This window comes from Phocoena sinus, chromosome 7 (genome assembly GCF_008692025.1).
Source record: "Phocoena sinus isolate mPhoSin1 chromosome 7, mPhoSin1.pri, whole genome shotgun sequence".
NCBI classification, from domain to species: Eukaryota; Metazoa; Chordata; class Mammalia; order Artiodactyla; family Phocoenidae; genus Phocoena; species Phocoena sinus.
Genome location: NC_045769.1, coordinates 14,486,223 through 14,558,311, shown reverse-complemented (window position 1 = coordinate 14,558,311; position 72,089 = coordinate 14,486,223). Strand labels below are relative to the sequence as shown.

The window sequence follows — 72,089 nt, the reverse complement described above, 5'->3', positions numbered from 1 at the left end:
ATCAGCAAAGGGAAAAGGGATGTGGGGCAAAGTCTAAGAGAAACCAGGCACAAGTTTCCATGTGTCCCCTTTTGGTGATGTTGAAACAGGAGGGAAAGGGGCAGGGCACAACTTTTAAAAGAATGACATGGCCCAAGGACACGACATAAACTGATTAGAACAAAACAGGTCCAAGATGGCAGACGAGTCGATTTCCACTAGACCTTGAACCTCAATATATGCTCACTGTAACACATCAAGAAGCTAAATGACACACCCACCCACTCCATGACAGTTCCAAGGCTGGCCATAAAGGTCAAAAAGTGGGCAGTGGGGCTTCCGGGAAGATGGCGGAAGAGTAAGATGCTGAGATCACCTTCCTCCCCACAGATACACCAGAAATACATCTACACGTGGAACAACTCCTACAGAACACCTACCGAACACTGGCAGAAGACCTCAGACCTCTCAAAAGGCAGAAACTCCACGTACCTGGGTAGGGCAAAAGAAAAAAGAATAAACAGAGACAAAAGGATAGGGACGGGACCTGCACCAGTGGGAGGGAGCCATGAAGGAGGAAAAGTGTCCACACACTAGAAGCCCCTTCGCGGGCGGAGACTGCGGGTGGCAGAGGGGGGAAGAAGCTTCGGAGCCGCGGAGGAGAGCACAGCAACAGGGGTGCGGAGGGCAAAGCGGAGAGATTCCCGCACAGAGGATGGGTGCCGACCGGCACTCACCAGGCCGAGAGGCTTGTCTGCTCACCCGCCGGGGCGGGCGGGGCTGGGAGCTGAGGCTCGGGCTTCGGTCGGAGCGCCGGGAGAGGACTGGGGTTGGCGGCGTGAACACAGCCTGCGGGGGGTTAGTGCGCCACAGCTAGCCGGGAGGGAGTCCGGGAAAAGGTCTGGACCTGCCGAAGAGGCAAGAGACTTTTTCTTCCCTCTTTGTTTCCTGGTGCGCGAGGGGAGGGGATTAAGAGCGCTGCTTAAAGGAGCTCCAGAGACGGGCGCGAGCCGCGGCTAAAAGCGCGAACCCCAGAAACGGGCATGAGACGCTAAGGCTGCTGCTGCCGCCACCAAGAAGCCTGTGTGCGAGCACAGGTCACTGTCCACGCCCCCATTCCGGGGAGCCTGTGCAGCCCACCACTGCCAGGGCCCCGGGATGCAGGAACAACTTCCCCAGAAGAACGCACGTCACGCCTCACGCTGGTGCAACGTCACGCTGGCCTCTGCCGCCGCAGGCCCGCCCCGCACTCCGTGCCCCTCCCTCCCCCCCCCCCCGCCCCGCCCCCGGCCTCAGTGAGCCAGAGCCCCCGAATCAGCGGCTCCTTTAACCCCGTCCTGTCTGAGCGAAGAACAGACGCCCTCCAGCAACCTACACGCAGAGGCGGGGCCAAATCCAAAGCTCAGCCCCTGGGAGCTGTGAGAACAAAGAAGAGAAAGGGAAATCTCCCCCAGCAGCCTCAGGAGCAGCGGATTAAAGCTCCACAATCAACTTGATGTACCTGCATCTGTGGAATACCTGAATAGACTACGATTCATCCCAAATTCAGGAGGTGGGCTTTGAGAGCAAGATTTATGATTTTTTTCCAGTTTTCCTCTTTTTGTGAGTGTGTATGTGTATGCTTCTGTGTGAGATTTAGTCTGTATAGGGTTGTTTCCACCATTTGTCCTAGGGTTCTATCCGTCCGTTTTTTTGTTTGTTTTTAATTTTTTTCTTAATAATTTTTTTTATTTTATTAACTTTATCTTATCTTACTTTAATTTATTTTACTTTTTCTTCTTTCTTTTTTTTCTTCCTTCCCTCCTTCCTTCCTTCCTCCCTCCCTCCCTCCCTCCCTCTCTCCTTTCTTTCCTTCTTTCTACTTCTACTAATTCTTTCTACTTTTTCTCCCTTTTATTCTGAGCCGTGTGGATGAAAGGCTCTTGGTGCTGCAGCCAGGAGTCAGTGCTGTGCCTCTGAGGTGGGAGAGCCAACGTCAGGACACTGGTCCACAAGAGACCTCCCAGCTCCACACAATATCAAATGGTGAAAATCTCCCAGAGATCTCCAACTCAACACCAGCACCCAGCTTCACTCAACGACTAGCAAGCTACAGTGCTGGACATCCTATGCCAAACAACTAGCAAGACAGGAACACAACCCCACCCATTAGCAGAGAGGCTGCCTAAAATCATAATAAGGCCACAGACACCCCAAAACACACCACCAGAAGTGGACCTGCCCACCAGAAAGACAAGATCCAGCCTCATCCACCAGAACACAGGCACTAGTCCCCTCCACCAGGAAGCCTACACAACCCACTGAACCAACCGTAGCCACTGGGGACAGACACCAAAAACAACGGGAAGTACGGACCTGCAGCCTGCAAAAAGGAGACCCCAAACACAGTAAGATAAGCAAAATGAGAAGACAGAAAAACACACAGGAGATGAAGGAGCAAGATAAAAATGCACCAGACCTAACAAATGAAGAGGAAATAGGCAGTCTACCTGAAAAAGAATTCAGAATAATGATAGTAAAGATGATCCAAAATCTTGGAAATAGAATAGACAAAATGCAAGAAACATTTAACAAGGACCTAGAAGAACTAAAGATGAAACAAACAACGATGAACAACACAATAAATGAAATTAAAAATACTCTAAATGGGATCAATAGCAGAATAACTGAGGCAGAAGAATGGATAAGTGACCTGGAAGATAAAATAGTGGAAATAACTACTGAAGAGCAGAATAAAGAAGAAAGAATGAAAAGAACTAGGACAGTCTCAGAGACTTCTGGGATAACATTAAATGCACCAACATTCGAATTATAGGGGTTCCAGAAGAAGAAGAGAAAAAGAAAGGGACTGAGAAAATATTTGAAGAGATTATAGTTGAAAACTTCCCTAATATGGGAAAGAAAATAGTTAATCAAGTCCAGGAAGCACAGAGTCCCATACAGGATAAATCCAAGGAGAAATATGCCGAGACACATATTAATCAAACTGCCAAAATTTAAATACAAAGAAAACATATTAAAAGCAGCAAGGGAAAAATAACACACAAGGGAATCCCCATAAGGTTAACAGCTGATCTTTCAGAAGAAACTCTGCAAGCCAGAAGGGAGTGACAGGACATATTTAAAGTGATGAAGGGGGAAAACCTGCAACCAAGATTACTCTACCCGGCAAGGATCTCATTCAGATTTGATGGAGAAATTAAAAGCCTTACAGACAAGCAAAAGCTGAGAGAATTCAGCACCACCAAACCAGCATTACAACAACTGCTAAAGGAAATTCTCTAGGCAAGAAACACCAGAGAAGGAAAAGACCTACAATAATGAACCCAAAACAATTAAGAAAATGGGAATAGGAACATACATATCGATAATTACCTGAAATGTAAATGGACTAAATGCTCCCACCAAAAGACACAGATTGGCTGAATGGATACAAAAACAAGACCCATATATTTGCTGTCTAAAAGAGACCCACTTCAGACCTAGAGACACATACAGACTGAAAGTAAGGGGATGAAAAAAGATATTTCATGCAAATGGAAACCAAAAGAAAGCTGGAGTAGCAATTCTCATATCAACAAAATAGACTTTAAAATAAAGGCTACTAGAAGAGACAAAGAAGGACACTACATAATGATCAAGAGATCAAGCCAAGAAGAAGATATAAAAATTGTAAATATTTATGCACCCAACATAGGAGCACCTCAATACATAAGGCAAATACTAACAGCCATAAAAGGGGAAATCGACAGTAACACATTCATAGTAGGGGATTTTAACACCCCACTTTCACCAATGGACAGATCATCCAAAACGAAAATAAATAAACACAAGCTTTAAATGATACATTAAACAAGATGGACTTAATTGATATTTATAGGACATTCCATCCAAAAACAACAGAATACACGTTTTTCTCAAGTGCTCATGGAACATTCTTCAGGATAGATCATATCTTGGGTCACAAATCAAGCCTTGGTAAATTTAAGAAAATTGAAATTGTATCAAGTATCTTTTCCGGCCACAACGCTATGAGACTAGATATCAATTACAGGAAAAGATCTGTAAAAAAATACAAACATATGGAGGCTAAACAATACACTACTTAATAATGAAGTGATCACTGAAGAAATCAAAGAGGAAATTAAAAAATACCTAGAAACAAATGACAATGGAGACACGACAACCCAAAACCTATGGGATGCAGCAAAAGCAGTTCTAAGAGGGAAGTTTATAGCAATACAATCCTACCTTAAGAAACAGGAAACATCTCGAATAAACAACCTAACCTTGCACCTAAAGCAATTAGAGAAAGAAGAACAAAAAACCCCCAAAGTTAGCAGAAGGAAAGAAGTCATAAAAATCAGATCAGAAATAAATGAAAAAGAAATGAAGGAAACGATAGCAAAGATCAATAAAACTAAAAGCTGGTTCTTTGAGAAGATAAACAAAATTGATAAACCATTAGCCAGACTCATCAAGAAAAAAAGGGAGAAGACTCAGATCAATAGAATTAGAAATGAAAAAAGAGAAATAACAAATGACACTGCAGAAATACAAAAGATCATGAGAGATTACTACAAGCAACTCTATGCCAGCAAAATGGACAACCTGGAAGAAATGAACAAATTCTTAGAAATGCACAAACTGCCAAGCCTGAATCAGGAAGAAATAGAAAATATGAACAGGCCAATCACAAGCACTGAAATTGAAAGTGTGATTAAAAATCTCCCAACAAAAAAAGCCCAGGACCAGATGACTTCACAGGTGAATTCTATAAAACATTTAGAGAGGAGCTAACACCTATACTTCTCAAACTCTTCCAAAATTTAGCACAGGGAGGAACATTCCCAAACTCATTCTATGAGGCCACCATCACCCTGATACCAAAACCAGACAAGGATGTCACAAAGAAAGAAAACTACAGGCCAATATCACTGATGAACATAGATGCAAAAATCCTCAACAAAATACTAGCAAACAGAATCCAACAACACATTAAACAGATCACACACCATGATCAAGTGGGGTTTATTCCAGGAATGCAAGGTTTCTTCAATATATGCAAATCAATCAATGTGATACACCATATTAACAAACTGAAGGAGAAAAACCGTATGATCATCTCAATAGATGCAGAGAAAGCTTTCGGCAAAATTCAACATCCATTTATGATAAAAACCCTGCAAAACGTAGGCATAGAGGGAACTTTCCTCAACATAATAAAGGCCATATATGACAAACCCACAGCCAACATCGTCCTCAATGGTGAAAAACTGAAAGTATTTACACTAGAATCAGGAACAAGACAAGGTTGCCCACTCTCACCACTCTTATTAACCACCACTCTATTAACATAGTTTTGGAAGTTTTAGCCACAGCAATCAGAGAAGAAAAGGAATCCAAATTGGAAAAGAAGAAGTAAAGCTGTCACTGTTTGCAGATGACATGATACTATACATAGAGAATCCTAAAGATGCTACCAGAAAACTACTAGAGCTAATCAATGAATTTGGTAAAGTAGCAGGATACAAAAATAATGCACAGAAATCTCTGGCATTCCTATACACTAATGATGAAAAATCTGAAAGTGAAATCAAGAAAACACTCCCATTTACCACTGCAACAAAAAGAATAAAATATCTAAGAATAAACCTACCTAAGGAGACAAAAGACCTGTATGCAGAAAATTATAAGACACTGATGAAAGAAATTAAAGATGATACAAATAGATGGAGAGATATACCATGTTCTTGGATTGGAAGAATCAACATTGTGAAAATGACTCTACTACCCAAAGCAATCTACAGATTCAATGCAATCGATAGCAAACTACCACTGGCATTTTTCACAGAACTAGAACAAAAATTTTCACAATTTGTATGGAAACACAAAAGACCCCGAATAGCCAAAGCAATCTTGAGAACGAAAAATGGAGCTGGAGGAATCAGTCTCCCTGACTTCAGACTATACTACAAAGCTACAGTAATCAAGACAGTATGGTACTGGCACAAAAACAGAAAGATAGATCAATGGAACAGTATAGAAAGCCCAGAGATAAACCCATGCACATATGGTCACCTTATCTTTGATAAAGGAGGCAGGAATGTACAGTGGAGAAAAGAAAGCCTCTTCAATAATTGGTGCTGGGAAAACTGGACAGGTACATGTATAAGTATGAGATCACATCACTCCCTAACACCATACACAAAAATAAGCTCAAAATGGATTAAAGACCTATATGTAAGGCCAGAAACTATCAAACTCTTAGAGGAAAACATAGGCAGAACACTCTATGACATACATCACAGCAAGATCCTTTTTCACCCACCTCCAAGGGAAATGGAAATAAAAGCCAAAATAAACAAATGGGACCTAATGAAACTTCAAAGATTTTGCACAGCAAAGGAAACCATAAACAAGACCAAAAGACAACCCTCAGAATGGGAGAAAATATTTGCAAATGAAGCAACTGACAAAGGATTAATCTCCAAAATTTATAAGCAGTTCATGCAGCTCAATAAAAAGAAAACAAACAACCCAATCCAAAAATGGGCAGAAGACCTGAATAGACATTTCTCCAAAGAAGATATACAGACTGCTAACAAACACATGCAAGAATGCTCAACATCATTAATCATTAGAGAAATGCAAATCAAAACTACAATGAGATATCATCTCACACTATTCAGAATGGCCATAATCAAAAAGTCTAGAAACAATAAATGCTGGAGAGGGTGTGGAGAAAAGGGAACCCTCTTACACTCTTGGTGGGAATGTAAATTGATACACCCACTGTGGAGAACAGTATGGAGTTTCATTTAAAAATTACAAATAGAACTACCATATGACCCCGCAATCCCATTATTGGGCATATACCGTGAGAAAACCATAATTCAAAAAGAGTCATGCACCAAAATGTTCATTGCAGCTCTATTTACAATAGCCCGGAGATGGAAACAACCTAAGTGTCCATCATCGGATGAATTGATAAAGAAGATGTGGCACATATATACAATGGAATATTACTCAGCCATAAAAAGAAACGAAATTGATCTATTTGTAATGAGGTGGATAGACCTAGAGTCTGTCATACAGAGTGAAGTAAGTCAGAAAGAGAAAGACGAATACCATATGCTAACACATAATATGGAATTTAAGAAAAAAAAATGTCATGAAGAACCTAGGGGTTAGATAGGAATAAAGACACAGACCTACTAAAGAATGGACTTGAGGATATGGGGAGGGGGAAGGGTATGCTGTGACAAAGTGAGAGAGAAGCATGGACATATATACACTACCAAACGTAAGGTAGATAGCTAGTGGGAAGCAGCCCCATAGCACAGGGGGTTCAGCTCGGTGCTTTGTGACCACCTAGAGGGGTGGGGTAGGGAGGGTGGGAGGGAGGGAGACGCAAGAGGGAAGAGACATGGGAACATATGTATATGTATAACTGATTCACTTTGTTATAAAGCAGAAACTAACACACCATTTTAAAGCAATTATACTCCAATAAAGATGTAAAAAAAAAGGGGGGGGCAGTGACCCAATTCCTGGAAATCCCCACCCCTTCCCCAAAATAGCTGGAATACTCCTCCCACTCATTAGCCTATGAAATGACCCACCCCCATACCCTGGTGCCACTCTCCTCTTCTGAGATGGCCCACACTCTGCCTGCGGAGTGTGTTTCTCTCTAAATAAATCCACTTCTTACCTATCACTTTGTCTCTCACTGAATTCTTTTTCTTCAATATATAGTGTAATATTTTATTGAGGTATAATTGATATATAACTTTATATTGGTTTTGGGTACAACATATTGATTCAATATTTGTATGTATTGCACAATGATTATCACGATAACTCTAGTTAATATCTCTCTCACTGAATTCTTCCTGTGATGAGACATCAAGAACTTGAGCTTCATTAAGTCCTGTTACCAGGTGTGTGATCTCAGTTAGAGAACCATGGGCTCAAGACCCAATCTGAGTTGCACGGTTTCAGTGGCACATGGGAATATGCTTAATTCTCCCAGCAGCCATGTGCACAAAACATGCTAAGTGCTGCCAACTGGGGATGCTCACTGGGCCTTGGTATCCAGGAGTTCTACTGCAGATCAGTCCTGAAGGTGTGTAGAGCCCATGTGACTGATCTCAGGTACTCAGACTTCAGCCCCAACCCAGAGTTAAAAAAAAAAAAATAGGTGTTTACCATCAATCACATTGTCAGGATAAACTGTCACACTGCAGTAGCATGGCCCCATCCCTCAGGCATAAAAAACACTCTCATCAGGCAGAACATTCCAAGGGCTCAGAGGTTATCTCCCTAGAGCCAGCCAGCTGGAGGCAGGTTTTTATTTAGAATGTGCCGGGTCTGAGCAACCCAGACCTGCTGAATTAACCCTTTCCTGTACTAGTTGTGATCTGAGAAAAAGATGGATCCCCTCAAATGCTTTTTTGGAATAAAAAAGGACAATGGGACCAATCCAATCCTCATGGATTCAGTGGAAACCCCATGACCAAGGTTTTAACCTTAACTTCCACCTGAAGTTCAAAAGTATTTATTTATGTAACAAACATTAAGTAGATATCTTGATAGCAATATGAAGTTCACAGCTTCTGCCCTGAAGACACTCGCAATCTTGAGGTAGAGGCACCACGTTGTCAACGTATTATCATGTATCTCTGAGCCACAATGTTCTCTGCTCCTGTAGCATCTGATGTCATCCATTAATGCTGGGGAAGAGGTAATGGGGGAAGTTTCACAGGAGCTGACACCTGAACTGAGGCCCGCCCAGGTGGTGGCAAGAATTGCCAGGTCAACAGTGAGCAGGGTACCCTCAAGGCAGGAAAGGAAAAGGTAGGATTTTCAAACCAAGGGTACAGCACCTGTATTAGAGACAGAGAGCTCAGTGTATTGGGGGTTTCTGGATTATCACATAAATAATGAGGACTTTTCTAAGTCCTCATTATTTATATGATATCATACAAAAGAGGACTTTTCTAAGTCCTCTCTCTAAGGTCAACTTTGTAAGGCTAGTTTTTACTGGGTAGTTTATGGCAGTTTCCCAACATTTTTTACATCACAGCACTCACAAAAAATAATCCAACTTGGCTCTCAGGCCTCCTTGACAATTTTTGCTCATTCTAAATTCTTATGCTACTGTTTTTCATCTATTAACAGGAGCATGAGGTGAGAGAATCAATAAATGGAGAACCTTTACATTTACCAACACAAAATAACTTATTCTCTTTTATGCTGCCTGTCCTCCCTTACCTGCTCATCTGTTCTAAATTTTTAAAAGAAACTGCCTTTCTTGTCCCTTATAAGTAATATCTTAGCTAGGTCTAGTGTGAATTGTAATTTATTGGTGGTTCCCATTCCCATGGCAAATACCACCTTCTGCTATAGTAAGCGTCTTTGAAAGGTGTTTTTCCATTTCTGTTTACCAATGTGCCTTCATACCTTTGTTTTCACATCACTTGCATTTATACAGATCTCACATGGTATCTATAAAGCAATTCAACTCATTTTTGGAGCAGAGGGCAAAGGAAGGCTGAAGAGACAGAGAGGAATTAGCACATCACTACTTTCTACTCCATGAGTTAGAAAAGAAATAATCAGAAAGGGAAGTTGCATTCTAACAAAAAGCCAACCCCTGTAATAATCACGTAGAAGAGTCATACAGTGTCCATGTGACACAGTTAAAAACACAAAAGAGTGTACACCTTTGGGTAGAAGCGAACCATATATGTATATTTCTAGGAGGCTGTTCTTCTTTGTCCAACCACATCAACAAAACCCTCGGGTTCTCTCACCTTGCTGGTAAGAGCTGGTGATGGGTTTGCCACTCAGATGAATGGCTTCAGCCTAAAAGCTCAGTGTCACTCACATAAAAGATATTGAATTAAGGCTGACCTGGAAATGTGATAGTTTAACTTCTGGTCCCAACTCACTTGTGTTCTTTTCTTGTTTCTTCTTTCTCAAGAAAATAAATATATCTTTATGGTACCACCACTAAGTGCTCAGTTTTAAACTTGGTCACTTTACTATCACAGGAACAACTGCAGCCAATTAGGTGCCATATTGAATTTAGTTTTTTGTCATCCAGTTTCATTTAGCAAACATTTATTGATATTTTACTGAGTGTCAGGCACTGATACGATTTCTGGGGACCCAGCTGCAGACAGAAGTTTTGGGAGCCTGTCGTGCTTAAGAAATACAAGATTTTTATGCTATTTATTATTTATTTAATTGTCTGTTTGTTTATTTAGGCTGCTCTGGGTCTTAGTTGAGGCATGTGGGATCTTCGTTGTGGCATGTGGGCTCTTAGTTGCAGCAAGCACATGGGATCTAGTTCCCTGTTGGACCACCAGGGAAGTCCCTAATTTCTGAACTCAAGACAATACAAGAGATAGTATATCTTGATCAAAAATAAACTATACTGGTGATCCTCTAGAAATGAGCAGACTGCTTGCTGGTCTAATGAATTTCTTATTTTTTTAATGAATTTCTTAAGGTACTTCAAAAACATTCCAATCTGGGAGTGTTAAGGAAAATATACCATTTTAATTTTTTTTTTTTTTTTTAGCCACACCATGCGGGTTGTGGGATCTTAGTTCCCCGACCAGGGTTTGAACCCAGGCCCACGGCAGTGAAAGCCCCGAGTCCTAACCACTGGACCACCAGGGAATCGCCAAAAAACATACCTTTTTGAAGGGGGGGGGGTGTTTCAGATTCTGGTTTGATATCTATAGGTTTCCTCCATTATCCGAAATCAGGGTGTCCTATGAAACATTTCGTAAGCCAAAATGGTATAAAAGCAGATAAAGTACGGAGGCTTATAGACACAGTTCAAAGCTATGGAGGCTTGAGGCTGAGATGCTGACTGTAGCTCCTGGGGAAGGAGCTTGGTAGCGCCAGTCTCCTGTTCAAGGTGCCCGCTGCCTTTTTAATGGCTCCCCGCAAAACACAAACTGAACACTATTTCATTTTCTGCTTTTTTGTAAAATCAAAAATCCTCTTCAGATTTCTTTTGGTTATAGAAAACAGGTACTAATACAGGTCTTTTGTAAAAGCCAAGGGGCGTAAAGCGAACTTCCGAAAAGTAAGGAATAACTATAAGAGAAATTGTGTCAGTGAATATAAGACTTTAACAGGCCCTTTAGGAGATTCAGAAAAGCAATCTTTCTCTGACTCTCTGTCTCTCACTCACACACATACACACATAAACACATACACACACATACACACACACACACACACACACACACACACCTGGCTCTCAAGGATTGTTCATGTCAGCAAGAGATAGGGCATGTATATAAATATTTATAATACTAAAAATAATAAGTACCCTGGGAGGTACTAATGTAAAACAAAGGGGTTTTAGAGGGGGAAGGAAGGCTGGAATAAGAGAGGAGTCATGAAAGTGACACTTGAGCTGGGTATTAAAGAATCTGGACATAGGGAGGGGGTAAATAACATTTCAGGTAAAAGGACGAAGTTAGAACAAGCAACAGCCAAGAAGAAGAGGAATACATCGACCTGTGAAAGGACGGGATATGTGACTTAGAATTCAGGTGATGGAAGGTCTCAAAAGCCAGACTGAGAAGCTGCATCAGCAACCACAGAAGCAAGGTAAAAATTTAGTACAGGGTGACAAGTGTGCAAATCTGAGAGGTGGGCAGGTATAGTGGTGGAGACTGTAGAAGTCAGCAGTGCACACCCTCCAGCTTCAGTTGATCATTCCATGCAAATGTGCAGGCCCTAAGTGGCCAGTTCTTACAATTTTTCAAGAGAAGGGGAAAAAAATCTAAGTTTTATATAAAATCACAAAATTGATTCCATTTTTCATACAGTGAGGGCCAAACAAAATTTGTATGCAGGGTCAGGGTAGCTTGTGGTACCCAATTTGTACCTCTACAAAACTGACTTCTTGTGTGGATAGTAACATTATCTTTCTACTTCTCAGCAGCCTCAATTCTTTTTTTTTTAATAAATTTATTTAGTTTTTTTTTTTAATTTTAATTTTTGGCTGTGTTGGGTCTTCGTTGCTGTGAATGGGCTTTCTCTAGTTGCAGCGAGTGGGGTCTACTCTTCATTGCAGTGCACAAGCTTCTCATTGCGGTGGCTTCTCTTGCTGTGGAGCACGAGCTTTAGGCATGCGGGCTTCAGTAGTTGTGGCATGTGGGCTCAGTAGTTGTGGCTCGTGGGCCCTAGAGCACAGGCTCATTAATTGTGGCGCACGAGCTTTGTTGCTCTGCGGCATGTGGGATCTTCCCAGACCAGGACTTGAACCCGTGTCCTCTGCATTGGCAGGTGGATTCTTAACTGCTGTGCCACCAGGGAAGTCCCTCAGCAGCCTCAATTTTCTCAATCAGATTTATTATCTGATTACCTCTTCTACATAATTAGTGTGTATTAACTCTAAAGGGTGCTATGTTTTTTCATTCTCTGAAGAAAACCTTGATTAAACATATCCTGATCCCACTGATGTTAGCCCATGATTGTTTCACGTGTCAGGGTAGGTTCACTACTGTAACCAACAAATCCAGGAGTTCAGGGACTTAACATCATAGAAGTTTACTTCTGTCACACATGTTTACTTCTGTCCAGTGTGACTATTCCTGCTTGGTTGGCTTTCCTGACAGCCGTTTTTAGGTTCCTTCCATCTCATGGCTCTCTGCCTTCTCTGGATCCTAGAGTATTTTCCTTTGGCTATAAACCGGGAAAGACAGAATGGAGGGTCACACGTGGGAGTGTTTTAAGAGTCAGACCTGCAGTTGGGCATATGTTACTTGGACCCACATGCCACTGGTTCTGATTCCATTATGGATAAACCAAACTTCAAGAAGGGTGGGAAGTTAAGTCTAGCTGTAAATCCAGGAGGAAACAGGAAATGGCCTGGTAAGCAAACATCTGGTCTCTATCATATTTTCCAAGCAGTGCTTTGGTTTCATCCAGCACTGGCTCCTTGATTCAGAACTACATGTGAAGGTCTTACTTCATAGTTAGGTATAAACAAGGTTGAAATGACAAGCTTTAGCTGAATGCAAGAAATGTCACATAATTCAATGACTTTTCTAGATCATTAGTCCCTTTTATTCACATTAGCCAAAAAACGTATTGCCCTTCTGTTCTCTCCTTTCACCTAAAACACGTAAGATATTCTACCTCCAAAAATCAACAATGCAACCTTGGTGATTCACTCTTTATCTGTATTCCAAGAGCAGCTCTTCTTTCTACTCCTATAATAGCACCCTTCATCTAAAGTGCACTCAATATACTTCACTTGTATCATTTAAAAGGGTGAAAAACATGCTTGAATGTCATTAGGCTTTTATTTCATACCAGGAAACAAGCTCATCAAATACTTTCATGAGGTAACACCTTTGATCAAGGCAAGATTTAATTAAGCAAATGATTAGCACTGGGACCTGATTAAAACATAAATGTCAATGTAATGATTATTCTTTCCTCTTCTGTATAATGAGTGGTTCAGACTAGCTCACTTCCATGATCCCATCTGATTCTGACATTCCATCCATTCCAAAGAGCAAGTTCATGAACCTTGTCAGTGGTACATTCAGGACAAGCGTGAAGGCTCCCAATCCCTAGTCCATTTTGATGCTCTAAACATCATCATGACACTTAGTCTTATGCCTCAGAACATCCCTACCAGAGAGAAAACCCACTTGCTTGCTCTGAGACTGATGGATGAAAATCATATACAGAAGTTTAAAAAATGATAAGCAATTATTTCTCATCGATTCAAAAGTTCACAAGAGTTGAACTTATATTTGAATAGCATTTGGATGGCTGCCTCAGAAAAATTCCTAAATTCAGTAATTATGCTCATACGATTCTGAATACAGAAAGCACAGAGAACTGATAGGACGCAAATAAAATATACACACATGTAACACTTCCAGATGAGTTAGTCTGATTTTTACTTTATGGTTTATCATTCTTGAGCTTCTTTGTGTGTAGGTAAAAAATTTAAATTTTCTTCCAACTTAATTTGCTCTCTGCTCTTACATTTCTAACGAAGTGTTCAACTAATAGCGGAAGTACGTACACACCATTTTCTTTACAACTATTACTATCATAAGATTAGACATTTTAAGTAGAACATAATTGATTTTGTCCATTTTTCTTATTATGTGCCTTGGTTTATTCACTCATCCATCCATCGTTTCAGTTTTAGCTTTTAATATAATTAGCCAAACTCTGACCCAATAAAAAAGCATTAAAATTTGGCTTCAAGAAATAAAAAGGCTTATTTCTAAAAACAGGAAAATATAATCAATCCTTTAAATACAGATTCTCCAAAATTATTTAATCCTACATAAATGAAAGTAATGTTTATAATTTAAGACATTTTTAGAAGTTTATTAAAGGTAAATTAATATTTCCAACACTGACTGCATTCATTTTCAAAATTATATTTTTATAATTTTAAGATTTATTTTTGTATCATTCTTAAAAACAAATTATTTTTTAAACAATTTTCGACCATAAACCCCTTACAAGTCCGTTAGTTTTTTTCCTTCACATTTATATAGTCTCAAATTTTAGATATTTTTCCACTGTAGAGGAAAAATTTTAATAAAACTGGAGCCTTCACAAATTCAATAGATTTCTCTCCCTCCAAATAACAGTATAAAAGAGAGTTTGAAACCACTATTAAAGCAGTATGAGGATTATCTCACATTTGGAACCAAGTGTTCCCATAATTTTTCCTCTTCTTCAGTCTAAATGTCTTATTCACTTCAAAATATTATCAAGTAAACTATGCTGGCGTCTTTCTACTAAACAACCACTTTACACAAGATTAACATTTTAAACATGCACAAGTGTAAAATAAGCAAAGTTCTCTTATAAATTATAGCAATATCAGGTGTAGCTCAGTTATAAGATCACGCTAACAACAGCAAAAGCCCACATTAACTCACACAATTGCATAAATGCTCTCTTTACCACCCTCCATGGAAACACTCACTATTTCCCAAAGGAATGAGTAAAAATTACCACTTTGGAATAATACTATTAGTTAAACAAAGGACATGTCAACCACATGAAAACAACTCTATCTAATCTGGAAGACGGTTAAGTCTACCCTTGTTAGGAACTATGCTGTTAAGCCCTGAAGGGAAATGCTTAGAACATTCAATAAGGATTAAAAAAAAAAAAATTTAATGACCCTCCCTTCACAAATTATTGAAAGAGTCATTGGCTTGCTTACTCACATTCCAGAGCATCTACTGAACTTAATTTAAAATTGCAGGGACCATGTGAAAAAAATATATTAACACTTACCAATAAAGTTTATTGATTAAAACTTAGAAAAAGTAAAGTTAAAGACAGTTCCGAGTGATATTTCATGGGTATTATAATACAAATCCTAAAGAAGAATTACTAGCTGTAGAAGAACAACATCTGTTGCATGTTTGATGAAAATGCTTTATACTATTTCAGAAGACTTGATATGGGAAAAAGTTTGAATTAACAATTGACTTGGGCTTCGCTGGTAGTGCAGTGGTTAAGAATCCTCCCGCCAGTGCAGGAGACACAGGTTCGAGCCCTGGTCCGGGAAGATCCCACATGCCGCGGAGCAACTAAGCCCGTGTGCCACAATTAATGAGCCTGCACTCTAGAGCCCGCAAACCACGATTACTGAGCCTGCATGCCACAGCTACTTAAGCCCACACGCCTAGAGCCTGTGCTCAGCAACAAGAGAAGCCACCGCAATGAGAAGCCCACGCACCGCAACAAAGAGTAGCCCCCACTCTCCACAACTAGAGAAAGCCTGAGCGCAGTAACGAAGATCCAATGCAGCCAAAAATAAATAAAATAAATAAAAATTTTTAAAAATTCACTTGAGTTATCATAAGAAATGTCAACTTTACACTTGTTAATGAAAGAAAAGGAGTTAGTAGATTTAAAGGGTGGTTGAGTCATTAACTACATGTAAAGAGATCAGATTATCAAAATGTGGGTGAATGGTGAGAAAAAAGCCAGTAGGAGCAAAACAATAAATTCTCTTCTCTCATTTGCTGTCAAGTTCCACCTTGATAGGTAATTGCCTAGAAAATGAACAGTTTATATTAGAAGGACTTCACCAAGAATTATGGGTAGCAATTTCAAGCATAAAATCTGATTTAAAAAAAAATTATATTCATAAAAGCATGCTCAAGTTCCTCAATAAAAAACTAAAAAAATGAAGAGGTTATATTAGAAGGACGTCAACAAGAATTATGGATAGCAATTTCAAGAATAAAATCTGATTAAAAAAATTATATTCATAAAAACACACTGAAGTTCCTCAATAAAAAACTTTAAAAAATTTTATTCGGAAGTTTTTATACAAGTTTAATATTTATTATCTTTCCTTTCCCTTGGTGGTTTTATTACAATTATATGATATAAAGAAAACATAATGACAATTATATGATATAAAGAAAACATAATGATTATTTTCACCGAAGTCCATGTAAGCTGTCCCCCAAATCCCTCAAATTTACCCCAGAGTGCCATATCATTATGTTCACACCCTATGTGTGCTGCCGACATAAAGTCTGAGGATCCCCCGCTATAACTAGACAGTGTCTAATATGGAATTCCCCAGAATATGTGGAGTACATTTGAATGAGATTCAATCAATACCTTCATCCAAAAATGGTGGAGAGCTTCAAAAGAACCAGAAAAACTTACATCAATTTACATAAAGTTTATCTTTATACAATGTTTTTTAAAATAAAGAGTTCTGCCATATTAAAAAAAAGAAAGCTAAAGCACAAAGTCAAAGATCTAAAGTAAACAAAGTGATAAAAATGACAAACTTCAATCTGATGCCCTAATTGTAAATATATGATTATTTTGAGGAAATATTAGATATTAAAAGCCCAATAATTACTTCATATACTAACCTGAAGTTTTTCCTTTTAATAATGGTTATATTTTGGAGTTGGTCAATTTTTCCTCATGTTCTTCCACTCTTATCTTGCCATCTTTCCCTAAATATGTCCGGCACGATGAATCAAAGAGGACATTTTCCCCTCATGTTGGATTCTCCAACAGCAAGCACACTCTTCTCTTAGGAAGAATACTAGAAGGTCCCTAACCACTGCAACATGATGACATTTGACCTCAAAACTAACATTGAAAATGCACAGGTAAGACATCAAAAGCAGGGCACCAGACAGAACAGTACAAGCTATTTCCCTAGAATGTCTGATCACTTCTACCACCTGGTTATATAGAACTTTCCAGGAAGCATGAATGCGACATAGTCACAATAATAAGTCAGCAGCAAATATTTTCTTTGGGAGATGAGGAAAGAAAAAGGAGGCAAGGCACCTACTATATAGGTTGCAATAATATTAAATGCTCCAAGTAAGCCTAATAGACAATGTCTTCAAATATATTAGATATACATGAAAACATACTGGAAACAAAAATCTCTCAAGCAAGTAAGGGTGCTTGTAACATAGAAGATTATTAAAATAGTAGTATTAATAAGTAGTATTGCTACTGTTATTCATCTTTATTATACTATTTTTATAGTAAGGGATGTTATAGACACTTTTTCAGATGTCTCAAAACCTTAATAAATACATAGAGTTTGTACAAAACACAACCTTATTGGAATGCCCCTTATATTCAATTAAAAGGTAAAATTAAAACCTCAGCCTAAGATAGCAGCTTCCAAGGCATCAAAACCACTTAAGGCCTATACTATCTTTGGTTGTTGTCCTTAATTCCAGCCCTGAAAAATTAATGAATTCAGGACATTAAAATCAGATACACTGTATCTGGACTGAAATTACAGTATTAAGTGTATTTAAAATGTCTAACATCATGTAAGAACTCTGAACTATTAACATAATTTTGAATCATTATACAATTAAAAAAGCTAAACATTTAGAAAAAGTATTATTGATATAAGATATACTTTACATTCAAAATCATGGATTATGATAATATAGTTTACACCCTGTCAGTAGAGGACCAAATGCAACAAAACACATTGCAATAAATTTATTTAAATTAGCTCAAAAATATGACATGGAGTTAAAACACTGCAAACAAACATTCAGCCTATTGAGCAATGAGGCAGTTGTTTTAACATCCAAGTAGTCATATACAGTATAATACAGACATGAATAATGATAAATATATTATGTTAAACAACTTTAATTTTTGCTAATTAACAGAAAAATCCCTTTTAAGTTATTTTTGGCATGGTGCCAGAGGCTCTGTCAAATAACTGGATGCAAGGCACTGTTTATTTACAGGTTCACAACATGTAGCACTTGGAGTCTTCAAGTAGATGCATGGTTAAAACGTAGGCTTGTTCATGTATTCTTCCATTGTCTGAAAGAGAACCATATATAAGAGCAATTTTCCCTTAAACCACATCCTTTAGCAGACTGTGAAAATTCTTCATTCTCTTACTCATTTATTTTGCCATTAGAAGAAAGAAGTTTTTGTTTTTGTTTTTGTTTTGGCTGCACCACACAGCTTGTGGGATCTTAGTTCTCTGACCAGGGATTGAACCCAGGCCCACAGCAGTAAAAGTCCAGAGTCCTAACCAATGGACCACCAGGGAATTCCCGAAAAGAAGTTTTTGAAGTGTACATGGTCATAAGTCTTTGCATTCTAATCAAGAAAGGTGGTTCAAAGTTTGAGTATAATTTGTATACACATCCATATGGCTGGAATTAAATAACTTTCAACAGAGAAATGGCTAAACTTGACCATAAAAGGAATGTCTGATAAGAGAAACGCTAAAGCAACAGCTGCGAAGCTATCACTGTTGACTTCAGAAAAATGTGCCTGCTAAAATAACCATGAGGACTACCTCCAGACACAGGTATTAGAGAAATTTGAATTGTATTTGTATAACGTATGTATCGTTACATACATACATAACATATGTATGTATTACAGATACAGAACATCTTATTGCCAAGACATAAGGGATAAACAGACCATAATTCTTAATAATTTCTTTCATGTAGTTTGAAAAGGCTTTCCTCCAAAGTACATAAATTATGTTTCTTCATCCTCCTCATAACTTACCAAGTTTGCTAACATGCCACAAGGCCCTAATTTTTTCCCAGTACTTTAAAAAAATGTTTAAATGGATTCACAACCACAGGCAGAGTTCAAAGTTACAGTCATGTTGCAAGCCCTTTATTATGCATGATGGATGGACTTCCTCTTCTACCCTCTCCTGCTATAAACATATGTTTGTGTAACAAGGCCCCTGGGTTGAATCCATCAGGGAGCTCAAGGGGCCAGCCTTTGGTAACACCCCTACCTCTTACATGGAAGTCGCAGCGCAACCAGCAATGCTTAACCTGTTCTTAAGCTTGAACCCCAGGAGATGTGATTCACGTGCACCTGCCAGGGAAGACATCGACCAGCGTTGCCGAAAGAGACCGAGACCATGGCTAAGCAAGGCTGCTCAGAAGATACTAGGGTTAGAAATCAGGTTTTCTGACTGTGTTCACCAGCTCTACTTAGAACTCCAGTCTTCCTCTGCTGAAAATACTTGTGGTCCATTATCCACACTTTCTTATAAAGCTCTTACACCTCCTGGATGAGCACTGGCCAAGAGAAGCCCACACCTTAAGACCTCTGCCCTGTCTCTCCTCTTACAGATACTGCCCATGTCTGTCAAATTGGCAGGGGTATCACATTGGCCAGGGGCCCATGACTATTTCTTGGTACCTAGACTTTAGCCCATTTAAAAGAGTATACAAAATTACAAATATAAAATTGAGTATAAATTTACTTAGAATGAGAAAAAAATGAGAGATTACAAATTTTTTTTTTTTAATTACAAATATCGGGGCTTCCCTGGTGGCGCAGTAGTTGAGAGTCCGCCTGCCGATGCAAGGGACACGGGTTCGTGCCCCGGTCCGGGAAGATCCCACGTGCCGCGGAGCGGCTGGGCCCGTGAGCCATGGCCGCTGAGCCTGCGCATCCGGAGCCTGTGCTCCGCAACAGGAGAGGCCACAACAGTGAGAGGCCCATGTACCACCAAAAAAAAAAAAAAAAAAAACCATAATGCAATAGCTGTTTAACATGGTTTGTGTTTTTAAGGGTGACAGTATTGGGGTGCACCTAGCTGGTTCTCAGGAATCCGCACATACACATATGAGGTGTCCCATTGCTTGATCTAATGAGGTACCATTTGACCCTCCCTTCTTAACTTGCTTTCTTATTCTGTGGTCGGAACATCTTCTGTTTTTCGCCCCCACTGGTGATCCCAAGAATTGCAACCTCTGTATTTAAGGATCACTACCTTATTTCAGAGTTTCTTTTTCCTTCTAATCATTTCTGCACCATTGTCCACAGTTACCTTCAATATAAGGTACCTCTTAAAGTCATCCCCAACCAATTAAACTGTTCCTTTCTTTCCATATTATCAACATCTAGCCCCGGTACACTCAGAATAAGCTCTGAGCATTTAGGGCTTTAAGACTACGTATCTTCTTACTAAAAATGTAGAGACAGTTTTTTTATTCTAAAAAACTTTTATTGGGTAGAGGTCAGGGAAGAGTTCAGGGCCTACTCTGAGATTTTCAGTTGTGCTAAAAGTAAAAGCAATATTACAAAGGCCTCCCTTAAACTTAAGCAACTAAGTTTGTATTCAATACAAATACGTGCTCAGGTCCAAAGGACAGGGAAAAAAGAAAGCAATAATTGTTTCTCTTTATGCAATTATATTACTTGTGCCTATTCATATGCTCAACTGTTCTGACCAGATACACAAAGCAAACCATATATACAAAGCCAATTTTTCAACCAGCTCCCCAGATGTTCATTGACTTAGCTGAAGTACCAGATCCCAAGAGAACACTGGTAACGCTGTTTCTATTTGGCAGGTGTTGTGAATTCAGTGAACGATTTAGAGGGCAGTCATGATACTGCCCGCTCACTATGGGGACACGGCAGCTAAATGGAGGGTCCCCTGAGACCCACGTATCAAGACCTTCCACTCAATCACCAGGGACACCAGGGAATGACCAATTAATGTTTAATTGTGAAAGGCCTCTCTCTTGAAATAGCAGGCAATACCTGCTTCCCAGATTTAAATGGAACTAGAAGCACCAGATAACCCGCAAGCCCTTTAAAATTCTACTTCCTACAGAGGGGAAATTCAAAATAACCCAGGTGTACCTTGGCCCTAATTCAAGGAGCTTTAATTACTGAAGTGCCCAAGACCCTGTTCTATGTCTGTTTCTCCTATAATGTGATTCCACAGTAAGGACCCTGAGGACAGAATTATAAATAACCCGCTGGCATATTTTAAGAAAGTTAATGTAGAATTTCCAAACCACTGATTTCTCAAGTACCTTGTAAAATTCCCTTCCTGTGTCATTTGGAGACAGCCAAGTGAACATCAGAAAGTTTAAATGCATTTTTTTGAGGTGATAAAGCACCTAGAAATAAATGCATCAGCTTCCTAACAGGCAAGCACAGAGGCTCAGGGGTACCCTGTATCTTTCTCGGTATCCATTCACCTGAGGACTGGTTCCCTAGATGGGCAGGAGCTAGTAATCAGCTCAAAGATGTGCCCAAACTGTTGCTTGGAAGTCATGTCTAATGTTTTAGTAACTGAAGCAGGCTCTTTTTTCCAAACAGCAGCAAGAATGGCTTTAATGCCAATTTTTAAAAGACACTTGAGAATGCTCTGGAATCTTCTGACCAGCTATCATGAAAATAGAAAGATAGATTCAATGATGCTGTGAGAAGAAGAAGCTAGAGGTGGCAGAGCTGGGGTAGAAACCAGGTCCGCAAAGGCATGCTTGAGCAGGGGCTGGTCAGATCATCTCATTTGGGAGGGCAAAGTTCAGTGGGGTGAAGCGCCCTTTCTCACAGTGCCCACGGGAGGACTGAAGGGGTTAATGTAGGTACGTTCCGATATTAGGGACAATGCAAATCTGTACTGTATCTACAAGAAAAGCCCCAGTGTATTTTATATAAGTATCACAGAGTCAGGAACATGACCAAATGGCTGCTGCAGGGCCCATTTATCCCTTGACAAGCAAACCACAGAATTCCCAATTTATTTATGCAAATAAGAGCACACATACAGCCTCCCAGGAAGGTAGGAAACTAATTAATATGATGATCGCCATCTTCAATAATAAAGCTCTAGTATCCCTGGCAAGTAAAATAATGATGTATTGCTATTCTCCTTTCCCAGGGCAGCACAGATATTTTAATGAAAGGCTTTTTATACCTCCCATAAAATTATTCTTGAAAAGAATAGCACCAAGTACGTAATCCCTTTTCGATAGTGTGGTATCGTCACTGAAAAGCTCAGACATGAAGAGCAAAGACTCTGGAGCCCAATTACCTGGGTTCAAATCTCTATTCCATGCTTACCAGCTGTGTGACGTTGAGCAGTCATTAAACCTCTCTGTGTCTTAGTTTACTCATCTTTAAAATGAGGGTAACAATATACCTACCTCTTAGAGTTGCTGTGATAATTAAATAAGTTAATACACGTAACTTACTTAGAAACTGCACCCTGGGACTTCCCCAGTGGTCCAGTGGTAAAGAATCCTTCCAATGCAGGGGACTCGGGTTTGATCCCTGGTCGAGGAACAAAGATCCCACATGCCACAGGGCAACTAAGCCTGTGCGCCACAACTACCGAGCCTGCGCGTCTCAACTAGAGCCCGCGTGCTGCAAACTACAGAGCCCATGCGCTCTGGAGCACACGTGCCACAACGAAAGATCCCGCATGCTGCTACTAAGATCCAAGGCAGCCGAAAATTTTAAAAATAAAATAAAAATTAAAAAATAAAGAATTTACCTTAAAAATAAAAACTGTACCCAGCACAGAGTAAAAGCCCAGTAAGTGTCAGTCAATCTATCACCACTACCACCATCGCCATCACAGCACCACCATCATCTTTTCCCAGGGCATGAGAAACTGTGTACTGACCTCCTGTAACATATCAGAATCCTCAATGGCTTTAACAGCAGATTTCTTGGATGTTTCCTGAATTTCTCCACCGATTATAAACTCATCCAGGATAAAATAAGCCTTTTCAAAATTAAAGATAATATCTAGCTCGCAGACCTGGTAAGACAAAAATGAATATTTTGATAAACTTGCAGTAGTATTAGGGGAAACATGGGCCAGTGATTCAAGCTTTTCAACAGTGACACCCATGTGGCACACCAAAGATAAAAATATCAGATGGTATTTTAAAGCCAGAAAAGTAGAACTATGGAAATCCAGGCCCTGAATAAAAGTAAAACCACATTCTAGTAAAGCTGAGCATGTCCTTAGATAATATTGTTTAATGTCACAACAGGAAATTTGAGACTCAGTCCAGGAGTGAAGCTGCCCAGCTCACCTCTCCATCCGCACAGGTAAAAGCTGAGCCACCACTGCCTTTCAGGCACGAGGGCAGTGCTTCGTTGCTCCAGCCCTCTGGTCTGTAAATTTGGCTCCTAGCTTTAGAACTCTCAGAAGCTCATTCTTCAGAGGCAAATTAGCTCAATTGTGTGAATTTTTCTCAAAATTATGTCCCAGGCCGGTGCTTCTCAAACTACAGAGTATATCCCAATCACCCAGAAAGCTCATTGAAACACACACTACTGGGCCCTACCCTGGAGTTTCCGATTCAGTAGGTGTGGGTAACGCCCGACAGTTTGAACTTCTCATGGGTTCCCGGGTGATGCTAATGGTGCTGGTGTGGGGACTACACGTCGAGAACCGCTACCACTGTCACAGACCAAAGCTGAGTCTGATAGACTTGGTTAAATGTAGCAAGTAGCAAGGCCACTCCCCATAATGCAAATAAGGCTCAATTCCAATGTTTCAACCAGACAGCCACTCAGGCACCATCCCGGCTGTTTCCCTTCTCACATATTCCTCAACTCTCGCTTTCCATACCTTACAGAAGGTCTGCTCACTGAAAGTTTTCAGTCCTCTCCCACCTTTAGGGCTCAGAAGCATCTGATACACTTCACCCAATCCTTGCTTGAAAATCTGCTCTTGCTTACGCCCTGATGTTGGCAATACCACTCAGTGCCCGTTTTCCTCCTCCATCTCTGATGGTCCTTCTCAGGTTCCTTGGATGATTTATCTCGCCCCCGAAACTTGCATTCATTTAAGAAGTATTTACAAAATGCGTGGGACACATCAATTGGCAAAACAAATATCTCTGCAGCAGGTTGCTTACATTCTAGGGACCCACCTTCTTCCTAAAGACTGGTGCTTCCCAAGAGAGCCTCTTCTCTTTGCAACACATACATTCTCCTAGATAATCTCATTGACGCTCTACAGCTGGGTCTTCCATGCAGGTGGCTTAACGAAGTGAGATCTTTATCGAGGCCTGATCTCTCTCTGCAGCACTAATCCAATATTTTCATCCACTAACCAGAAATTTCTGCCTGGATATTCCTCAATCTACATCCCCGTATTCCAAACTGAATCAAGCATATTCTTTTCCCTTTAGTCCCTGTTTTGCTTAGTAGCTGCAAGCTCTATCTCGTGGCTCAATCTAATTCATTCTACAGTTCAGCTTAAGTTCCCCTCCCTCTCGTTCCTCTCTCCCCCTTGATCTCATGCCTCTCAAATTTGATCACCAATTTCTATGGATTCCATCTTGTAAATAAACCCCTAACCTCTTGTCCATTTTCGCCGCTACTCAGGCCTGCAACGTATCTCGCTTGGGGTGCTGCAGTGACTTTCTAGGTGGTGTCTACCCACATGAGGTCAAGGACCACTAGCACTTTGCTAAAATGCTGATCTGGGTCCTTTCCTGGGTGAGGTCTTCTGTTCAGGACAGTTTTGATTCCTCAGCATGGCTTATAGGAATCTTTACAGCCCAGCTCTCTGGCTTCCTGTGCTGGTACCCACACCATGCTAAAGCTACACATTCCACAAACTCACCCCGTTCTTTCATGCCTTTACCCTTTGCACATTCCAGAAATTCCTGGAATGTTCCAAATGTCTTTTCCTTTATTCTGCTGGCAAAATCAAACCCATTTTTCAAGGCCAAACTCAAAAGGTATGCGCACAATGATTCCCCCAAATCCTCTTTTCTCACATAGAGATTCTGCATCACTTCCTTTGTGTTCTCTTACATCTTGTGTGCCCAAGTATACGCTTACTTATCAGTCACTTCCCCTTGTATTGTGAGCTCAGGTACAGGAATTGTCTTAGTCATCCATATACCTCTGGAACCTGGCACGTAGTAGGATGCAATAAATGTCCTCAGGATAAATGAGTGAGTCGGCCACCACACAGGCCTTATTTTTATGTTGCTGGGGACTAATGCTTCCCAGATCGACGATCCTATGACTTCACATACAATGGATGACAATATTTTAACAAATTGCTCCATATATTTAGGATTTAGGTCAATAGACTTGCAGACTCTCCAAGGAAAATGGTTTATATTGACACATCCAACTGAATCAGAAGCATAAGAACAAATAAGTACAAAACCACTGTAATAAATGGCCATCTAAGAAAAACTAATCTAATGAATCTGCAAAGGTTATGGTCTCTTCATTCATTAGAAAACAGTATCAAATCAACGTGTGTGTGTGTGTGTGTGTGCGTGTGTGTGTGTGTGTGTGTGTGTGTGTGTGTGTACACACACACACAGCTAATTTCCCCCTCCCTACAGGGTCTGTCTCTTTCTCTCTCTCTCCACACATACACATACACACACATATATGTGTAAAACCAGTTGAAAATAAGAGTCTATTCACTGGGACATGATACTATAATCCAGGACTTCCCCAGAACTTTAGGGTTCCCTCTGGAGAACAACCATCAGAAAGAGGATGGCATCATAAAAGGAAATATTCTCAGCTTATAAACCCTTTTATTTCTAGAACACTCACTCCAGGAATTTGAATGAGACTAGAAGTGAGCTTCCCAGGCAAAAATGTAGAGATCAGAGTACCGGTTAAAAGTACAACAATGGATTGGGAATAATATTTGCAACATATATAACAGAAAGGAAAGCATAGTATCCATGATATAGAAAGGATTCTCACGAATCCCTAAGACAAACACCACAACATAAAAAGTCAAATAAAGGCTGTCAAGAAGCAATTGATAGACAAGGCAAGAAATGGAAAAGGCCAATGCACATCTAATAATATATACAGCCTCACTAGTAATCAGAAAAATGCAAATTGAATTAATGACCATCTGATTATTAAGAAGAGATAATATCCATTGCTGGTTAAGTGTATGGATAAATAGGTACTCACACTCACTGTTGGTGGAATTTGTAAATTTTATAGGCATTTTGAAGGCTCAAACTGTAGTGTCCATCAGTTTTAAATGTACAAATCTTTTGACCCAATAATTCCGCAAGGAATTTATTCCTATGCTATACCCAAACCAGTGCATAATAATATATATTAATAACAAGGATGATGCCAGCATCATTTATAATAAAAATTGGAAACAACTCAGAAATCCAGCCATAATGGAATTGCTTAAATAAAGTATGGTCTACCCCTATTGTGTATCATATTATATACCATGGGAATTCTATGCATAAAGTTGGAAAGAATGAAGTAGATTTCCATGGATAGACATGGAAATAGCTCTAAGATAGACTGGTAAGGGGAACAAAAGAAAGCTGCAGAATACGATGTATAATACAATACCATTTTTTATTTAAAAAACTGTATATGTCTAGAAGGATATGTAAAAATATGTATTATTTTGCTATTTTAAACAATATAGATAAACAGAAAGAAAGCACAGTAGATTAGACATTCATGCACATTAAAGAAGGTACAAGAAGTAAGCAGTTACCAGAGATCAGAAGAGGTGGGAAGTCAGGATTTATAGTAGCAAGAGCTGGGGAACCCCAGAGTTCAAGGCACGTGTAGACCAGGAATCCAGGACAGGCAGGAACCTCATGAGAAGAAACGAGCAACCAGAATCCTGCAAAGTGAACTTGACAGATACTAATGCAAGTTCTCTGGGAACTTCTCATACCCCACTCTCCACTCTCCTAGCAGCAAGTCATCCCCAAGGCTGTAGGGCTCGCCAATGGCCACGGGGCAATTAGTTTACTGCACCTAGTTTCAAGGGGTAGGGATAAGGTTAGGTAATATGCAAAGCCAGATACACACACACACACACACACACACACCTTGATTATACAGTTACTATCTCCAGATCATAAGGGAAATGGCTACACAAGTTCTACTGGCCGAATAGAGAATGTTACAAACAAGCAAGTCATTCATATACAGCAAGTTCAAAATACTATTCTATTTGCTACTGAGTCTAACCCCGAGGGGTTATTGTACCTGAGAGTAAGAAGAGAAAACACCTCAGAACCTGAGACATAATGTAGATTTCTTCAGCTACTGTCTAATTACTCAAATACTACTTCTAATTCTACCTTCAGGGCGCTGCCCCAGTATATCAGAAATGTACCCTTGATGCTCAGATGACTGCACTCCATCTAATTACACAAAAGCACATGGCTTCTGTGTTAATAAACACATGAGCCTCTTTGCTTATTTTTTCTCATTTTCTCATGTCTCTCTATTCTGGAAGAAAGCTTATAAAAGGAAAAAAACAGTGGTAATTTAATGTTACCTTTGATCTCCTAGCCTTGTGTTTACTACAATTTTACTATAATTTGGCTTGAGGGACTTCTGTTATAGCATAATACATGGTGTAGTGAGATTATTTCTGGCATTTTAATAACTAAATCTTTTTGGATAGAATTTAAGAAGGACCTTCCCTTACTGAATTCTGTTCTAAAGTAAGTACAAAAAGTTCAAGTTATGTACAGCAAATGCATAAAAGGATGTATAAAATAATAAGGCAAAGTACAGTTACATAGTGATTGACAGTTTATAAGTATTGTTAATTACACTATGTCTTTGATCCTCATAATAGCCCCCATGACATTAGCAGAGTAAATATTTCTATTCAACTTTTTGAATGTCATTTTTCATATCTGTGAAATAGAGATTTATGATGAGTCAAATCATGGGTTTGGTGAGAAAGCCAGCTGACACCAGGATCCAGCAGGACATAGAGCACCCCTCCCCTGACAACAAGAAAACTCCCTGAATCAAGACAGAACCTCTAGGGCTTCCCTGGTGGCGCAGTGGTTGAGAGTCCGCCTGCGGATGCAGGGGACACGGGTCCGTGCCCCGGTCCGGGAGCCCACATGCCGCAGAGCGGCTGGGCCCGTGAGCCATGGCCGCTGAGCCTGCGCGTCCGGAGCCTGTGCTCCGCAACGGGAGAGGCCACAGCAGTGAGACGCCCGCGTACTGCAAAAAAAAAAAAAAAAAAAAGACAGAACCTCTCCAGCATAGCAACCTCTGCACTGTCCGGGTGCATCAGTAAAACCTCACATAACAGCCTGTAATGGGAAAATATGGCAGGTGTCGAAGTCCTCAAACTGACCCTTATCTACTGTGAGACTCTGAGGCATTGCCTCTTAGCCTCTATAAACTGGGCTTCATGCAACTTACAGAAGACCAAAAGATTAACTAGTTAATCCTTGTAAATCTCCTGGGAATTGAAAAGTGCTAAAAAATAAAAATAAATTAGTAGCCAGCGATTTTGATTGATCTGTCATAGGAAGGTAATATTTTCTAGTCTTACGAGAAACTCAGTACAGAGGTTTTTCCTGGGATAATATAAGGGCAAAATTCAAGGAAACCTTCAGGATTAACGCAAGAGGAAAAGAAAACCAAAGAGTAATATATCATTCCTGAGACAATGTCATAAGAATCAGTATTGCTGGGCTTACTCATCACAGTTAATTAATAAGAATTGAACATGTACTGGGCACAGAGGTTTGAACTGCTCTTAGCTTAATGAAAGATTCACTGAACTTTTTTAGTGAATTAAATTTTGGTCCATGACAAAGACAGAGCTCCTAAAGGTATGCCAAAACAGGATGAAAAATTAATAATATTAGAGAAAGAGGAATGCATCCTGATTCTGCTGACACTTTAACTGGGCTTAGAATAAGGCAAGTTGATTCAAATTCTCTTGAGAAAGCAATGTGTTCTGAAATATCTGATATTTGGTCAGATAAGATTGAGATAAAATTCAATCCCAATTCACATTATCACAGTTGGATAAATCTAAGAAAACACAACAGGTCAAACCAGAGTGCAGAAATGAGGCGGAAAAGGCAGGCTATGGGAATCTCTGGGCCTCAGGAGAACTCTTTCAGGGCTTTGCTAAAGGCCAAGTCTGCGGTTTATTTCAAAAGACAGTACTGCAATGTCAGAATTCCTCTGAAAAATTGAAAGCATAAAATTAAATAATCTCAGGTTTGAAAACTTGCCACTATATATTTGCAAATCTCTCTTTTAAAAAATGAAAATAAACTTGGTGAACCAGGAGAGAGCAAAAGAAAAATGGTCTTTTTTTTTTGGCGGTATGCGGGCCTCTCACTGCTGTGGCCTCTCCCGCTTCGGAGCACAGGCTCCAGACGCGCAGGCTCAGCGGCCATGGCTCACGGGCCCAGCCACTCTGCGGCATGTGGGATCTTCCCGGACCGGGGCACGAACCCGTGTCCCCTGCATCCGCAGGCGGACTCTCAACCACTGCGCCACCAGGGAAGCCCTGTCTTATTATTTCTATACGCTGACCAACAAACTGAAATCTCTGAAGCAATATTTAGGTCTTATAACATAACTTACAAAGACAAAAAAAAAAAAGAAGAAGAAGAAGAATCAAAGAGAGGGAGAGAGAGAGAGAGGGAGGGAAAATTATTTCAGAAACCTTTCAGGTACTCATCCTTGTGAAAACTGTTGCCACAAATCTGACAAAACCTTAACCAATACTTCAACTGCTGTTCATTCCATTATATAGAATACAGTACAGAAAACTCTTCGGAAAGCAAATTCTCTTAACAGCATTTAATAAAAAACTTCAGAGGGCTTCCCTGGTGGTGCAGTGATTGAGAGTCCACCTGCCGACGCAGGGGACACGGGTTCGTGCCCTGGTCCAGGAAGATCCCACATGCCGCGGAGTGGCTGGGCCCGTGAGCCATGGCCACTGAGCCTGCGCGTCCGGAGCCTGTGCTCCGCAATGGGAGAAGCCACAACAGTAAGAGTCCCGCGTACCGCAAAAAAAAAAAAAAAAAAAATCGTCAGTGAGCCAGGAAATAGGAAAGAGAGTATTACTGAGAAGAAAACATTTTCCTAATCCACTGATTCATTTCTTGAGACTGTGAACTAGATAAAATATTTCTGGAACATTCTCTAAAATCTGGCCCAGAGCTGGTTCCAAGGGCTGAAAAAACAAACAAATAAGTCCCAGGTCATGATCTCGAGATACTCGCAATTTGGTGGTCAGGCAAATTCTGTACAAGTTGAGGATAATACAAGGCTGCTCCATGTTGCTGGAGCACTGGATATGTCAGGGATAAAAAGACAGAAGTGAGAAGGTTGGAGCAGTGGTCTGGGACCAATGTTTACAATGAGTAAATGCCAAGCTAAGAAATTTGAATTGTATTCATTAAAGATGGAGGAGAGTGACCAAATGTCACCAGAGATCTGTGCATTGGAAGGACAATGCTAACAAACAGGCCAGGAAAGGCAAGCAGAGATGAGCCCAGAGGCAGAAAGGGGGAGAGATGAGGTTTAAAGGAAAAGCAAAACTGTAATCCCAAGTAAAACTATACTAGTGAGAGTGAAAGGAGATGAGTTTTCGTCCAATTTGAATAGACAGAGGCAGACTTAAGTAAAGGGTGGAGAAATACGTAAGGAACACTGTCCTTCTGTGTTGAAAGATCCTAGGACGTCATAACTTCAAGCACAAGACTGAACAGATTTTCAGGAGCTGATTTTCAGTTCGTGTCACGTTAAGACTGAGGTGAGCATGAGAAGCCCAGTGAACAGCGTCATCAGCAAAGTGAAGAAGAGTCATCTGGTGATGGATTTCCAGGAGACAGAGTCTAGTAGACACACAGGAGAGAAGAAAGAAGGAGGAGGAGGGCATTTAGAGGGCAGGGGGAGGGAGGGAGCTGGGGAAGAGACCAAGTTGGGGCCTTCAAAAACACAGGATGAGAATTAGCAGGACTCAGTGTCAGGGCAAAATAAAGAGGAGCGGATTTAAAGAAAGCATTGCACTGAGCAAGGGTCCAGTGCTGCAGAGAGGTTAAGGCAGGTGAAGATTAAAGCAGCATCACTGGTGTTGACCATTATGATTTCCTTGGAGGAGTAAAGGTGAAGCCAAGCCACAAGCTGCCGCAGAGTGAATGTGTTCTGGGGATCAGGGCACCTCGCAGAGTGTGTTGCTTGGCAGTAAATGCATGGAGATTGAATAGCAATGTGAAGGAAAAGGATTTTGGTTTTGTTAGTCTGGTGTTGTTTTTTTTCTCTTATGTATAAATAATATTAAAGAACCCTTGGAGCTTAGTAAAAGAAACCAGAGAGAGGATAAAAAGGCACAACAGAAAAGAGAAGACAGTCAGTGGGGAGTAAAGGACAAAATATCAAGGAATCCTTCACAATTAAATTCTAGTTTATTGAAACAAGGTGTCTAGTGTGGCTGTGGTCTGGACATACACACACCACCTGCCTCTGGAAGGCTCTGGATCTTCCATTTACTGAGAATTACAGGAAAGGGGGAAAGCATTGCATTCTGATTCTCAGCGCAAATGCAGTTCATACTTTAGACTTGAGAGAGAGAAGGAATGTGAAAACAGGCAGAACTGAAGTCGGAGCTGGGGTGGAGACTGACTCATTCTACAGACCAGGACACCACTTACATTTCCAAAGTATTTGTCCAGCAACTCCACATAACGATGCACAATCTCTAGTGTCAAGAGCTCATTGTCCTGATTTTCTACTGCACAGCAAAAATACAAACTAGCATACCTTGAAAAGAAAAGAAGATAACATAAAATATAATGACACATTACACAACGTGAAGATGGTTTTTTCCATGAATATGCAGTTACCGCTTCCTCTCCAGGGATTCTTCCTGTCCACATCCAAGAGGGAAATCGTTATTTATCATATCCAATAGCTTCCCAAAATGTAAAATAGAATATATAAAAAATATGGTGGGGATTGGGTTATTTCTGTTAATTATGTGAAAGGTCCTCAAAACTTTACCTTAAGGAGCTGTGATCAGGGTAACCTTTGACCCATGGTAATCAGGGTGCCTGTTCATGCCCCTCCCTGGATTGTGAATTGTCCTTTCTAAACTCCAGAGCCCTGACCAAGGGGCCCAGGGGCCCACGTGCCCACCCTCTTACTTCATACTGTACTGTACTATAGTGTGTCTTACTTCATACTGTACTGTAGTGTGCCTCCCATCCTCAGCTTATCAAGTCCTCCCCCCACCATGTGTGTTTCTTCTGCCTAATACCCTCCTCACCCCATACATGTGGCTCACTCCTACTTCTCCTGTAGCTCAGAGCTTGGATGTCCTTTCCTCCAGGAAATCTCTGTCCTCTCTGACTGCACTGGATGCCCCTGCTATGCATTCCTGTGCCTCCCTCACAGAGCATCCAGAGCTCTTCATTCCGTATTTCATGGTTTGTCTCTCCCCCATTAAATCAATGGCTTCCCAAAGGCAGGTACTGAGTCTGCGTTGTTTACCATTGTTTACCCAGTAGTTATAGATAGCTGTTCAGAGAACTGCTGAAACCTATTCTTCAGGTAATGGTTTAAATCACAATTGAACCCCAAGTTGTAGAAACCAGGCAGAGAGTAGGGACAAGCCTTTTGTCGGCAAGGATTTCCTGGGACTCTGTCTTTCTATCCCTGGGATGCTTATTACTGTAAGGGCCTTTGCTGACGTCTCCCACCATGCTAGTATGAAAAGTTTTGACCTTGGGCCCAGCAAGAGAAGCTTGGTCCAGGCACTTCCTGGTAATTTACTCCATTGAATACAGCCTTTGATGTTACCTCTGTCTTTCCCCTTCCAGTTTTATAAAAACACCTTGTGAGAGCCTTTCTAATGTGTGTTTTCCCTCTGAAAGTTGCAGTATGATGTTGGATGCAGGGTCAGATCGGCTGTGTTCTGGTCCTGGTTTAGGCATCAGTTATCTGGGTCTTTATGAGCAAAATGACTTTACCTCTCAGGGCCTCAGTTACCTCACCTAGAAATTGAGGTCCCTTTCTAGTATGGTCCTGCCATGGCAAGTAGGTACAGTAAAGAGAGGATATACAGTCTTTAAAGTCAGAAAAATCTGGATTTGAATCCTGGCTCTAATGATTACCACTCAATTACTGTGACTGGGGACTAATTACTTAAACTCTCTGCGGCTTCAGTTTCCTCATCTGCAAACGTGAATAATAAAGAGCCGCCCATCTCTCTATCATGTTAACCTTTGTTCTATAGCATTTGTTACTAACTGAAACTGTTTTGTTTGCTTAACAGATGAATAAGTTCCAAGAGAGCAGGAATGTTCTGCGTCTTGTTTGCTACTGTATACACAGTCATTAGAACAGTGCTGGAAATATAATAGATGCTCATAATTTCTTGAATGCATGTGTGCATTATCAACACACAAATTAAGTATCTAGAATAAGTATCTAGAATCCGTCCTGGCATATGGAAAGCCTTTCAATAAATGAGGGTTCTCTTCTATTTAGTCTACTGGTACAAACGTTTGGCCTCCAGCCTTCAAAGATTTCAGTAAATGATAGAATTGGTGTTGCAATCTAAAATGCTCAGGACTCAACAAACCAAATAGTAATAAGAAATTCAGTTCTCATGAAGTTACTCACACCTTTTATAAACAAGTTTTAGCTCCTTCCAGTCAACAAAACTGCTTGTCCTCTGACCACGAGAGAGAACAATGTGAACAATTTCCCGGGTAATCTTTTTCCTTTCCTTGTCAGGGAGAGTAGTGTACCATTTCTGCAGCCGTAATTTCCCTTGTCGACTGAAGAGCAATATGAAATGAATCTAGAACAAATAAAGGAGAGAAAAAAAACCAGAATTTGGTCAGCCAAATCATTCTACCATAGATATTAAAATACAGCAGCAGGGTTTACAAAGGATTATTCCGAACCAAGGAAAAAAATAATTACCAGCAAGAAAACTATCCCCTCTGACAATTACATTTAACCCCAAAAGAACAAAGAAATGCACACACCACAAACATAGCTTATTTATACTATAGGAGAAAGATAAGTTTTCTTTTACGAGTCACAAACTCATAGTGAGAATAGAACTCTTTTGAGAAAATATTAAATATATATCAAGGCAGAATAGAACTCTTTTGAGAAAATATTAAATTCTTCCTTCACAAGCCAAAAAAAAGTTAAAAACAGTAGAAGGGTTTACTTTAAAAATTATACTCTTGTTTCATATCACAAGTATAGAAACCAAATGATAATATAGACATAAAGAAGAGAAGTAAGGGAAGGAAATAAGGATGAAGCAAGGGGGAAAAGTGAGAAAACTAGAAGGGGACCATATTCTAACTTTTTAATAAAAATTATATATATATTTCAGGTGTACAACATGATGGCTTGGTATACACATACATGACGAAGTGATTACTATAGTCAAGCTAATTAACATATTATCTCCTCACACAGTTCTCAGTTTGTGTGTATGATGACAGCACCTGAAATATACTCTCTTAGCAAATTTCCTGCATTCAATATAGTATCATAAACTATAGTCAGCATGCTGTACACCAGATCTCTAGATTTACTCATCTTACATAACTGCAACTTTGTTCCCATTGACCAGCATCTCCCCATTTCTCCCACCTCCCCATCCCTTGTAACCACTGTTCTACTCTCTGCTTCTGTGCGTTTGATGCTTTTAGATTCCACATATAAGTAAGATCATGTAGTATCTGTCTTTCTGTGCCTGTCTTATTTCATTTAGCATGATGTCTTCTAGGTTCATCCACATTGTTACAAATTACAGGATTTCCTTCTTTCTAAGGCTGAATAATATTCCATTTTATGTGTATGTACGTATGTATACACATACACACAGCATACTTTCTTTATCCATTCATCTGTCAATGGACACTCAGGTTGATTACATGTCTTAGCTATTGAGAATAACACTGCAATGAACATGGGAGCGCAGATATCTCTTTGAGAAACTGATTTCATTTCCTTTGGAAATATACCCAGAAGTAAGATTTCCCTTGGAAATATACCCAAAAGTACTATCATATGGTATTGCTATTTTTTTTTTTTTTTTTTTTTTTTTTTTGCGGTATGTGGGCCTCTCACTGTTGTGGCCTCTCCCGTTGCGGAGCACAGCCCCCGGACGCGCAGGCTCAGCGGCCATGGCTCACGGGCCCAGCTGCTCTGCGGCATGTGGGATCTTCCCGGACCAGGGCACGAACCCGTGTCCTCTCAACCACTGCGCCACCAGGGAAGCCCGGTTTTGCTATTTTTTAATTGTTTGAGGGACCTCCATACTATTTTCCATAATGGTTGTCCCAATTTACATTCCCACAAACAGTGTGCAAGGGTTCCCTTTTCTTCACACCTTCACCAACACTTATCTCCTATCTTCTTGATAATAGCCATTCTAACAGGTATAAGATGATGTCTCATTGTGGTTTTGATTGGCATTTCCCTGATGATTAGTGATATTGAGCATATTTTCATATACCTGTTGGTCATTGGTATGTCTTCTTTGGAGATATGTCTATTCAGGTCTTTTGCCCATTTTTTTTTTTAAATTGGATAATTTGTTTTCTTGCTCTTGACTTGTTTGAATTCCTTATACATTTTGGGTATTAAACCCTTAACAGATGCACGGTTTGCAAAAATTTTCTTCTATTCCATAAGTTGTCTCTTTACTTTGTTGTCTCCTTTGCTGTGCAGAGGCCTTTTAGTTTGATGCAATCCCATTTGTCTATTTTTGCTTTTGTTGCTTGTGCTTCTAGAGTCGTATCCAAAATATCATTGCCCAGATCAATGTCAATATCAATGTCAAGAAGTGTTTTCCGTAGGTTTTCTTCTAATAGTTTTTTCAGGCCTTACATTACGTCTTTAATCATTCTAAGTTGATTTTTGTATATGAAGTGAGATAATGGCCCAATTTCATTCTTCTGTGTGTGGATGTTAGTTTTCCCAACACCATTTATTAAAGAGACTGTCCTTGTCCCACTGGGCATTCTTGGCACCTTTCTCAAAGTTCAAACTAAGTCTCAAATGTAAGCTCTTTACTCCACTTTGTGGGATACTTGGCTGAGAGTTTTAGAGTCAACCATCTCAAGATACAGTTTGGCATCACAATAAATGTTTACAATTTAAATAGTGTGTTGACCACATTAGGAAGAAACCTGCTTTTATTTTCAATTAAGTTTCAAAGTGTGTATTTGAAATGCACATTCCTATTTCAATGAATTTTGAAAGCTTTACATGAATAGAAGACACTGTAGAAATTTACTGTGGAGCCTGGGAGGTATGGAAGATTTGTTTTTCAGAAATCGTCAGATGGTCCGATCTTTATTTCATGAGATTAAGTTTTCTCAATCCACAGTATGAGAAGATCAAGTTTAGAATCATAATTTATTCTGTTGCGTGTTTGTTTTGTTTTAAAAAAAATAAAATTCATTATTGAGGTTAATTGTGTCATGGAGGGAACAATATATACTAGGAGCCAAAATAATTACAATTTTAAAACTTTCTACAAATAAAATATTCAACCCTTTTTATTAAAGAGATTTGGCTCTGAATGTCACAGCACAAATCATACAAACTCAGTAGGTGGATATATCCAAAGACCAACAGAAACCAGGCTCTTTCCTCAGAGCATCCCCTACCCCAGCCTATAGAATTTGAGGTCTTCTTAATAAACTACATTCTTTCTTAGAAAGGAAACATCTGTTAATGAGGACTTGAAAACCAAGACATGGCAAGTGAAAAGAAAGCAAGTTAAAAAGCCCTGCTCAACTAGCAGCTTTAAGAAAAATCACCCTCAGTCCGGAATTTTAAGCATCTGCTTAGAACAGAGCATTTTCTTAAATAAACATTTCACTATCAGCACAGGTATAGATAATTCAATAATGAAACACAGCTACCGCTTTCTAAGAATCATATTGAGAAAGGTATTTTTTGCTTCCAAGAAGAGATCATTATAAAAGTGACATTCTAAAAGTACACAATTGAATGGGAATAGAATAATAAAACCTCAGGATCTTGAGAACAAGGTCCAGCTTTTGGATTATCACCAGTGGCTAAGACTATTCAATCCCATTTAGTGACTGGTCAGACCTTTGCTAGAGAAATGAAATCCACACATTTTCTTGGTGCTTACTTTGCATTTCCTGTCAGAAAATTTTCTTCTTCACATCTAACCTAAATCTTTCCTGTTACAATTTAAACCGATTTTCCCTGATTTTATCCACAGAGCAGATTAAAAGACAATATATCACTACCCTCGAAATAATAAGAAACTCTTCAAATACTTGAAGACAGATTTTAAAGTGTACCTGGAGTCCTTTCCTTCCAGAAGAAATTACCTTGGTTTCATGTCTTCTTCTTATTGGTTCTATTATCAGATTTCAAAACCATCATTGTTACAATTCCTCCAGGATTACCTCATAGATAAATGTCACTTTTAATTTATGGAGCTCAGATCAAGGAGCTCCAGTGAGTGGCTGGAACTATTGCTGAGTTTAATTATGGATTACTTTCTATTCCTTCTACTGCAACTTTCCCTCAAGATCAAGTGCCTGCCTTCTTAAACGGCTCAACAAGGTAGAAAATAAACAAATAACTCTTTTTCATTCTAACAATGAATTCAAAGAGAAAGGATGACCAGGAACATAATACACACATCCATGAAGCGATTTAAAATATAAAAATGTGTTTCAAATTCAAAAGAAGTAACAAACAGGTTCAAGTTTATCCAATAATTGCATTGCATAAGACAGTGTTGACAGATTTTATCCTCTCAATTTCTGCTCTAAGGGAAAAGAAGTGTAGCTCGCTCCTGTGTGTCTGGTGTCTGTTGCCTCTCCAGAGTTAACAGTGTAGCATGAGAAAACTGGCGGAATGAATTGTAGTGATTCACAGGAGTTCATCACCTCGAGCAATTAATTGTATCCAATTTATCGGTTTAGTCATTCAAGGCATATTTGGATAATATGTTTCAAGAGGTTAATCAAATACCATTTTTGATTAGCATTAGCTTGAGAGTATGAGAAACAGGCAATTGGGAGGGTTTGGATTTTTTTCCCAATATTTACAAAGAGCCAACTTCAACTCAAGTTGATGTCATAAACAAACTTCAACTGACTTCAGAACACCCAGGCATTTTGTTTCAATAATAGTGCTGGCAAGAAAGGAATAATGGAGAGGCTGATTGGTAATCCTCTTCTGGGAAATGCCAAGTCCAGAAACAACCATAACATCCAACGAAGTGTGATGAGCAAGCCTGACTTCTTACATTTGGCCCACATGCTCTGGCCTTAGGTAGGCATCTGATTTCACTGAGATCTCCCCTCCCTCAATCAAGGTTAACCTGAGACAATAGCAGAGGAAATAATCACATTGGCAGCTGAATTAACTGTACTTTAGAGACCTTAGAGCACAGATCATTTATTCACGCAACGCATATTTACTGAGTGCCTACTCTGTGCACTATGAACCTACAACGTAAAACTTGGTTCTTTACCTTGAAGCGCTTTTAATTGTGATAAAGAATACAAAAAAAAAAAAAAAACCCAAAGTAAACATATTGAATTAAACCACAGGGCTTTATCTCCTCTACCTCCCAAAATGCCACTAAAATGACAATAGTAGAATTTTCTTAAATGCATTAACCCTCAAAGACTAGGAGAATGACAGGGGATGTGATAGCAGCCAAGAGATTTCAACAAATCTTTGGAAGATGGAAGGAGACAGAAGAGTGATAACTAACTCAGCAAAATAAGGAAAATCGTAGCTTAAGAGGCAGATTACAAAGACAAACCAGCCAACTCTCCCAGAGAAAGCCTGAGGGCAGCACTTGTGGGTACCATGGCTCCGCAAAGTTCTAAAAACAGGGACACTGGCTAAAGGTCTACCTACAGAGTGGCTGGCATGGACCACCTGTGGCATTTCCAGGGGATTACAGCTAAGTGAGAACGCTCACGCATGTGTACACACATAGCACACATGCACATACACACACTCCTCAGTAAGTTCCCAGCTGCTTTATTCAAGGGCACAGAAATTTAGTGGAGGTCATGCAGTTGAAGCACCTCTTAGCTCGGCTTCCTCTGGCCCCCAGTCTGTAATGGACAGCAAGCAGCTGCCAATGATGATCCAAACAATGCACGGTTTACTCAACCTGAGAAGCTCAAATTTGTGTAATGCCATATTTCTTCTCTACTTAAGGCTCTCAGAGACCTTACCGTAAGAAGAAATATTTAGAGACACTTGCAACCCTCCTGGATCTTAAACGTAATTCAGAGCCTGCAAAGCTATATATGTATCTTCACTAAGAGAGAAACATGTTCCTGCACCTCTACCACCAACTTTGTTGTATAAAAAAGCCCATCTCCTAATCAGGAAATGGAATGATTCTTCTCTGGAGACACTGAATGGCAGAGAAAAGACCTCTAGGTACTAACAATGGAGCTTTCCAGGCCACCTGACTATGCCCTCAGAACTGCCTATTAGCATCTTAGCACCCACTTTTAAATATGAGCAGAGGATTACCAGACATTTGAGAATAGTCTCTAATGTCAAAGAAAGAGCTGAAAAAAACAAATAGAAAAAAAGTAAGCACTGGATACAGTAAGAAAGCATGCAGGACAAACGGTTACACACACACACACACACACACACACACACACACACACACGAACATGAATATGCTCAGAGTTCAAAGAAGATGGAGTTCCTATATCAATAAAACAAAAACAGCATTCTACTGGGGGAAAAAGAGAGAAAACTCTTGCAAATTAAAAAGTATGGTAACCAAAATAAAGTCAGAGGATTCTCCAAGAGATCGGAACAAACAGAAAAACAGATGGAAAATTAGAGGAAAAAATAAAACTATTAAGGGGTCAACCCAGAAGGTGCAAAATCCAGAGTTACAACAGAGATAACGGAGGGGAAGAACTAAGGGTTTGCATGCCACAACTAAGGAGCCCATCTGCCGCAACTAAGACCCAGCACAACCAAATAAATAAAGAAATAAAAATTTTAAAAAACAAAGCAAAACAAGAGCATTGGACTCCTCACCTGCATTTATTGGAAGACTACACGCCTACACCCAACCAAATTATCAATCGAGTGAAAGAGGGGAAGTGACCTTTGAATTTCCATACTTGCAAAGACTAAAAATAAAGAGAGAAAGATAAAGAAATTTGCACTCAGTATATCTTTCTTAGGAAGCCACTGTAAGACGTCTCTGAGCAAAGAGTAGAAAAGAGTTAGATATGGTTACCTAGGGCACAGGGAACCCAAAGCAAAATGATGCTGAAAGGAAAGGCCAGAGTGACAGCCACATATCAGACCAAGAAAGCAACCATTCCAGACAGAAGTGGTGGAGGCTGGAGAAGGGGAAGGGGAAGGGGAAGGGAGAAATAGAATTTATTGATCATTTCATTTCTTTTTACAGTTGGAAAAAAATATTGATAGCCATCTGAAAGAGCTGCTAGTGCATTGGTGGGAAAAAACAGGGATAGATACATAGAAAACCAGGCCAGTGGAAAAAATATTTATAAACTCCAGAAAAAGAAATGATACAAGCAAGAAATCATCATCCTTATAAATACTTTGGGAGAAAGAGAAGTGAGGAAATACGCATGTGAGCAGAAGGAAGTAAATGCCCAATTACCATGACAGGAAGGCAGGAGACAATGTAAAGAATTAGGAGTAGAAACTTGCCAGCATAAGCATATTATTTGAAATATAGACATAACTACCCAAAGAAAGGCTGCAATTATTGAAAGTGAACAACGTGGTAAAGGAAAAGAGTTGCTGTGTTTCATTATAAATTATATGTCTGTTTGATTTCTTTTAACTATGTACCTATATTACTTGGATTTTAAATTTTTTTTAAGGAATTAAAAATAAATAAATAAGGGATGGTGGGATGCCTATATTTGACAGTGACATTAAAAGCATATTCTGAGGGGATTCCCTGGTGGTGCAGTGGTTAAGAATCCACCTGCCAGTGCAGGGGACACGGGTTCAATCCCCGGTCAGGGAAGATCCCACATGCCACGGAGCAGCTAAGCTGGTGTGCCACTACTGAAGCCCGCGTGCCTAGAGCCCATGCTCCGCAACAAAAGAAGCCACCGCAATGAGAAGCCTGCACACCGCAACGAAGAGTAGTCCCTGCTCGCTGCAACTAGAGAAAGCCCGCGGGCAGCAAGGAAGACCCAATACAGCCAAAAATAAATAAATAGAAATAAAAAATAAATTTATTTTTAAAAAAAACATATTCTGAGATATTTTCCCTTCTCCCTCCTAATATTAAACTCTGAAATTTAGAGGGAAAAATCCTTAAATACGTTAACTATTCTAAACTATCAGTTTTGAGCTCTCATATGATTTTATCTGAGGCAGTTTTAGTTTTCAACCTGTACCAGTTCATGAATAAGAGTGCCATTAGTTTACTAGCTTCCAGGTGGAATAATACATTTTACTTCCTGATTTTACTTCAAGCACATAACATTTGACCAGAATTTTACTGTTCCCAATATAATTTTTAAAAAGAGAGGATGGATTAAAAAGTTTTTGCAGATTCTGTACCTATCCTTCATGTACTAACAATTCACTATACATCCCCCTTAGCTATCACCTGTGCAGCAAAGACGTTCACCTCTGAAACTTCTTTTCATACCATGGGTTTCTCAATTCCCTTATCATTTTGCATGTTTCTTCCTGGATCATGTCTAACTCCACCTTTTGCTCATAACAGGGACTTAGTAAATATTGGTGGAAGTGTTGAATTTTGAGAAACGGCAACTAGCCCTGCATTAATATTCTGAGTAGAGAACTGGGTTTTCTATAAGGGTTAGAGAACACTGTGGTTTGGGGTTTTATCGGGATCATATGCTTGTAACTGGGATTACTTTTCTCCAGATGCAATAAACTCAACTCTCACTTGTTGTATTTGCCAGATCTTCTGGCAGCTTATCCTGTCGGGCTTAACAGTTCTCTGGCCAGAAGAGCTTAATAGCATTTAAAAACCTAGAGCTCCAGCTGCCCTATTCTCTCTGCTAGATCAGTTGTAAAAAATGTTACCCACAACTGGTCTGGGCACTCATTCCTTCGGGGTCCCACAGTTTATACTTGCACGTAGGAATGATCCCTTTAACAATTAGCCTGATTTCCTTCCTCTAAGCCTGCTCTGAAAGTGACAAGACCAACCCTCCAAGGCTGCTGCCTCTCATGCATCTCCCTTTGGTCGGAACCCCAATCAGAGGGGTTTCCAGAATGTAGAAAGAAGGGATATCCACTGCTTCTTCACCAGCCTCATGTATTCACCTTCTCATTGGGCTCCAGTTCCCTCTTCCACAGTTTCCTTCTCTCTAAAAAGGTCATTTGCTTAAGCTTCTAGTGATCTACCTTTATTATAGATGTTACCAGCATGCCCCAGGTGGAAATAAGATGATGTCAGACCACAAAGTTTCCCAGAAGTCATTTACTCGTGTTCTTAGGACAAAGGTTCATTGACAACTGGCTAGACCTCTAACTTAGTGACCCTTTGAAACAGACTAGTTGCGTGCTGGAAATTTTTTTTTTTTTTTTTTTTTGCCATACCACACGGCTTACAGGATCTTAGTTCCCCAACCAGGGATTGAAACCAGGCCCCTGGCAGTGAAAGCACTGAATCCTAACCACTGGATCACCAGGGAGTTCCCTGGAAATTTAAAATTTAGTTTTTCCAAACTCGTTATATGCCACCCAGTCCAAATGGTGTACCTCCACCACTGTTTCAGATTTGATCCAGGACATGCTGTGCATTTACCAGTAGGCCAACCCAAATTGGATTCAGGACATGAAGGGCATTTATCACTGGGCCAGGCCTTGGCCAGGGCTGGGGGGCAGTAGAGCAGGTTGGTTGTTACGTGGGAAGACTCTGATGATAGGCAGCTTTTGAGAGTTTGCATTTGAATCCTAGTTCTGTCATTTGTGAGCTAAGTGGACTAGGAAAAGTTACCTGACCTCTCTGGTCCTCAGTCTCATCTATAAAATAGGGCTGACAACAGTAATGACATCAGTAATGTAGAGGATACGATGATATCACACATCTACCTTTTAGTGCGGAGCCTAGCACAGAGTAAGCTCTCAATAAATACTTGCTATGGCTAATGAATCATCCAGGAGTCAGCCCAGCCCATTTACAATCCCATTTATCTTCACTGAGGCAAGCAAAAAATTCCCTGCTTCCACCTTTGGAATCACTCCATGTCTACCCCATCACTTTTCCACTAATTGGTCCCCACATTCTGATGGAAAGTGTCTGTGACAGCCATTTCATAGGTACCCAGAAAGGCATTCTGCTGTTTCTTTGGATAATAAACCATCTAATTTCTAGCTGATTTGCTACCTTGTCTTCTCAGTCACTCTGTCTCATCAACCACCTTCTCAATGCTTAAATAAGGAGTTTAGTCCAGAGATAGCCTAAACGTGCAGGTAGCCCTTTAGGGTTCCTTTCTTTCTTTGGACGGCTGACCAGTGGTACTCTGATCATGTATTTGTTAATCCTCTCCAAGTTCCCTGTAAGGTGTTTACTTGGGGGTTCCTCATTTTTTCACCTGTGTGTCTGTGTATGACTCTAGTTTCTTTTTCTATATCGAGTAACAACAGGTGTTCAGGTTTTTCACCTTCCCTCCTGACTCTTTGTTTAAACAGCGTCACACTTCTGTGGTGGGTCACGCTGACACTTTCCCCACCAGTTTCTCTTTCACGGGCCAACAGGGCTCAGTGGGACTTCCAGGGCAGGTGTGGCACTGAATCAGCTGTCAGCTCCCCTCTCTGGGCCTCATCTCCTCCTCTAAGAAACAGGAGAGCAGGGTCACGTATCCAAATACCTTTCACAGGCTGGCGGCGGCAGGCAACATTTTCGATGAGGGTGAGGGTTCCGTATGCAAAGTGGGTGGAAGACACAAAGTCAAACTGTAAATCACAAGTTCCAACTGAAGGGACAGCCTCCACTCAGCCATAAGAAGGTACTGCCAAGAAAAACATTCAGCCAGTATTGCCAGGGCTTCAGATTTTTTTTTTTTTTTCCCCAGAAGAAGCCTGAAACCTGGATGATTATGTGAAATACTGGGATTGTTTTACTATTGGCAATTAATAGGAATAATGATAACAAAACCCTGTGCAAGCCAAACAAGGCGCATTGTGAGTGGCTGTGGTCCGTGAGCTACATTCGGGCTACAGGCCTCATTTGAAACTGCTGAATTAAATGACAGCTGAAGCGCCTTATTTCATGAATGCCTTTCTACAGCTTTATTGCGTTCAACAGATTTCCCCTTTTTCTTGTGGTTTCTGAATCTACCTGTTCGAGGAAGTGGCCCTCAGACCCCAGAAGCTTGCTTCCACCTCTCAGCCTAATATTACTGTTGAAACTATTCTCAGATCAGTGTCTCCTGTTAACTCTTAATCATCAAAATTTTTAACTTTTTGTTTTTCCTCAAGATTTCCAGCTCAGGGTTCTGCTTGCACAGTACAGGAAGAGAAAATGTATATAGAGAAGTAAAATCTACACAATCTCAGGATCTCATTTTTGGCTTATTATGTCAACTTTCTTCCTGAGATAAAATGTTGAAAAGCTGCCACATCGGCCAATGTGTTTCAAATCCTTTCCCAGTCCTTGCACACCATCTGGTGGCAGAACTATCTATTTATAACAAGTGAAATGCTCAGTGTAGAAGGAAAAGTAGGTGAATTGGGTGAAGAAGAAAGAGTTAGGAAGAGTCAAGTAAGAGGGGCAGCAAGAGAAAAAAAAAAAAAAGGAAATGAAATGGAAACAAAAGTCATGAGTAAGCCACAAATTAAAAAGTCAACTGCTGAGAATTAACTCGAGGCCATTTATGTAAAGCTTCAACGATGTTTCTAAAATTGTCTGTTATCAATCTGCTTGTATTGCACAGCAATGTTTATTGGAAGAAAGGAAGGAAGGTAAGAAAGAAGGATGGAGAGATGGATAGCTATACGAAAAGGACAGAACAAGCAGCCTGTTAGGGGTTCAATTGCATCACCCAAAGATTCATATGTTGACATGCGTCCTAACTCCAGCACCTCAGAATGTGACCTTGGTCACTGCAGATGTAATAAGTTAAGATGAGCTCATACTACAGTAGGGTGGGCCCCTAATTCAATATGACGCATGTCATTATAAAAAACGGAAATTTGGACAAGACATGCACACAGAAAGAACACCATGTGAAGATAAAAGCAGATCGAAGTGATGCAACAGAAGTCAAGGAACACCAAAGATTGGCAGCAAAGCACCAGAAGCTAGAAGAGAAGCATGGAACAGACTGTCTCTCAGAGTCCTCAGAAGGAATCAGCCCTGCTGAAACCTTGATTTTAGACTTCCAGCCTCCACAACTGTGAAACTATACATTTCTATTGTTTAAGCCGCTCAGTGTGTGGTACATTGTTACAACAGCCCTGATATACAGCTTGTCTCTGGCTTTTCATTTTGTCTTTTTTTTTTTTTTAAATCTCAAAATCACCACCATTGTTTTCTGTCACTACAATTCAATATCATAAAACTAAATCATCAGGACTTCCCTGGTGGCGCAGTGGTTAAGAATCCACCTGTTAATGCCGGGGACACGGGTTCGAGCCCTGGCCTGGGAAGACCCCACATGCTGCGGAGTAACTAAGCCCATGCACCACAACTACTGAGCCTGCGCTCTAGAGCCCGCGAGCCACAACTACTGAAGCCCGCACGCCTAGAGCCCGTGCTCCGCAACAAGAGAAGCGACCGCAATGAGAAGTCCGCGCAACGCAACGAGGAGTAGCCCCCGCTTGCCGCAACTAGAGAAAGCCTGCATGCAGCAACGAACACCCAATGCAGCCAAAAATAAATAAATAAATTTATTAAGAAGAAAAAAAAAGATCATCTCAATAGATGCAGAAAAAGCTTTTTAAAAGAATCATCTACATTCCAGAGATAAAGTCAGCAGATTCCATTCAACTTAGCAAATATTTATTCAGTATCTACCCTAGTGAGGTATTTGAAATGAAATAACCACTCATTCCTGGACTCACAAAAGGCTAATAACATTAGAAAGGACAGCAGAGCCGATTTGGTGTAAACCTCATCTTAAGACAGAGAGCTGGTGACTTGACCCTCGGTTGGGTACTTAGCAAGTGGCAGAGTTAAGACGATCTCCCGGCTCCCAGCCCAAGGCTCTTTGCACTTGGCACCTTAAACCAGTTTTTTCCGGCAAAGCTAATTAACTACTACTTTTTTTCCCATTTATGCAAATAATTACAATAGGCAAGTCTTACGCTAATCCCAGAGACCTATTTACAATGACTGGCATGTGTTGAACACGTGCCAACACCATGCTAAGCACATTACATGCAGTACCTAATTTAACCCTCATTAAAACTGTAAGATGTAGATACTATTATTACCCTCATTTGATTGGTAAGGAAACTGGGTCCCAGGAAAGTTAAGTACCTTGCTCTGAGTTAATGAGCAAGAAGAAGGTTCCAGAGGTGGGCTTTGATTCTGGAGCCCACTTTTTAAATTGCTCTGCAACATCACCTCATGGGGAGACAGCACAGATACAGACAGGCACCAATGAGGCTGGATTCACCCACTTCTAAAGTCAATATGGTACTGACCATCTTTATAACTAGAAGGTAGTCCTTGAAGCTCTCCCTGCCTTATCCAATACCAAGAGCTTCTGTAACAATTTTTAAAATGAGCAGGAAGGGCCAAAAGGTCTGTACTTTAGAAATCAAAATAAGAGAAATAAATATTCAACTGAAGATAATAATGACATTAGCACTGAATCACTCTGAGTCACTACTATTAAACATATCACAGCAGTGACATCAAGATGGGTAGAGGAAGTATTAAGCGAAGCTTATTGGACTGGAAACTTTTTTGCTAGCAGAGAAAGACCATCTAAAGCCATCTATGCAGTTTAGCTGGATCCAACATGGGCCTGTATCGCTTCTCATATAAATGGGACCAATGAGGAACTTGAACTTGGGAAAAATTTGCATGGATAGCTCTATTCACGTTCTGTAACATTATTGAGAGGGAAGGCCATTACTTCCTTTGAGGTGATAACTAAAACACGGCCTGTATTGGTAGGGAAGTCCCTGTACCTAACAGAAATGGGGTAGGAGGTAGGGAGGATGATGGCAAGAAAAGAGAGGAAGAAGGTACAGCTGCTGCCTGCGAGGCTTGCTTTCTTATTGCAAATTCACAGAATTTTACCTTTCTTCCTTTCTTTCCTTCTTTCACGTATTCATTCAGCAAGTATTTACTGAATATCTACTATGTGCCAGGTACTGTGTCAAGAGATGAGGATACCACCAAGAGCAGAACAGAAAAGATCCTACCCTCATGGGGCACACCTTCTAACAGAGGGAGATGGACAACTAAACAGTATGAATTCTATCCGAGCCCGATGTGTTAAAGCACAAGTAGCACAAAGAGCTATGGGAAAATAAAATAACCTTGTCTAATGGTCAGGGAACCCTTGGGGAAGTGATCTTCAAGATAGGATCTGAAAGATGAAGAGGATCAGGCAAATGGAAACAGGGAAAGGAAAGGGTAGAGCTAAGTAAGAATGACCAGGCAGAGGGAACAGTGGACAGGAAAGCCACAGGAAGGAAAGGCGATGGCATCTTCTGCAAACTGAGGACAGCACATGTGGCTGGTTGACTGGAGAGGAAGAGTGGGGAGAAATGGCACAGGAGAGATGGCAGAGGCAAACAGAAGGAGGGTCTTGTAAGCCAGGGTAAGGAGCTTGGACTTTAGTCTAAGGGAAAGGGGAATAAAGAAGCCCAAGAATGGAGTAAGACATGCAATAGATGACAACAGTGGCCTCCATCACTGTAGCAGTGAGAATGGAGAGAAGTTAAAGGAGTCGAAGCTATTTAAGTAGTAGAACCAGTGGGACTTGGTTAGCTGTGGGTGTGAGAGGGAGAGAAGGGTCAAGGATAATTCCCAAGAGTGGTAGCAAATTTTCTGAGCCAGGGAACCCAGGAAGAGTAGGAGATAAACCACCAAAGAGGAGGGGGGCAGTCATGGCGGTGGCAACAGGCTTGGAGACTCAACCAGGTCACGCTTCAAGATCCTCTGGAATGTAGAGACTGTTCTCCAGCAGAGGCTTAGAATAGAGTTAGGTGAGAAGAACCTTTTAAAATCACTGGCTCTAATCCCATGCTTTTAAATAAAGAAACTGAGGCACAGAGACGGGAAATGATTCACCGAGACCACAAAGGAAGTGAGTAAAATCAGATGTAGTATCCAGCCCACATCCACCACCTACAGTGCTTCTCGTGCAGTAAGAGTCAAACGTTTTACCCCTTCCCATCACCTCCCTGGAGCCAATCTGTACAAACCTGGAGAGAAAGACAGCATTAGTTATATCCTGCGTTGCTTATCTATTTCTTTTTAAATTTTGGATTCACTAAAGAAGAACATTTCAAAATGTCTGAGGAAAAAAGAAATAATACTATGTCGATTGGGAGTGTCTCAGTGCTTCACAATAATGAACCACTTTCCAATAATAAACCACGTAATCAGCAATGCTTCTATGCAGGGTCCCAATTAATGTTATTTTAACATGTAAAAAAAATTCATAGTGATTTTTGCTAGATTGTTATAGCCATTTCAAAGGTTTTCAAAATAAGGACAAATAAAAGTATTTTCTTATAAAACACAATGTAAAAAATTACTAACGGTCTTTTGCCTTTTTGATTGATTCCCAGTAATGAATCCCTTTTTTTTTTTTTTTTTTTTTTCGCGATACGCAGGCCTCTCACTGTTGTGGCCTCTCCCCGTTGCGGAGCACAGGCTCCGGACGCGCAGGCTCAGCGGCCATGGCTCACGGGCCCAGCCTCTCCGCGCGGCATGTGGGATCTTCCCGGACCGGGGCACGAACCCGTGTCCCCTGCATCGGCAGGCGGACTCTCAACCACTGCACCACCAGGGAAGCCCATGAATCTCATTTTTAAAAAATAATTTCCAAAATCATAAATTACATTCTTAAGCAATAATGTGAACTATGTTAAAGAATAGTAGCTCTTACACAATTTTAACCAAAAAACCACACAAATCCCAAATGCAGCAAAGACAAACTGCTTTCCTCTATTGAACCTCAGTGTCAAGTAAATTAAAAGTTTCATCAATGGTTTCAAAAAGGAGCATTTTTTAAAAGTGTTTAGTCCTCTCCACCATCCACGGTTCTCAAAAGAAATATCTTTCTGCAATATAGATAATCCAGAAATATTTTGGAACAATTAAGCATTTTTTATAGATGAAACTACAATAAATAAGCATCTACATCCTTGGCTATATAAACCAGTATATGCTAGAACCAAAGTAAGATGGTTTTCCAGTTATGGCAATCTACTTAATTGTGTTAAAGTCTGAACATTTCCATCAATCAAAATTTCTGTATTGGTTGATAGTTCAGACCAACCTTTTTCTATGACTACTTGAACCCTGTTTAGGGTAAATTTAAACTGCAATGATGTTATCAAATGCAAATAAACACACATCAGCAGTCAAGTTTTTTCTTCGTGTAAATCATTGGTACTCACTGAAGACAAACCACCCCAACTCCAAGATCTATCCTCAAACAATTCACTTATCAGTCTTCCTCTTTTAGAAAGCTAAAGCTTTATTCAAAGTTGAATGCAACCAGTTAATTTTTAAAATTTATATCCAAAGTGATCAAGAGGCACCAAAATGGCATGCAAAAATTAGAGACTGTTAATAAGGTTTATAATGCCCCAATTTCATGGTGCAAGTTTAGTGTCACTAAATGTTACTGCTCAGCATTCCATACGTAAGTGCTTTCATTTCATGCAGTAATTAATTGGTTTTACCCTAATAGCATGGCACCTAGCATGAGGGTACAAGTGACAGGTCAGACTCAAAGAAAATTGTTCTTAAGAAGTCCCAGGATGGCAGGTCACTGATTATCTGGTTTGAAAATTAGGTATCCAAAAAATACTTAATAATGAGTACAATTTTCCTGACCTTTGAAAGGTGGAATGGATAGCACAAATGTGGAGTGTAAGGATGTCTATTCAAACTTAAGTAGAATGTTGATTTTGACCCAACCTACCCTGCGTCTCCCCTTTTCCATAGGCTGAATAATGGCCCTTTAACAAAAAAACAATGTGTGATGAGAGTCAGCTAAAGCTAGACGGGGAGAACCTCCCAATTGACGCCTAGGTTCATGCCCCTAAATTTAGGTCCCACCCATGACTCTAGCATGACACAGCAGCCAGCGGCTGAGCACACATCCCAAACCCAAATTAGTGGCTGCAAATCTACACTGCCAACACGGAGGTGGAACCACGAATTATCTCCACAATGCACTTTCAAGTGAGCATGTGTGCTTTGCCAATGCCATAATCACCTTTCTTCCAGTTTTCCAGGTCCCTGATTCCAAACTAGGGGAGGCTGGAAAAGACAAGACTCTTCTGGATCAAATGAAAGGAAGGGGAGTTTCTAAAGTAAGGATATTAATGGTAAAATTTACAAATTGCGTTTGTACGTACGTCCATCTTGAACACTGAATCTTAGGTAAAGTCTTAATTTTGCAGCAGTGTTGTAGGGAATGGGCACTTTGTTCCTAGTTAGTTGAAAACCACCTTAAACTAACAGCTAAAATTATACAGGCGTTAAGCTCGTATGTGTACAAGTCAAGTAAAACGAACCTGTGAGAAAACATTCCTGGAGAAACAAGTGAAGGAAGAATCTGCCTCTGAATGGCCGGCAAAGAAAAAGCCAACGTTGAACAGAAGCCTTTAAATCCGTCAGTGGGCGTAGGAAGTAGGAAATAGTGACCACTACAGCTTTAACATATGTTGATGTACAATTTTCCAAAATACTTCTGAAGACTGTGCCTTTATATTTACAATATATGGTGCTACACTTCTGGTGTCAAGACAAAATTATTTAGTCTCAGAGTTTATTCCGCTTGGTAAGTGATCCATCGGATACTTCAGATGTGTATTTAATACCATTCCAAATTACTTTAACAAATATATGCTTAATACCTCGTCATTCAGAGCCACATCTAACTTCTTATACTTCTAAAAAAAAGTATTTTGGTTTCTCACAGGTTGTTCCTCGACCTATTTTGCTTTGAAGTCTCAGAGAGGGTTTTCTTTTCCCCTTTTGCTTTACTTGTTTCACCCAAGTAGTATACATAATTGAGTTACTTTCTTTTTCAGAACTTTTGCAAATGATGGTGAATCTGAGGTTAAATTTGAATACTTTCTGTGCCTTCACTAGTTTGAGTATACCAGAAACCTCCATTTCTAACACTGATCAAGTACAGAATCAAATGTTACAGGAGAGTTGGTGGTACTAAGTAAAGGTTTTAACAAATGAGAGACAGAGAAGGACTGTCAAACTTTTAACTTCTAGAAAAACAAAAATAAAGACAAACTTGAGTACAGACACTAGAAAAACTGCATAGCTCTCTAGCAGGTATGCTTGCCAAGTTAAAAAGAAACCGGACAGGTTCCAACTGAGTGGATGCTTTCACTTTTCAAAGTGCCAAACCCAAATAATCCCTCCTCGTAATCATGCCAGTAAATGCAAAATGCACATCTTGTGAAATTCATGGTCATATTTCAGTTTTTGGTATAAGGGAAGAATTATTTTTATATCATTTTAGCTGTATATATTTTCATATCATTTAGCTGATTGTTTTTATATAATTTTATGTCCTTTAGCTGTATTTTATATCATTTTAGCTGCATATCATTTTATATCATTTTAGATTCCCCTTTTTTCTTTTCTTATTTTTGGAAGTAAACTTTATACTTTCACTATTCAGAATATATGTAAATACTTATATATAGATATATAATATATATATGCTGAGATATTGTTCATGTTTACTTTTTATAGTATTTGAAGAAAAAGTAATAGTATAAACAAACATTGCAGTGGTTCTCTCAAGGCATCATTTCAGGTGTTTTTATTTTCTTCACGTTTTTGGTGTTTTCTCCAAGTTTTCTATAATAATTATGTATTAGTCACAATTTTTAAAAAATTTAAGTTACAATTCCTAGGGAAATATAGAATATAGTAGCTAATCCAACACAGGAAGGGAAGAACTGGGCTTTCCGGAATGCTGGATAGCTTGAGGCAGTGGTATTACTCAGGGACACCGGAGCAAGGACTCTGCCACACACCCCAGCCCAGGCCCCAACACACTCCAGCCAAGAAAATATGGCTTTGCTGATGTTTGCCTTACGTCAAGAAAGAGACTAATACTTGTAAGAATTTCCTTAATCAGAAATGAAAAAATCGTAACATAAATTCTTCCCAATGGCAAGATAAGGCCTGAGAACACAAGAAGGTGACATAGGTAGAAAGGGCTTCAAGGATTTGGAGAAGCCCATCTTGTCACCCTGTCATCACCAGCAGCTGCTAACCACATCATCCCTGAGGGCCCTGGGAAGCCAGGCTGAGGAGTAGTGCTTCTTCTCCTCTCTGTGTAGCCCCATCCCTTTGGATGAGTTTTAAATTCTAGGCTAATTAATGGGGATTTAATGCTACATGGAAGGGGGATTTTTTTTTTTTTTTTTTGGTCATTCCAAAGGCCGCTGGAAGCAATACAGAAGGAAGGACTCTTTCCAATCACTTTTCATTTGAAAGTTGTATGATGTATAAGTTCTCATTTTAAATGACATCTTTTCATTTATGCAGACCTAAATAGGCCCCTACATTTTGATTCTTTGATGGCAAATCAACTAGAATGCACTAGAATCATGAACTAGAAAACAATGCAGCTAAATTTCCTTGGAAATATTCAACATTTTCTTTTCAATAAATGTTGACAGGCTGGTGAAGTTTTAGGAGAGCTCATTAGGAAGAGCATAACAATTACTCCCACCATTGCTCCCTTACCATCTGTTCTTAATTCCGCAAGCCAGATCGACTGTAGGTCAGAGCAGGTCATTCCCCTCCTCAAACCCTTCTCTCCAAGCAAGCGCCAAGTCCTTACCATGACCTACACGAGGCCTTACTCCACATGCCCCTCTCTACCTCTGAGGTCATCATCTACTCCTGCCCTCTGCTCAATGCTCCCTTCCCCCAAATATCTGCTTGCCTCACTCCCTCACCTCCATTAAGTCTATTAAAAAATCTGCTTCTCAGTAAGGCCTACCCTGAACACTCCGTATAAAATGCGCCACTCTCACGACGCTACCTCAACACTTCTACTACTGAACGCCGCTCCATTACTTTTCACAGTATTTTTTTTTTTTTTTTTTTTTTTTTTGCGGTACGCGGGCCTCTCACTGTTGTGGCCTCTCCCGTTGCGGAGCACAGGCTCCAGACACGCAGGCTCAGCAGCCATGGCTCACGGGCCCAGCCGCTCCGCGGCATGTGGGATCTTCCCAGCCCAGGGCACGAACACGCGCCCCCTGCATCGGCAGGCGGACTCCCAACCACTGCGCCACCAGGAAGCCCCACAGTATTTTGACCTACTATTTTACTTATTATGTTGCTGTTACTCCACACCCTACAATGTAAGCTCCAGAGCCAATGATTTTGCTTTTGTTCATTGTTGTTTCCCACTCTTCCAGAACAGTGACCAGCACATAGTAGGTCCTCAAGAAATACCTTCTGAATGAATGGCTGAAGTTCTATGGCAGATCAACTCTTGTGTGAAAATGCTAAAGCAACAATTTACTTAATTGTAGTTCCATAATACAAAAAAGAAAATATAATGTGTAAAATGTAATTACTTAATTAACTTACAATAGAACTGTGAGAATTCAGAAGATTAATGTTTAGAATATTGATGGGTTTTGAATTATGTCTAAATCCATTGCTGCCTCATATTTTAATGACAGATTTTGCCTGTGGGAGAGGAGATAAATTAATTTTTTCTGGAAATTGTTGATATACTATCAGCATGCAAGTATATTTGGTGTCAATCTCTGATGGATAATTCTAGAACAACATACTAAAAGCAACATGAAAACACTATGAATTTTCCTTCCTGTAAATGTCATTGTAAAAAAAAGGATGCAATGATCCATCATAGCAAAGTCAAAAAAAAGTCTCCCTTAGCCCATTCATTGGTAAGACTAACAATCATAAAGTAACTACCATGGGGACTGAACATTTACTTGAACTCAGAACGAAGAAATGAGCATTTAACTTTTCCAACTGGCTACCAAATATCTGTTTTTCCAACACATTCAACATTATCCCCTCCTGGAAAATGAGACAGAGACAATAAACAATCAGAAAACAAATAATGGCCAAAAGAAAAGTCTTGACAACACAAAAGTAGACTAGGCTGTGCATCTGGGATGCACCTAGATTATGAGAAGTCCCACTGTACAAAAGCAGAAAACAAGCCTCTAACTAAGGACACCTGAAACTGTAGGTAAGTATGAATTGAAATTTAAGAGTTTTCTTAGAGACGTTATTAGAGGTAGCCATTTTATTTTTGTTTTCTGGAAAAACTTAAGTTTTAATTTCCAAGCCACCAAATTCAGAATGGGGATCCAAGCCTTTGTCATCATCGTTCCCCTTCTCTTCTCCTTATGATTTTTCTAGGTGTCCTTCAAGTCACAGAACAGCAGCAATGTCCACCAGCTGCAGAACGCTAGAATGAGTGAATAACTGATTCCATCAGCATCAAGGGCTTCATAACAGTTTTCCCAATAATGCTTCTATCAGTAATACTGAGAACAATGTAATAGAACACCTTCTAAAATCAAGAGGCCTTTACAGCTTTGACCATGGCCCTTCTCAAGTCAGGGCTAATTGACTGAGTCCACTAGGCTTCCTATAGTTCATTCAAAAATCAATGTTGTTTTGGAGTTTTTTTGGTTTAGAAATTAGAAAAGAGCTATATGGATCAAAAGCAGAGAGCAAAATCTGTGTGAGCGATTTTTCTATGGACTTTCAAAGCCTGTCGTTTAGAATTGATACCTAGAGATGGAGTACAGCATCTCCATGCGGTACATTCATGGGCCTTCATCGCCTACCTGAGCCCAAGAGCCAAGAGAACAAATAGATTAAAATCTTGGGGAGAAGAATAAATAGTACAACAAATAACAGTAATTTATTACCATTATACATTATTTGGAATATCATATGCTACCAGTCAGTTTCCATTTCTTAAGTTGGGACAACTGAGGGACAGAGACGTTAAGTAACTTGTCCAAGGCACACCAGCTATAGTTGATAGAATTGGGCTTGGAAGCCAGGAAGGTTGGCAGCAGATCCCCAACTCTGAATAACTTTTACCAACTATAGCCCTGTTTGGAGGACACAGCCTGGCTAAGCCCACTCTGACACAGCCCCTGCATGCCTCTTGTAAGCCATTTCCCAAAATATGGACACTATGAGTGCTAATGTGTGGGACAGCAAAGACAGACAAATCAGCCTCGGAATCGGAGGTAACCCCACTGAATGAAATTTAGAATCATGCGTTACTCAGACCGTCACAGAAGAACCCCAATGGGTCTGAAGAGGCATTCTTTATGTGGCTATAAGTTTGTATCCCATTACCAGTTCAAGATCCTGGCATACACAATGAATCAATAAAGTCTTATAAATCCTTAAAATATTTGCAAAAGGCAAAATGGAAGTGCACAGAATTTTATGAACACTGCATATATTATCTTGTTAGGCATAAGGTTTGAAAAGCTGCCACAATACTTATAGCCTTGTTTGGCCACTTCTTTGTTTTGTCACGTGTTTAGACTATGGAAGTGGCCTGGGCTTTGTGCCCTCTCTGCCTCCCAGCCTCTAACCCCCTGTGGCTCTCATTGCCAGGAAGACTGCGCTGACCAAGTCAGAGAAAAATCACAGGAAGAGACCGCGGTGGACACAGCTGGCATTATTGAGTATCCCACCCTCTGTTCTTTGTTTTCGTCCATTAAACAATGATAAGCAGCTGTTCTCTGCCTTTCATTTCTGTTCTGCTCTGTTTAATTCACAGCCTAGGAGCAGAGACCATGCCAATCACAGTATTGAGCTTAACAAAGAGGCAGAAACGACAAAGGGCTGGCCTTTCTGCTTCTCAGACATCACCTAATCTGAAACTGAATACGCTTGGAAGCTAACATTTAAAACCATCCCTGGCCGCCCTCTAGGCCACGATAATCAGGGGCATGTCGCCAGACAAGGTTTTCCAATGACCCTACCAAATAGCACAAATAAAATTCTCACTGATCATGTAAACAGCCACCATTTGCGAATATGTAGTCTCATGTTTCAAATATAGTTGTACTTCAATCAAACGAGGCTTGGACATTAAACAAAAAAATACTAAGACTGTATAGGAGATTTCAGGCTGACAATAATAACAAAGACCCAATCTTTATTTTAAATGAATGTGATTTCGTTTTTGATTTGGACTTTTGGACTTTTAAGTCATTCTACCAATAGGACAGATAAAGTTAGGAAAACAATACCATTGATTCTGAAAGTAAATATCAACGTTATATAAACCACATTGGAAAACCTTTGAGAATCTTTTGCTATAAAACTAGGACATTCATTGGTTCTCCTTGGTTGGTAAATTTCAGTTGTGGCCTCCAGTGTAGGACACATTTTCTTTGAGAGGAAGAGTCTGAAGGAACTCATTCTGGAAGAAATCATCCAGGGTTGATTTTGGATGTAATTCAAGGAAAGCAGAGACTGGGTTAAATTCTAGGACAGACCCAAGTAATGATTCTTCAGGGTCTGACTCAACTCTCAGATAACAATCACTTTCCCTCCTAAGTTTATGAACTAACTTCAAATTCCTAAGGATTGTGGTAGAAACAAGCCTAAAATGAATATTGCATAGATTTGTGAAACCAACCTAACATGTGAACCTTGTAAGAAAAACTAAGGCAATGGGTCCTAGTTGACTAAAATCTAAAATTTTTTACATTCCACAGCAAATAGTCCAAGCGCATAAACCATTCTTATTTATACATTATTCTGCATTCCATAGAACACAATACTACTAGAATGAACTTTGTCATCAGCTAGGTTAATTGGTTAAATTAGGAATGTAAGTAATATATTCAATGATAAATCTCCATGACAGATAGTAGATGATTGTTTTTTCCATCCTCATGCATTTGAAAAAACTACTTCAACTGTTCACTTGTCAAAAGCAGATCAACAGATCAGATGGCCCTTTTTGCACAAAGCCAGGGTTCAGGCATGAACACACAGCATTGCTAAAAGAAGCAGGAAATGTAAGTAGTCACAAGCCATCACCATCAAGACAGCCAGCAGCAAGGAACAGACAGTGAGTGTTCATTTGAGGGCATGGATAGATGCACCATAATACCTACATTAATGACTGAGCTGTAAGGCTAGTAAATGGCAGAGAGGGATTCCAACACAGATCTGACTGTAAAGCCTGAGGTCTTCCCGTTATCCACACATCAGTCCTTCCCACAATCAAAGGCAGTCTTCAGGGCTTCCCTGGTGGCGCAGTGGTTGAGAGTCCGCCTGCCGATGCAGGGGACACAGGTTCGTGACCCGGTCCGGGAGCCTGCATGCCGCGGAGCGGCTGGGGCCCGTGAGCCATGGCCGCTGAGCCTGCGCGTCGGAGCCTGTGCCCCGCAACGGGAGAGGCCACAGCAGTGAGAGGCCCGTTTACTGCAAAAAAAAAAAAAAAAAAAAAAACTACACTGTTCATAGGTGCACAGTGTAGGTGGGACTGCTTTACACTACGTGAGTCTTTTGAGTCTGTGTTGCATAACACTAGGCTCAACAATACCGCAGACTGTTCACAAATGACTACGTGCAATCCCCATAACTTGGCAATTAAAATAAGAGTCCACAGGCAGCGTGATTAGCCCTCTGCAGAAGACATGTTCCAATCAACACAGCCATGGTGTGGTCAGAGGACGACATGGCTGGAATGACAACCAGAAAGTGGCTCCAGGATCTACTCTACAGGAGCCTGTCTGAAGAAAGCTGTGTTAACAGCAGTGGTCTGCTTAGAGTCCTTGATAAAGAAGACAGTTTGGAAGAATTTGTGAACCCATCTCCAGGGGGCAAAGGTGCCCCCATCTGGCCTCTGTGATTATCTGCGGTTGACTTCTTTACCTCAAGTGGAGACAGATGCAACAGCTATGAGTTATATGACACTAGAGACATTGTCACCGGCCCACCAACTCTCACTACTCCGGTCCTAAGCCCCCCAAAAATCTTCTGGTCATCATCTAACTGCTCAGGGGGCCTTTCCTCCAGGAAGATGCAAATCTGCTGACCAACTAAAATGAACGCAGTGTTCCACACGACAATTGTATTCATCAGTAGAAATGGCCCACTGCATGGCAGGCACAATGTTGGGTATGTTTATATGCATTATATTGTTTAAGCCACGTAACGAGGCAAGGTACCAACATTAAAGACAATAATAATAAATTAAGTTTCTGACACTTAAAAGACTTTCCCGGAGTCATCAAGCTATAGATGGCAGGGCTAAGTACTGAATTCAGGTAGCATTCTATAGTTTTACAAGAAATGTCCAAGGTCTAAGGATAATCTGGAAGAGAAAGGTAGAATTGTTGGTAGACTTCCTAAAAGTATATTTTGGATTTATAAGCATTGCTCTAAGGACAAAGTGCAGAAATTTTAGCAGATTTCCGAAAGGATTCTTATCCAGAAAACTTTTAAGAATCACCAGCTGCTTTGAAGAGGACGTTATTTAAGAGATATGGGAACATATGTATATGTATAACTGATTCACTTTGTTATAAAGCAGAAACTAACACACCATTGTAAAGCAATTATACTCCAATAAAGATGTAAAAAAAAAAAAGATAAAGGATATTAAAAAAAATAGTCACAGATTTAAGCTTCAGTCATGGAGAAATAGTTTAAATATATTTTAATGCCAACAAAGTAATTTCAAGGCAGTTACATGATAGTGAGTCTGGCCTTCTGCTCAAATCTCATTATATAACCCCTTTCGGGCTCTCCCTATTCTTATAGCGTGATGAGACTAAGGCTGGGCAGTAAATAAACGCGCACCGGCTAGAGTGCACCCATTCTCTACCTGGCAGTCTCCGGCTCCTACACAGCTCAGGGAACACCAGACAACACCCAGCACTGGCCTGGCCCATCTTGGGTTCATGGCAACCAGCCATGTGCAGGCTGAAGATGGTTGACATCTTCAAGTCTGAAAACTTGTTTCTTTTTTCATTAGACCTGACAAATAGTATGACTCTTTTAAGGGGAGGATGTGACAGATATTTTGGGGTCACTTTTGTGGGAAATAATCATTCTTTACGTCATCAGCAGAGAAAAACAGGCAATGAAAGAAAAGCACACTCTATTTTTCTCAATTCTTTCCCTTGCCTAACATTTTAAATGCTTATTTAAAATTCAGAAATCTAACCTAATTTTAGCAATGTATAACTACAATATAAACTGTAAAGTCATCAGCACCCATAAATAAATATGCAGTTGCAGTAAAACTGATGTTTAATATAAATCTTTCAAGGATGTTACCAAAAAAATACCCACTCCAAGATGCTTTGGTCTATTATATCTCAATAAAACTGGGAAGAAAACAGAAGCTTTGGAAAGAAAAGTTCTAATTCTGGTTGTGATTATTTCCACAGTTAATTAAAAAAGGATTTGTTGCCCTTTTTTTTTGGGGGGGGGGGTCACTTTTTCAAGGTCCAAAATTTTTAGCTTCCATGTCTAAGACTGTAGTACAGAATATAATTCTAAATTGGAAGTATATTATGGAAGCATTCATGTTGTAAATATTTGCTAAAAACATAATGATTATTACAATTAGTTATCTTAATATTCTGTTCTTGAGCTCTACTGATAAAACACAATTGTCCTCACTGGTTATAAAAGCAGCTCAGAAAAATGAGATTTAAAAGCTGACTTTGTTTAAAAGTCTTGACATGATTCTTTTTAGAAAGATTTAGTGGGGTCTTTACAATATCAATGTTTTGATCCCAAAACTGACTTACGTGCAGCAGAGATGGCGCTAACGCAAATTTTGTTGGCATAACGTTTGCTAAGCAGTTGCTCCAAAAATTACATTCTATCATGATTTAAAAGGCATTTTTGATATTGATTTTACTAATAAATATGGATCAACATCAGTGAATCAGACAAGCCCATTATTACAAAGCAAGTCACTTTAAAAAGGTTTTTTCTCAGACCAAAAGTTATTTGTCTTACAATTGACACAGGATAAGTCTTTTACCAAATGCTTTACACAGGAGCAAGAGTTGAAGTTTTTCACATTGGTCCATTATGTTTTAAAATATTTTATTCTTCAATAAGTTTAATGGTTTGAATTTTAACAAGCAATGACATATAGCTGCTCAATAAATACATATATTTGGCCTGAATTTCCTTAAAAAAATGACTATGGGTGTTAACTGGACTTATTGCAGCGATTCATTTCACAATATATACATATACTGAATCATTATATTAGTTACACCTGAAACTAATATAATGTTATATGTCAGTTATATCTCAAAAAAACCTTTTTTTATAGCAATTTGGCATTGCCCCAACACCCAAGCTCATGATCAGGAGGTTCATCTCAATTAAGAGGAAATAAAAAAGAAAAAATTATGAAAGATTCAAGTTTTTCTGAGATATGGGTGTGGTTGTCCAACTTACCTACTATAAAAGAAAAATGAACATAAAACTTTAAAGTCACTTTAAAATCTTTCTGAACAGAAAACAAAAAAGCCAGACCTTCCTGAACTGTCCTCCCAACAAATGACAGGGAGAAAATCTCCTCTGTCATTCAACAGCCTCCACCAATGACTCCACTTTTTTCTCGAGAACTAGGTTTCTGCGTGTGTATGTTTCCCAAACTGATTCCCAGATGCAGCCACGCCAATCTGCTTGCAGGCCCTGAAACGCCTTGTTAGAGCGCATCTCACACCCCATTCCTAATCCCTCTCCCATGCCCAAAATATACTCCTCACCCAACCAAGTCTATAACATCCTTTCAGAATCTCTCATAAAATTTACACGTCCCCATGTACCCTATCCCATCCCAGCTACATCTCTATTTTCGACATTCTTGAAAGAAACGTGCAAGTTGTACTGTTTATGTTTTTCCCTCCCTGTGGGATAAGAAGCATACTCATTTCTGTCTCCTTTATAGCTCTTAATAATCTCCAATTCCGGGTACAGACCACACAGTCGGTATTCAGTAAATGTGTACCTACAGCAAAATAGTAATGCTGTGCTTCTTTCACACCTGACTTGATTGAAGCCAAAAGTGCACTTAAACCTGTGCCTAAACACACACACAAATAGATGTGTGAGCAATGCAATGATTCGATGTAAAGTTACATGAGCTCTGTTGGTATGGCCTTCCTGGTACGTGACAACCCCACCTGCAAGCTGCACTTCCGAGGAGCCCAGCTCCTGATCAACAGCAACACAAGGACATATGGCTCAACAGTTCAGCATCAGGCTTGCCCCACTTCTGGATCTGACACATAAGGTACATTGGGTTGGAGAGGCATATGACTTTCTTGTAGCTGATTACAAACTGTGAGAGCCCAGAAAGGATTTTTAAGATTCTCTCTCGCCTCAAGTGACAGCTGAGGACTGGTCCCGGGAAGTTAGGTAACGTGGTAAATAAAGGTCATGGTTACTGGCATAGCTGGGTACAGGACCCAGATCCCCTTATCTTCCAGTCTAGCAATCCTTCCAAGCATCATGCTCCTCTTTCCAGTGATGTCTGTCTTCGGCTGCTATTAAAATAAGCTTTCCTTTTCAAAACATCATTAGAGTGATGGAGGAAGGTAACAGCAATTGTTTCTTAGAGATACACAAGGAAACTAGCCCACTCAGAGACAGAACACACGCACACATCCCTAAACACACCTGCAACTGCAGTAACATTGTTTCTTGGCTGCTAAGAAGGCAACCCATCTCCAAACCTATGCAGCTGAGTGAAGTGAGGCTTCCTCCGGACTCTGGACAAGCCTCAAGCTACTTTTGACCCATTTCCCCAAATGCTTAAGTAAGATATTAATTTTTTTTTTAACTCTAAAATAAAAAGTTTGTCCTTTTTCGTTATCTGTAAAGTCAGTGAGAAATGTCATTCCTGATAATACTGGATAAAGAATTTCTTAGTGGGGTTGACTGGAGGGCAGAGTTAGAGATGGGGGAATCAATAAGAAACCAGTTTGGACTTCCCTGATGGCGCAGTGCTTAAGAATCTACCTTCAAATACAGGGGACACGGGTTTGATTCCCCGTCTGTGCGCCACACTACTGAGCCCACATGCCACAACTACTGAAGCCCGTGTGCCTAGAGCCCGTGCTCTGCAACAAGAGAAGCCACCGCAATGAGAAGCCCGCGCACCGCAATGAAGAGTAGCCTCCCCACCCGCTCGCCGCAACAAGAGAAAGCCCGTGTGCAGCAGTGAAGACCCAACACAGCCAAAAATATAAATAAATAAATAAATAAATAAATAAATGAAATAAAACTAATTAAGAAAAAAGGTACATCTTTAAAAGAAAAAAGAAAGAAACCAGTTTGTCATGGTAGACCTTCAGCAGGCACTCCTTCAGGACTTACATTTTCTTAATACCACCTTTCCGTGTTGTCTACTTATTAACCCCTTCCCACTCACATACATACCAGACACACACCACCCTTTTCTGAAAAGCTGGAGGCAGGGTCACCTGCTCTTCTGGGGCTCAGCCCCACGACTGTCTCTCCCATGAGCCCCTCCCATGTCCTCCTGCATGGAATTCCTGCAGCAATTATGTAATCTGAACGACATACTTCACAGCTTAATTATCTACTCCCATACTCATCTAGGTTTGCTATGCATGTGAGAAATTTCTTCCCAACACACAAGTTTCTTGTAATCAAGAAAACAGATCTCATACTTGTGGGGTTTTCTTTTCTAATAACCTCCTTGGTTAAGAACACAAGGATTAACAAATGAAGAAGAAAAAAAAACCCTGAAAAGTGATTCATGTAATATTTCTCCATTATCATTTCATCTGGACAAGGTAATCAACTTAGGATATATCAACAATAGCTGTTGGTGGTTTAATTTTGTCTTATAGTCAATATGTCCCTAATTAGGTTTTCTCCTGGAGTCTTTTGAGAGGCAGACTGGCCTTTGGTTCTGTTTCAAATCATTCGAGGAGGAAAAGGTCCTAGAATAGGGAGCAGAAATTCCAAGCAATTTTCAATTCGCCTTTTGAAGTCGAATGAAACCTTAATAACTTGGGACCCCATTCATATTTCATAGTGATGCTTATTTGATCTTTCTCAATGTGAATTTTTTTGTGGCCAGGAACAACTTGCTCTGATTACTATGCTAAACTCAGCGCCCGCATTGTAATGATCACTTAAACGTTTATTAAGAACTTCCTTTTTCTTCCTATGGCAGCCTATACTCCACACTCATTAAAAACCTGTCCCTAGGGCCTTTATACCTTGACAACCATGCAATGGTTGTGCACAAAGTTTAAGAGGTGGGAGATTGCCCATCCATCACACTCTTTGAAAATTCAGGTTCAATCTGACAGACAGACCTGCCTTGTTATATAGTCAAGCCTCCTCTTTTCCCCGTATTTTTTTTACAAAGATTGTCAACGTAGACTAGATTTTCTGAATTCTTAAAGTATCCAAATTGTGAGGTCAAACAGACTTAGAAAGGTAGGACTCACACACAGGACACTTTGAATTGAGAACCTGACTTCTCACAAAGAAACTGGAGGCAAGCAGTCGTTTCCGAAATAAAAGGAAAACGTTCTATACACACTCTGAGTTCAGAATCACATTTTTTTAAATGTGATATTACAATAACCCTTATCTTCTCCCACCTCCCCAGTATCTGCAGTCTGTGATATTTTGTTTCTTTGCTTCATCCGTTCAAATAAATTTCTCATTAAAAAAAGAAAAACACTTAAGAACTATTTTTAAGTTTTTCATTAGCTTTTTCCTATCTCCCTTAAAAATGTCCTGGCTAACATTTATGGAATGTATGCCAGGTGCCAGCCCCCGAGCTAAGGGTTGAACTGGATTGGCTCATTCAATCTTCAGGGAACTTTAGGAAGCGGGCCTCGTTTCGAGAGCAAAGAGCAGAGCCTCCCAGATCACAGAGCCTGCACCCAGGAGCCCAGGGCCCTCTGCCTCACCACCACGTCACACCTGTATCCCACATCTGCCTTTAGAAATGAGCACAGGCAGGCTTCCTGAAACGCTGTAGGCATGTCACCTCCACAGGCAACGTGTATCTCAACATTTACACAACAGAGACGTCTCCTCCAACAGCACTTCTGCCTCCCGAGGAAGTTCTGACACTTAAAAGAAACAGTCATCTTTTTCAGGCCTCTTGTAGCCTCACCTGCATAACGAAAAGTTGCTGCCCTGATTTTTTTTTTCAGGGAAGCCAAGAGAAGCTGGAGGTGGGCAGAAGACACTGAAACTGGGGGCTGAACTATTCAGTCAATCTGAATCTGGTACCGGGCTTGATTGGTCCTCCCTGACTCTTTCAGGGACAGGACTTCTCAATCTTGCTAGAATGTTCTGCTGTCTACTGAACACAGTGAGGCCAATCCTAGTTCATCTGACAAGCACCTCTGTGCTTTCATGGTTCCGTCCTGTGAAATGACTAGCAATATTATTTTACCTTTTTACCAAAAGTTTTCAGAGTCGCTGAAGTTAGAAAGATGGATCACATTTTTTTCCCCCTCAGCTAGTCTCGACTCTCATTCAAAAGCAAGGTACAGGGCTTTCCTGGTGGCACAGTGGTTGAGAGCCCACCTGCCAATGCAGGGGACACGGGTTCGAGCCCTGGTCCGGGAAGATCCCACATGCCGCGGAGCGGCTGGGCCCGTGCGCCACAACTACTGAGCCTGCGCTCTGGAGCCTGCAAGCCGCAACTACTGAGCCCACGTGCTACAACTACTGAAGCCCGCATGCCTAGAGCCCGTGCTCCGCAACGAGAAGCCACCGCAATGAGAAGCCCGCGCACGGTAACGAAGAGTAGCCCCCACTCACCGCAACTAGAGAAAGCCCGTGCACAGCAATGAAGACCCAGTGCAGACAAAAATAAATAAAATAAATAAATTTATTTTTTTAAAAAAGCAAGGTACAAACAGGAGTCCTGGAAGCCTGACCAAGAGCCCAAGTTAAAGAAAATAGAAGAGAGAAAGTGTCTGTGTGCGTACATGCATGTGTGTGTCTGTGTGTGTGTGTGTGTGTGTGTGTGTGTGTACGTATTGTAAGGAAACTTCTGTTTCCATCCCAATTCCAGACACATCCAGGCTTAAGAAGTTACAAAACATAGGGAAAAACAAAGCAGAGTTTTGCTGGAGAAGTAATACAAATGGGAACATTTTTTAAGTCATTTTTCATATAATTTAAAAGGTGCTATGTTCAAATACAAAAAAAACCTGAGATGTCTAATAGAACACACAATAAAAAGTGACTCTTTTTACAACACCAGATGCTTAGAGCCCTTCCCAGAAACAATCACTGTCTCTAGCATACCCTTCTACAAGTTTTCTGTTTATTTGCAGGTTTATCTGTGTCATCATTTTAGACAAATTTGTCTAAGCTGACAAATTATACCACACCTGACAATCAGGGCAGACCCAGGAAGACCTGGGGAAGCCATGGCATCCCGTGCCCAGGGCTCCATTGGGACGTGGACAGAGGCAATGAGAGCAGCGGAAGCACCGACCTAAGGATCTAACCTACAGCAAACGCGGGGAGCGGATACGGCTGAGAACTCCCCATCCAGTCAGAACTGATTCAGGAAATGACCAAGTACAGTCCAAGCCAGCCGGACGAACGGCCCACGACCTCAGGACAAGAAGGGAAGGGGTGGCAGGGCCTGACATAGCCACCAGGATCGGCACTGCTTGGGTCCCCATGCCACCTGCCTGGGAATCATCTACAACTTCCATGAAGTAAGAATGAGATGATGACTAACCCCTACTTTATAGTATAATCCTCTTCTGTACGCTTGATACAAAATACATATTAAGAAAGTTTAGAGAACTTCCCGCCAAGAACGTGGGCTCCAGGAGAGGAGAGCTTCTGGCTTCTTCAGCATGACCTCTGGGGCCTAGATCCAGGGCTGGCTTTTGTGGACACCAGAGCCCTGGGTTCACAAAGGGAGCACCCTTGACTTAATTGCCCTGCTGCCATTGTCTTGAAATTCCCAATAAATTCTGAACGAGGGATCCTACATTTTCATTTTGTACTGGGCACCACAAATGATATAGCCAGTCCTGCCTGGAACACTGCTTGTCATAGGGCAGGTGTCCAATTTATTTGTCAAATGTACACATGATGTGAATTAATGGAAGTTGCCTGAAAACATGGGTCTACAGAACAAACTCAGCCTCCAGGCCAATTCTGGCCCTCCACCTGTTTTGGTAAATAAAGTTTTATTAAAACACAGTCACAGCCATTTGCATCTTGTCCATGGCTGCTTTCACTCTACAGCAGAGGGGTTGAGTAATAGTGACAGAGACTGTAAGGCCCAGAAAGCCTAAAATATTTACAGTCCGGCCCTTTACAGAAAATGTTTCGGACACCTGCCTTAGAACACTGTCTCAAATTTCTCTTCCCAAATAATTAGAACTGCAGAAAAGGCAGGTAGACTTGTGAGATCTGGAGGGTCAGCCTTAAGCAACTAGCCATAAAACGAACTATATCTTAGGTGTTTATCTTTAAAGTTTATGGGAGGTTTGCCTCTTGGACCCAAATACATTGATGTTTTAATGCAAAAAAAAAAATTTTTTTTTTTTAGTCTATAATGAGCTGGAAGAGTCGTTTTTACCCCTGAAGGTCCCCCCTCAACAAGGGTGAGTATACAAAGGGCAGAAGCACCACAGTTTGTACTGTGGCCTTAGTTCCTCCTCTTAATAGACCCAGTGTAGAAGGAAGGCTCCTGTAGCATTTAAGTGGCCACTGAACCTTGCCACACACCGTCGTTTCTTACCGGCCCAGAAGCCCTGCTACAGAAGATCCAACAAGGACATTAAAACTGGAATCCTGCATGCCTATGTTCCTGACTGAATGTAATATAGGTCTACGCCCCATCGCACTGAGGGACTAACAAGTGGTTATATTATTTTTCCCCAGGCAGTTTTCAGAAACTATTTAGAGAGAGCTATTTCAGAACCCCGCTCTACCTGTTGGGAAGTGTTCAGACTTGGGACTTTGTGGGAGATTTTTTGAAGGCCAGCTTCCTCATAATGGTCAGTGGCATTTCATTTCTAAATGAAACAGTGTGCAGTACCCCCTTTCCACTGTAAAAATTCTTAATTTATTCCACGTTAGCAGCCATGCAAGAAGTACATTTTCTCTTGCTAGTCAGAGTGCTGGAGAGACAGTTTAGTACACCCCTGAGAGGATTTCAGGGGTGTTTGCCTCTGATCTCTGCATGCATTCTTTTACATCACAGGATCTGGAAAGGGAGCTTCTCCTGGTAAAGAGCTAGAAAACAATGAATTCCAGCAGAGAAAAACAAGATACGTGAGAAAGGGAGGCTATAAGAGAGGCAAGGGGACTTTCCCTGGTGGCGCAGTGGATAAGACTCCACGCTCCCGATGCAGAGGGCCCAGGTTCAATCCCTGGCCAGGAAACTAGACCCCACATGCATACCACAACTAAGAGTTCGCATACCACAAACCAAGGAACCCACGTGCTGCAACTAAGGAGCCCGTGAGCTGCAACTAAGGAGCCCACGTGCCGCAACTAAGACCCGGTGCAAACAAATAATAAATAAATATTAAATAAATAAATAATTTAAATAAAATGGTGTAGCTGCTGTGGAAAACATTAAAAAAAGAGAGAGAGAGAGAGGCAAGGACAGGCCCCAGGAAAGAAGGAACACCAGTGAAATCTCAGCTCACTCAGAGAATCTCTGGTACAGTAACAAGAAAATAAAATTGAAAGAATGATTCATAGAGATGTCAAGGAATGCTAATCTTTGGAGACTCATACAGGAACTTTCTTTATTTGTGTTAGGGGAAGGGGTGACTTTATCCATTATGTCTTCATCCGTAATAAAATAATTCATGGGACCCAAAAGGACAGACATTGGAAACAGTGGGCAAATACACAATCTGCTGACCATTTCCTGCCAGCTGTTGTCAATAAAATACCACACAAAAATTGTAAGCTGCTGACAGTATTTGTCACAGAAACCAGTAATGGGAACTCAGAAGTAACAACCCTGGGGAGGGGTAAATACAAGTCTCACTGGTGCTGTTGAGAGGCCTGTGGGAAGGGTCTGTTGTGGGTGAACCCTCTTGGGAGAACTGAAACACCGCACAGGGTCTCTTCCCAACCCCTCAACCCCATAGTAAGTGCTGGCCAGCAGCCCAGACCACGTCTCAGTGGAGGACGGCGCTCGCTACTGCTGACATAATAGGCTTCCTCACTCAAGCTGGAATTTAAACCCCAAAATAACAATACACACTAATCACAATTTACTTAAGCGTCAGACAATAAAACTGATATACTGGGTGCTGGAGAGGGGTTCCCAGCAGGATCTCCAGTTCAGAGTTAGCTATCTCCACCCTCACCCTCTCGGCTTCTCACTGTTCCCATTTCTCTGTAATACAGTGAGATTATGATGAACATGGGGAACTTGGAATTACCCTATTTAGGAAAAGGAAGCATTCATGCTGTTTCTAACATAAAATCAGATAAAGAAATAACTTCACAGTTCAGCTTGGGAAGGTGAATTTACTGTATGGTATTGTAAATTTAATAGAGAAACATTTCAGATACTTGTTGATTCACTTAAAAATTATAATCAACCTATTACACATGATCAGAAACAACTCTTTGATGAACGGTAACAATATTTTCCAAAGCAAAAAAAAAATATTAGTGAGAAGAGTGGCACTGTTCTACTTTTTGGCAAATTTCCTTAATGTCTGGCTCCACAGAAGACAGCTGGACTCTGCTACCACTTTTGCATTCACTCTGCTGCACTCTCGCAGGTCACGTGAGCCTTGAGAAAACTTCATGTACAGTCATGTAGGAATGAACGTGTAAAGGGCAAATAATATCTCTATGCTATTATGAAAATCGTTTTGGCCTTGTGGACCTCTAAAAAGTCTTGGGGGGCTTCCCTGGTGGCGCAGTGGTTGAGAGTCTGCCTGCCGATGCAGGGGACACGGGTTCGTGCCCCAGTCCGGGAGGATCCCACATGCCGCGGAGTGGCTGGGCCCACGAGCCATGGCCGCTGAGCCTGCGTGTCCAGAGTCTGTGCTCCACAACAGGAGAGGTCACAGCAGTGAGAGGCCCACATACCAAAAAAAAAAAAAAAAAGTCTTGGGGACTCCTAAGTGTACCCAGCCCACACTTTGAGAACCACTGCCTTATGAGTTGGGAACAGTTATTATCTCCATTTTACAAATGAGCAAACTGGCATAGAGAGGTCAAGTCATGGTCCAAGGACACATTGCTGGGACAGGTCAGAGCAGATAAAATACAAAGAGCATGATACCCTCATTAGGTTGTTTGTTGCAAGAACTGACTGAGATCAAGAAGGTAAGGCGTTGAGCATCCTCCTATCACAGGCACTCAATAACATCAATATTTCCCATTGGGCTAGATCTAGTAGAAAAGCCAGGGAAACTGCACATTTCTGATCAACTCATCATTTGACACCAGCAAGAAAACATAAAATTCCACTGCAGGCGTTGTCCAGAGCATGGATCCTACACAAGCTCTCGGAACGGAAGATTTTTGCTACTCAGAAACTCCAGGGCCTTACTCCACCCTCCATTAGGCAAAAAATGTGGCGGGCTGCACACATGTCACCTTCTTCCTTGGGAAACCTGAGCAAGCCAGGAGAGCTGCTCCATTATTTACAGCCTCCTTTTTTCATCATGCTATATTTACAAGGAACCCTCAACAAACAACAATGGCGTCTCCAGTCTGTGCAGCCAAACCTCTCCTTGGAAAGCATCTGTGGTCTTCCCATCCAGGGGCTCGGCACTCCACTTCTCTCCTTGTCCATCAACTTTCATAACCCACATGGCCCTCCTCCTCCTGCCTGTGGAGGGTACTCAAGCCCAGAGTGCAGGTCACTTCTGTTCCTCCTCCGATTGGGAGGTGAGCTCAGCTGGGGAAGTGGAACTCATACAGTTCAGGCCACCGCACTCTCAAAACACTACCCTAAACAGAAGGCAAGAACAAGAGGTGCCTGAAGCTATTGCTTCCATCCAAGTGCAGGCAACCAGGATCTCTCACCTGGAGCACTGCAAACTGGTCTCCCTGTCTCCACTTCCACACCTCCTCACACACGTACCCCAGGCTGCTCTCCACCAACAGCCAAAGCGATCTTTTAAAAGTATCGAAGGGATAAAGTCAGTTCTCACGCTTAAACCGCTCCCAAGGCTCCCCCACTCAGTGGAAATAAAATCCAAACTCCTTAACTTGGTTTATTAGGACCTGCCTCGTCTGGCCCCTGCCTACCTTTCTCGCTACAAGCAAGGGTTCCTTCTCTCTGGCCTTTGCTCTCTCTGCTCCCACTACCTGCAGAGCTCCCCTAAGGACTTCCAACAGCGCAGAGGTCACCTCCTCAAGGAGGCCTTCATTGCCTGCCCGCTCTGCAGCTGCCGCCTCTCCATCCCTCCATCCGGTTGTACTTGAGACTTTAGAGCACTTACTCTCGGAAGTTATCTTCATTTTACTGGTATATTACTCATCTCCCTCCTTCAACATCGTCCTCCTAGAAGGTAAGCCGCCAATAGCAAGGACTCCACCTGGTCCCCGCGACATCTCCAACCGCCTGGCACCGCGCCTGGCACAGACTAAGCGCTCAGCAAACGGTGTAATGAATGAAGCGGCAGTGCCCGAGAGTCCCAAGCTGGCGTCCCTAGCGCCCCGGGCGCATCCGCACCGTCCGGGCGCATCCGCACCGTCCGGGCGCCAGGACTACAGGCGCGGGCGGGCCGGGGGGCTGGGGGACCGGCGGGGCGGGACGGGGCTGCTCGCCCACCCGGCCCGCGCGCCCGGCTCGGCGCAGCAGGTGCCTCCCGGGAGCGCGCTCACACAACGTCCGCCCTGGTCCGCGCCGCCGCCCCGCTCTCCAGCACTAACCATGGTGGCCGGGCCGCCGCCGCCGTCCCCGCGGGCGAGAGACGAGCGCGGTGGACTCGAGGGCGAGAGGCGAGCGAAGGAGCCGGTGCGGCTGACAGGTGAGGTGCCCGCCTCAGACCATGGCTGCTTCCCACAATGCCCTCGAAGCGAAAGTTTGCAGACTCCTCCCCGCGCCTCTGCCCTCCCTCCCCTCCGGCTCCTACCAGCTCCCTCCCTGCCCCCTCCTCCCGCTCCCCCCTCCTCCCTCCTCCTCCCGCCCCGCCCCACCCCGCCCCGCCGCAGCTGGCCCCGCCCCGCGCCGCGTGGGCTGCCCTAGGTGCGAATACACCTGGGCGCGCGCCTCCGCCTCCAGCCTCTTAGGCCCAGGCGCCGGGAACCAGAGCCCGCGGGATCCGCACTGAGCAGCCCCACGCGGTGAGCGCCGAGGGGGCTGCTTTCCTGACTCTGCGAGCGAGTGTGTCATTCATTCATCCCACAAACGTTGATCAGACCTGGCTAAGAGATCTCCCGAGACACTTGCGGGAAGTGTCACTGGTTGTCTTGTCCTAAACCGTGTAAGGCGGGGAGCGTTTGGCAGATCTGGAACTCTGCTGGCAAGAAGCGATTTCTTGCCTCGGATTTCTTTCTTTTCATATATATATACATATACACACATATTCATGCATTTTATATATATATATATATGTCTGCAATCCAAGGGCATAGGTCATTTTAAACTGGCCCGGTTTTAAGACGTCTCTCCTAAGACTGGCGTGGAGCCTCTTATCTCTCTCCTTCTCCCCTTGGTTTTTCTTAAGTCTGGAGTTTCCACCTGGGCCGTTAGGAGTCTCCAAACCCCCAAGTTGTAAGCAGAGTTATGAGTGCATTTTTATGTTCGTTTGGGAGAGTC

The 72,089-nt window shown here is 41.1% G+C and overlaps 1 protein-coding gene across 1 annotated transcript; it reads right to left on the bottom strand.

The window, feature by feature from the left end:
- Window positions 1-16,302: 16,302 nt before the first annotated feature.
- On the bottom strand, window positions 16,303-71,331 carry AP1S3 (adaptor related protein complex 1 subunit sigma 3). The gene is made up of 5 exons (XM_032638438.1): window positions 71,201-71,331; window positions 33,729-33,907; window positions 31,755-31,863; window positions 22,952-23,089; window positions 16,303-18,357 (listed from the first exon to the last, which is right to left on the bottom strand). The coding sequence occupies exons 1-5, from the start codon at window positions 71,201-71,203 to the stop codon at window positions 18,322-18,324; spliced, it is 465 nt and encodes a 154-aa protein (XP_032494329.1). The 5' UTR covers window positions 71,204-71,331; the 3' UTR covers window positions 16,303-18,321.
- Window positions 71,332-72,089: the final 758 nt, after the last annotated feature.

Bases quoted from the DNA above. Each gene is read 5' to 3' on its own strand.
- AP1S3 (XM_032638438.1), bottom strand. The intron at 31,864-33,728 runs GTGTGAGTAACT...TTTCTTTTCAAG, and splicing joins CTAAAACTTGTTTATAAAAG to GTATGCTAGTTTGTATTTTT. The intron at 23,090-31,754 runs GTAAGTGGTGTC...TTGTCTTACCAG, and splicing joins TGGACAAATACTTTGGAAAT to GTCTGCGAGCTAGATATTAT.